The following is a 72,089-nucleotide window of genomic DNA, read 5'->3' on the forward strand; positions in this document are numbered from 1 at the left end:
TGGTGATCCTCATAAAAAGAAACTGCCTTTTTAGGTATCGTCTTTACCAAGGTCATTGTATATACAGGGTGGGCCAAAAGTCAGTACCCATACGTTGGCCTTTATAGCTCAGTCACTGAGTGCCCAATTTAAATACTTCTTTCTGGTATGACTTAGTACCACCACTGGTTCGAGGAATTTGTCAACTCGAAAAATATGGAGGTTCATTTTCACATTTATTTGATAGTTTAGATAGTCGGATCAAGCTAAATGTTATTGAATTGTGTTTGGCTATTCGAATTACGTTTGTCCTGAAAGAATTAGAACTGTAGCTTCTCAGATGACCGAGATATGAACCATAACGAGTTTATTCATTACGTGTGATCGGGTGATTGGTTTACCTAATCACGTGATAAGGTCCCCCGTTAACTACCCCGTTAAACATTATGGGAATTGTTAAGGGTGCCCAATTAAGGTGTCGTGTCACGGTGTCACATAATCACCCAGTCAATTTTGTTAACGAGATACAGAAAATGCTTGATAACTTCGTCATTTCTAATCCGTTTTGCCTCATGTTTTCAGATCATATGCAACATTTGATGATCTACCGTCTCTGAAAAAATTAGGCGTTCAGCATGTTCAGAGAAAACAATATAGGTCTTTTAATATTGAATGGGCGTGGTCTAAAATATTCGAATTTTCAAATTTTGACGACGGAATCCTCGAACCAGTAAATACAGTATGCCATCTGCAAAGCAACAGCTCTCATGGCGATTCAGTAGTGTGGCATAACACGGTTAACGCACGGTTAAGGCACGGTTAAGGCACAGTTAAGGCACGGTTGAGGCACGGTTAAGGCACGGTTAAGGCACAAGGGTTACATAAGGCACGGTTCTTAAGGCACGGTTAACGCACGGTTAACGCACGGTTAACGCACGGTTAACGCACGGTTAAGGCACAAACTGCCCAAAAGCAACCATTATGGTCGCTTAAGGCACGGTTAACGCACGGTTGGGGAAATATAACATATAAACATACAAGTGGTTAACTAAGGCACGGTTAAGGCACGGCTAGGGAACAAGGGTTACATAAGGCACGGTTGTTTATGTCGGGATATGATCCATGTCAGCTGATCAACGAGATAAAAAGTTTGCATGTATTGATAAGTGTGCGGGTGGTGTCAGCACGCAGCAAAGTTGGGTGATGTGATCTGATACATGACTGCATGCGAAGTAGGTTGTGTAGATCACCTCGCTCAAATAAACAGGTGTGAGCTCTAGGAGATGTTAACTTAATTTGAAGAGCCTTGTTACTTGAAGAGATCGTTAATCGAGATAAGGATTTCAAATATAGGACGGTCAAACGAAGCAGGGCTGTTGCTTTACCATTTACAATTAGAAAATTTATTCATAGCGCGAATCGCACTGTAAAATTTACAGATCGTCACATTCAGATCATGTGCCTTAGTTAACCACTTGTATGTTTATAGGCTATATTTCCCCAACCGTGCGTTAACCGTGCCTTAAGCGACCATAATGGTTGCTTTTGGGCAGTTTGTGCCTTAACCGTGCCTTAAGTGACCGTGTCTCAACCGTGCCTTATGTAACCCTTGTTCCCTAGCCGTGCCTTAACCGTGCCTTAGTTAACCACTTGTATGTTTATATGTTATATTTCCCCAACCGTGCGTTAACCGTGCCTTAAGCGACCATAATGGTTGCTTTTGGGCAGTTTGTGCCTTAACCGTGCCTTATGTAACCCTTGTGCCTTAACCGTGCCTTAACTGTGCCTTAACCGTGCCTTAACCGTGCGTTAACCGTGTTATGCCACACTACTGAATTGCCGCTCTCAAATATAAAACACAGCGGAGCTATTAAGGCCAACGTATGGGTACTGACTTTTGGCCCACCCTGTATATATATATACTGATGAGCGTGTCACAGCCTGAGAAACTGTGAATAAACAGTACTATACCTTTTATATTGGCATCAAGGGCATTTATCATTTTACTGATTGAGCTGTTTCTCGAATCTCGATGTCATTACATTTCATTGTGTTTCTCACTAAAACGATGTTTAACGAGGCAAAGTGCAAATTTGATGAATAATAGGAAGTTAGGTGAAAAACCAAAAGGTTGCATAGCAACGGTGTTGTAATGCGCACGTGCAAACATTGTTGGAACGGCATTTTGATCGGTTTTGTGGTAATTACATTGTGTCTAAAGCGTTTTACATTTAAATCGGCTGTATCTTCGGCTAAGATAAACACTTTTTGATGCGATTAAAACTTTCTTTCAAAGAACACTACTACTAGTCAGTACTACGTCATCCCTGTAACCACGGGCTTTCTAGTTATCTAGTATTCCTATAATTATCATGACAGTTGGGCCAGTTGCACTAGACATGGGACAGTTCAGCTACTCAACGTGGTATTTAATACAGCAACCTTTCTCTTAACTTGGAGGAACAATTACATCTCCTTCCTTAGGCTCTCTCTTCAAGAGGGAAGGATAATAGCTCTAAGTTAGGGGGGGGGGGGGGGGGGGGCCAACCATATTAAAGTATATTAAAATGTAGGATTTTTCCCGATTTTGACCCGGGGATATACTTTAATATACTTTAATATACTTTAATATACTTTAATATATCCTTATCTCCTTGGAGGCCTACATCAAAAATTGTTGCCCAAAATAAGCTTGAAATGCAATCCTTAATCGATTCCAAAAAGTTCTTGAAAAAATATTGAAAACTGATGGAGTTATTTCAATTTTAATGAAGTCATTTTGGCTAGTATTCCGAACCGAGATATTGTGTGCAATTTTCCCAATTTTGTTCATGGAGGTCTTTTTACTTAGTATCCACTATATTCAACAAACAATGAGTTATATCTTTCACATAGAGTCAGTCTCATTAAAAAATATTGAAATTTTATCGAATTTGGGCAAAAGCGAATTTGGGCAAAAGCGTATGCCCAAATATGGGCATATTTTTTAAAGCTCATAGCTCAGCCAATTTTTGACCAATCTGGATGGAAATTCATGTACTAGTCCTAAAACAGGCTTATCTTGCGAATCTGAGTGAAAAATATGGTTCCTCATGTAAATCTTAACGAAGAATATAAAACTTCTAATTGTAGGTATATTAAAGTATATTAAAATGTAGGATTTTTTCCGATTTTGACCCGGGGATATACTTTAATATACTTTAATATGGTTGCCCCCCCCCCCCCCCCCCCCCCCCAAGTTATTACATTAGCTTCCTTTAGGTGGGTAGCAATAACGTGACCAGCCCCCTGTCACGTTTTGAGAGTTTACTAATCAACCTGGTTGCATGCAACATCGCCCCTTAAACTACCTCAACATTGACACCACTAAAACATATCTTCACTCCACTATCCCCTGATGATGAAAACACGTTGTCTGAATCAAACAACCTGTTGTTTCACTTATATTAATCGAGTTTCCAGAACCTCCTCCAGTTTACTAAGAACTGTGTAAGTCAGTAATGGTTAATTTTCCGGTTTTAAATCCTAATTTTACAATCTTATTTATAAAAGGGTAAAAAACACTGCTTAACAAGCTTAATAACCATTTTCAATTATTTCTGTCACTCCTTGACGTACATTAATCAAGGAATTAAGATATGGTTTAACTCCATAGGTAAATATTGTGCTATACTACAGCTTCAGTGACCAAGTTTATTGGTAAGATCCCAAGTCCTGATTAGATCTGTCGCTAAATGTCTGTCTAGTGTCTGCTGTTAAAATACATTATAACGTAAAACTTATTAGTCACAATTTTAATGTTGTAGTCAGCCTGATATAATAAATTGTGATAATTCCGAGTAACTTCGTTGTCATTTTATACCACTGTTCTAAAATGTACAAAAAAGGAATTAACCAAAACTCAGAGCCCATCAAACTGCTCACCAGTGTCCACGGATCCGGACCGGCGGACCATGTGATTACACTACAGGTTATATGTATAATTCCGCGAGCAGTTGACTGTTGAGTAATTCTTAAAAAGGAAGTTGATTAAACTTAAGCTTCCACCCCCCTGATGGGAACTCTTGAGCGTGCTTGAATTAAGATAATCAAAATTGCTTCTGCAGATGTAATGTGAGAGTTTATTTAATTAAAAGCAAAACTTGAGTTGAGTAAAGATGACGTCATGTACAATGTACATTCTACATTGTATTTGTAAAGTGTGCACCCTCATTGTGTCAATTTCGCTGAATTTAATTATTATTGATTACCTTTACAATATTGTGTGGATGATGAGAAAGTGATCTGTTCAATCAGTGTTAAAAGACCTCGCATGATTACCATAAACATCAAACAATGAAATGATAATAAAATCCAAACAAAGTCTTCATACATTATGTATCCTGGTTATTTCAGCAACAATAATGTAAATTACTTATTGTTACCTTGATTAATATTCATGGTTATTTCAGCAACAATAATGTAAATTACTTGTTGTTACCTTGATTAATATTCATGGTTATTTCAGCAACAATAATGTAAATTACTTGTTGTTACCTTGATTAATATTCATGGTTATTTCAGCAACAATAATGTAAATTACTTGTTGTTACCTTGATTAATATTCATGGTTATTTCAGCAACAATAATGTAAATTACTTGTTGTTACCTTGATTAATATTCATGGTTATTTCAGCCACAATAATGTAAATTACTTGTTGTTACCTTGATTAATATTCATGGTTATTTCAGCAACAATAATGTAAATTACTTGTTGTTACCTTGATTAATATTCATGGTTATTTCAGCCACAATAATGTAAATTACTTATTGTTACCTTGATTAATATTCATGGTTATTTCAGCCACAATAATGTAAATTACTTGTTGTTACCTTGATTAATATTCATGGTTATTTCAGCAACAATAATGTAAATTACTTGTTGTTACCTTGATTAATATTCATGGTTATTTCAGCAACAAAAATGTAAATTACTTGTTGTTACCTTGATTAATATTCATGGTTATTTCAGCAACAATAATGTAAATTACTTGTTGTTACCTTGATTAATATTCATGGTTATTTCAGCTACAATAATGTAAATTACTTGTTGTTACCTTGATTAATATTCATGGTTATTTCAGCCACAATAATGTAAATTACTTGTTGTTACCTTGATTAATATTCATGGTTATTTCAGCAACAATAATGTAAATTACTTGTTGTTACCTTGATTAATATTCATGGTTATTTCAGCCACAATAATGTAAATTACTTGTTGTTACCTTGATTAATATTCATGGTTATTTCAGCAACAATAATGTAAATTACTTGTTGTTACCTTGATTAATATTCATGGTTATTTCAGCAACAAAAATGTAAATTACTTGTTGTTACCTTGATTAATATTCATGGTTATTTCAGCAACAATAATGTAAATTACTTGTTGTTACCTTGATTAATATTCATGGTTATTTCAGCTACAATAATGTAAATTACTTATTGTTATCTTGATTAATATTCATGGTTATTTCAGCAACAATAATGTAAATTACTTGTTGTTACCTTGATTAATATTCATGGTTATTTCAGTCACAATAATGTAAATTACTTGTTGTTACCTTGATTAATATTCATGGTTATTTCAGCAACAATAATGTAGATTACTTGTTGTTACCTTGATTAATATTCATGGTTATTTCAGCCACAATAATGTAAATTACTTGTTGTTACCTTGATTAATATTCATGGTTATTTCAGCAACAATAATGTAGATTACTTGTTGTTACCTTGATTAATATTCATGGTTATTTCAGCCACAATAATGTAAACTACTTGTTGTTACCTTGATTAATATTCATGGTTATTTCAGCAACAATAATGTAAATTACTTGTTGTTACCTTGATTAATATTCATGGTTATTTCAGCAACAATAATGTAAATTACTTGTTGTTACCTTGATTAATATTCATGGTTATTTCAGCCACAATAATGTAAATTACTTGTTGTTACCTTGATTAATATTCATGGTTATTTCAGCAACAATAATGTAAATTACTTGTTGTTACCTTGATTAATATTCATGGTTATTTCAGCAACAATAATGTAAATTACTTGTTGTTACCTTGATTAATATTCATGGTTATTTCAGCAACAATAATGTAAATTACTTGTTGTTACCTTGATTAATATTCATGGTTATTTCAGCAACAATAATGTAAATTACTTGTTGTTACCTTGATTAATATTCATGGTTATTTCAGCCACAATAATGTAAATTACTTGTTGTTACCTTGATTAATATTCATGGTTATTTCAGCAACAATAATGTAAATTACTTGTTGTTACCTTGATTAATATTCATGGTTATTTCAGCCACAATAATGTAAATTACTTATTGTTACCTTGATTAATATTCATGGTTATTTCAGCCACAATAATGTAAATTACTTGTTGTTACCTTGATTAATATTCATGGTTATTTCAGCAACAATAATGTAAATTACTTGTTGTTACCTTGATTAATATTCATGGTTATTTCAGCAACAAAAATGTAAATTACTTGTTGTTACCTTGATTAATATTCATGGTTATTTCAGCAACAATAATGTAAATTACTTGTTGTTACCTTGATTAATATTCATGGTTATTTCAGCTACAATAATGTAAATTACTTGTTGTTACCTTGATTAATATTCATGGTTATTTCAGCCACAATAATGTAAATTACTTGTTGTTACCTTGATTAATATTCATGGTTATTTCAGCAACAATAATGTAAATTACTTGTTGTTACCTTGATTAATATTCATGGTTATTTCAGCCACAATAATGTAAATTACTTGTTGTTACCTTGATTAATATTCATGGTTATTTCAGCAACAATAATGTAAATTACTTGTTGTTACCTTGATTAATATTCATGGTTATTTCAGCAACAAAAATGTAAATTACTTGTTGTTACCTTGATTAATATTCATGGTTATTTCAGCAACAATAATGTAAATTACTTGTTGTTACCTTGATTAATATTCATGGTTATTTCAGCTACAATAATGTAAATTACTTATTGTTATCTTGATTAATATTCATGGTTATTTCAGCAACAATAATGTAAATTACTTGTTGTTACCTTGATTAATATTCATGGTTATTTCAGTCACAATAATGTAAATTACTTGTTGTTACCTTGATTAATATTCATGGTTATTTCAGCAACAATAATGTAGATTACTTGTTGTTACCTTGATTAATATTCATGGTTATTTCAGCCACAATAATGTAAATTACTTGTTGTTACCTTGATTAATATTCATGGTTATTTCAGCAACAATAATGTAAATTACTTGTTGTTACCTTGATTAATATTCATGGTTATTTCAGCAACAATAATGTAGATTACTTGTTGTTACCTTGATTAATATTCATGGTTATTTCAGCCACAATAATGTAAACTACTTGTTGTTACCTTGATTAATATTCATGGTTATTTCAGCAACAATAATGTAAATTACTTGTTGTTACCTTGATTAATATTCATGGTTATTTCAGCAACAATAATGTAAATTACTTGTTGTTACCTTGATTAATATTCATGGTTATTTCAGCCACAATAATGTAAATTACTTGTTGTTACCTTGATTAATATTCATGGTTATTTCAGCAACAATAATGTAAATTACTTGTTGTTACCTTGATTAATATTCATGGTTATTTCAGCAACAATAATGTAAATTACTTGTTGTTACCTTGATTAATATTCATGGTTATTTCAGCAACAATAATGTAAATTACTTGTTGTTACCTTGATTAATATTCATGGTTATTTCAGCAACAATAATGTAGATTACTTGTTGTTACCTTGATTAATATTCATGGTTATTTCAGCCACAATAATGTAAATTACTTGTTGTTACCTTGATTAATATTCATGGTTATTTCAGCAACAATAATGTAGATTACTTGTTGTTACCTTGATTAATATTCATGGTTATTTTAGCCACAATAATGTAAATTACTTGTTGTTACCTTGATTAATATTCATGGTTATTTCAGCAACAATAATGTAAATTACTTGTTGTTACCTTGATTAATATTCATGGTTATTTCAGCAACAATAATGTAAATTACTTGTTGTTACCTTGATTAATATTCATGGTTATTTCAGCCACAATAATGTAAATTACTTTTTGTTACCTTGATTAATATTCATGGTTATTTCAGCCACAATAATGTAAATTACTTGTTGTTACCTTGATTAATATTCATGGTTATTTCAGCCACAATAATGTAAATTACTTGTTGTTACCTTGCTTAATATTCATGGTTATTTCAGCAACAATAATGTAAATTACTTGTTGTTACCTTGATTAATATTCATGGTTATTTCAGCAACAATAATGTAAATTACTTGTTGTTACCTTGATTAATATTCATGGTTATTTCAGCAACAATAATGTAAATTACTTGTTGTTACCTTGATTAATATTCATGGTTATTTCAGCAACAATAATGTAAATTACTTGTTGTTACCTTGATTAATATTCATGGTTATTTCAGCAACAATTATGTAAATTACTTGTTGTTACCTTGATTAATATTCATGGTTATTTCAGCAACAATAATGTAAATTACTTGTTGTTACCTTGATTAATATTCATGGTTATTTCAGCAACAATAATGTAAATTACTTGTTGTTACCTTGATTAATATTCATGGTTATTTCAGCAACAATAATGTAAATTACTTGTTGTTACCTTGATTAATATTCATGGTTATTTCAGCAACAATAATGTAAATTACTTGTTGTTACCTTGATTAATATTCATGGTTATTTCAGCAACAATAATGTAAATTACTTGTTGTTACCTTGATTAATATTCATGGTTATTTCAGCCACAATAATGTAAATTACTTGTTGTTACCTTGCTTAATATTCATGGTTATTTCAGCCACAATAATGTAAATTACTTGTTGTTACCTTGCTTAATATTCATGGTTATTTCAGCCACAATAATGTAAATTACTTGTTGTTACCTTGATTAATATTCATGGTTATTTCAGCCACAATAATGTAAATTACTTATTGTTACCTTGATTAATATTCATGGTTATTTCAGCAACAATAATGTAAATTACTTGTTGTTACCTTGATTAATATTCATGGTTATTTCAGCAACAATAATGTAAATTACTTGTTGTTACCTTGATTAATATTCATGGTTATTTCAGCACAATAATGTAAATTACTTGTTGTTACCTTGCCCGGTTCCCTCCAAAATCTGGGTTGATCATAATTGGGGCGGATGATGTAGTCACGAGATCTCCCTTATTTTGATAGTGAATCACAATATAAACGATAAGATAAAGTTGTTAACAATTTATTTAAGTTATCAATATTTGCATTCTATTCACATAATATACATATTTACATAATCTGATAGAAACGATCTGTCATAATAAAAATGTCAACTCAATATAAAAGTTATTGGGTGCTTCATGGTCTTTTGTATCAATCCAACGAAAACTTCTCTTCTGATCTCTATACTTCTTTATAGCTTACACTCATATTATTTTACACAAACCACTAGAAATTCTGTGATCAGGGGTGTGATCCCCCCCGGCCCGCCCCCTGCTTCCTACACCCCTGACTGTGATCTCTAAGGTTTTAAAACCATAATGGTCTATTCTTGCTCAGACAGTTGATTATTTTGGCTGTAGAAAAGTTGTGAATTCATCCAAAGCACCGGCAAGTTTAGATAATTTAGCGTCATTTTCCTTCTTCATTTGCTGTGACTGATGAATTATAAGTCTCATCTCCTGCTCCAATGTCGCTACTTCTTCTTTGTAACTCTTCTCTCTTAGAACTGAGCTCTGCGCGTTCTTCTCTGCGTCTTCCTCCTGAAATAATATGTACAGTATACAGTTACTGTTACAGTTACATAAATCATGAATTAGAAAATTAATCACAAACATGCGTATACAATTATATTGATATCCAATAACCATATTATGGTGAGTAGTGAGCTACCTGTCGCTTCAGTTCCAGCTCATGTTTATCCTCCAACACTTTGATCTCCTCCTCTAACCTTGTTATCTTCTCCTTCTCCTCCTCAATACTCCTCCTCCACCTCCCCTCCTGCTCGGTGTGGCGCTCCTTCATCTCCTCTGTTGCTCTGACAGGTAATATTATGTCATGTTAAACATTACGTCAATATTTCTGACACATAATGGCACAATCTTACTGAATAGTTAACGATTATCGTGCCCCCTGCGGCCGGCCCCCCTTATGATAATGTGCCCCCTACCCCCCCCCCTCTCATTATTATGTGCCCCCCTGCCCTCATGATTATGTGTGCGGTATTATTTTAGGCTGTAACCTTTTTAGTCCAATGGAATAAACCTAGCATGCCTTGGTTGCAGCATCGCTTCACTTATAAGTGCATATAGAGATATAGGGCCCGATGTAATTGCTATGAACAGTTTACTGGTCAACTGGTGTTTCGGTGTCCCTAATTTTGTTTACACTCGGTCACTTGTCAAGGCATGAAAGGTCATTCGGCGAATTTTCTTTGAAATAAAATGATGTATTGTAAACATTTTGAAAGTTTATTGATTAAAAAAGATTATCTTCACGGTATGATAACTTACTTCTCCACAGTTTCAAAGACAGTTATCTTGTCTTCCCATTGCTGTTTTAAGTCTTTGTACTTTCTTTTAACTCGATCACTCTAAAATAAAGTACAATTAAGTGAGAATGTTTTTACATAATGTTTTCCATGTTTTTGCCTCACAGGGGATATTGTGGTATTTTCTAAATATAACTAATAACTGTAATACATTGATGTAAAGTTTATTTGAATTTTGAAATTAAAAAAATGTCATTGGTTTGAGTTAGAGGGCGTTAAGTAAAAACTAACCCTCCCCTGTAAACCGGAATTTCTAAAAAACCCTTCCCCCCCTTCTCCCCCCTGAAAAACATGCAGAGCCCCGCCTCGAACTAATGTCAAATTATTATTATTCTAGAGTGTAAAAAAGGAAAGTTTTGATAACGTATCAACGACCATCCCCCCCCCCCCCCCCCCCCCCCCCCACCCCCCCCACCCCCACCCCCCCCCCCCCCCGTAAATCAACCGTAAGCAATTGTAAACCCCCCTCCCCCCTCGGCTGAATACTTAATATTGTGAACCGACCCCTAGGAGTGGAAAGCAGACAAATAATCCCATCGAAGAAGAAAAACATTCCCAAATTCTCCTTAGATAATCCAAGATGTCCCAGTAATATTTTTCAATTAAATCCCCAAGTGTAATAAGCCCAATGTTTTTCTTACCCTCCTACCATTCTGTCTGGGCTAGGTTGTATACCATCGTCAAATCTCAGACCTAACTCACATGGACGCTCCATCGATAATAGAACCAGACGAAGGAATAACTATTTTAAAGCTGAGCAGAGAATCTTTTGAAGAAGTTAAATATTTTAAAGATCAAAAGATAAAAAGTTTTATTTTTTCAAGGTCATACTAGACAAAGCGGTCTGTAGTTTCAACAACAAAAAAAAAACATCCATAATCGTAACTCGGATATCTTACTTTATAAGGAAACAATACTTTTGTCCAACGGCTCTCGACAAAGCTGTTGCAGGGATTGGAATCCATCATGCCAGTTACTGGTACTTTTGGGCTCTTTGGTAGCAACTTCACAGTCAGGTCATTTAATCTGACGAAAATTACCATAAGAATATTAATAAGGTGTATACATCTCATCAGTCATGCTGCTCTAAGATTTCACTGCGATCAACAAACAGGCCGAGCAAAAAATGTTAAAATGATGTTTAAAAAGTTGTGAAGTTGTACACAGTGTACGAACCTTTGAATTGACCATACGTCCGGAATTTCCTCCTGGACACCAAATCGCGGCGAGTCTTGCCAACAAATCCCCACCTTAGTAAGAGACATGATGTCCATGATACATTAGTTTGAAATTTAATATTAGCAGTGTCCCCTACAAGTAACTATTTATAAAAATAGGAACTGTACTTACAGTTCTCTTTATATAATCATTTAAATAAATTGGCAGACCACTATTGTATGAAGTAACTCCGAACAGTGAAAACATCCCATATCATCTAAACATATATACATTTCGTACACAACAATACAGATCAAAAGCGAACCGAAAAGCTCACATCATAATAACTTTATAAAACTAATGCGTAAAACCTTCACTAAATGGATGGTAGTATATTATATTCATCGGAAATTATCAAGAATTTTAACAAACAATGTATATTGTAAAACAAGGTAAACGCTCCAGCAATGAGCCTAGTCAGTTAACCTTATAAAATTTTAATCAAACCAGGCCAAGGAATGTATAAAACCCAAAGAAAAAATAAAATCATACATTTTAAAGGTCAGTCCTTTCAAGCTAAAGATACTTGAATGACCAAATCAATCTGGAAGCCCGTTTGGGTGCCTTCATATAAACCAACCAAGGGGGTAAGCAGAGTCTCTCATAGTCCTTTAGTAATGCCTGTGCCTGAAAAAAAACCAATTACAATCGATAATTTTTGCCGCTAGCGTGGAGGGCGTGAGCAACATGCGAGCGAGACAACAAACTTCAATAAACAGAGCCCAAAAACACAAAAGGCCTTCTCTCTATAGATTAGTATGTCAATAAGTAAACAGAAAGTAAACAAAGAGAGTAAATCGTAACTTACTCGGAATACTCCCATGAACGTGAGTTTGAGGAGGTGCCGTCCCCCTGCTCTCCATGGTCTAGCAGCTAAAGTTGCTCCTATCTCGATTCAAAACCGCGACTCTCCATGCCAGACCCGCGAGAAATGTCCTGGAATCCGACTGTCAAATACAAAAGAGTTATTTTAAATGCTCACTTTCAAAAAATGTTGAAAGGAAATCAATTAAAAAACTTTTATATGCAGGATCAACTTAAAACTGATAAACTTAAATTGAGAGTTAACAGTGTTCAATCAAATGAAAATTTTTGTTTTAAAACCCTGCACTGTTGTCATCATCACAAATGACGAAAGCATAGGCACCCCACTGGTATGACACGTAAGAGATCTTTGGAGTGAGTTACTGAACTTTATTACGTAAACCAATATTAGGACAATCCCTCGCAATCATTCTAAAAAACGGTGATCCCAAGAGGCGTTCTGGTTGTACAAATTGGAGTTCACAGTTCCATGGATATCGTATCAATGAGAGATCGATGTGATGTGATTCTCATTCGGGCTTATCACATGATATTTCCATTTCTTTGCAACGGATACAATAAACCAATCTACCCATCGACAGATTATGAAACGTTACGTGAAAGTAGTGCTTAAAAAGCACATTGTGCGAGCCTTTGGACACAATTTTGTCATTGCGCCCAACATCTTTGTTCTTTAAAAACCGTCCATTTTTACAGCCACGAATTTATTTTTTTTCTATTCAATGGAATCAGAGTTTTCTTGTACTAAAAAATATCTTTTAAGAGTTTAAACAATGAATTCAACAAGCTTTATCTGGGATTCTGATCTTGGAAGCAGCGTTTATTTATCAACTACACAAGTCGTCCAGAGTCCAAAAAGTTTGGGCACAACGATGCGTTGCACGAAATCAGATTGTGAACAACACAGAGAATTGAGTCGATTGAATCATACCTCGTTACAAATTTTAGATACATTCAAATGAACGATAAGGTAGTCTGCACCCATTAGGTTCACAAACAATGTGTTACAGTACATAGTACCGGTGTAGAAGTGCAGTTAGCGCGGAGCCCAGCGGCGCTGGAGCGCACCTGGACTGTTACCATCCATTCCCATGCTCTCCAAGACCATGGTCCTATTTACCGCCTCCTGATAAATTTAAGTTAAGTTAACATGTGTTAAACTGCTCGGTCAAACATACTACTTGAAGTTTGGCCTGTAGCTGTTTTTCTTACATGTCGTTCCATTGAATAGTACCGCTTTAGTTCCGTACCTATTGAATGGTGTTAATAAACAATTCCGGACATATTCATTGCCCAGTTACTATAATGAAAAACAACAAAGAATTATATACAAATTACAAGAATGGACAAGACAAGTAAAACCTGAACAGAGAGAAAACAGCAAGCTGTTCATGTAGTCATCAGTTAAACTTCTTCCTCTCACCCGAGTAGCTGGTCGTTCCAGACTTTCAATGATCTGAAAAGTGAAGTGATTTATTCACTGCATACCACCAGACAACATTATAATTGTTACATCTCTCTATGATAAATATTTAAGGCCCGTCTGAATTAAATCAACGAAAGCAAGGGCTAGTAATATAGTAATATGGGTAATAACTACAGGCCTATTTGATTAACAGTTTGTGGTTTCCCACAAAAAATTCCTGTACGATGAAAAATAACCTGCTGAATTTTCTTCCAGTAAGTAGAGAGCTATCACATTGTCGTTCGTGTTCAGATTTAAAAAGCATCGATCCTTCTCTACCTGAACCTTCATATACATTCTCTGAGACCTAAAAATAAATTATGTCTTGAGAAAGTTAATTATCACAACGTTTTTCGACTCCCCGAATTATATTCAGCTTTGCTGAACACATAATTTCTTGGCAACCAAAAAAAAATCCCCCCCCCCCTTGTCTCCAAATCTCAATTATCAAAGAATGACATGTAATGAGAGAAGCAGGTCCACTTACCTCTCACTATGGCTAGAGTAATCTGTTTCCACTTTGGTCTTCATCCTTTCGAGTACACGGTCTTTCTCATAAAGTATGGTCTCGGAGATCCCTTGCTGCTGCAGCTGCCTGTTCTATTTTCGAGCCGCTGTTCGTTAGCATTCTGAAGATGGATTATGGGGTAATAAAGTAGTGGGTTGGCAGTTGAACCTAATCTATCGAATCTAATCACATTAACGTGCAAATCTAATAGAGACGCATTACAAACAATAGTTTTTGTTAGTGTTAGTAAAGGTCATGAAATTCTGGCAAATATAACAGAAAATATTTGACCCTTGTCCCCGTCGCTGAAGGATCTACGCGTTATTCTTCTGTTTTCAGTTCACCCTCTTGCAGGGGTGGGGGGGTGGGGGGGGACATCCTCCTTCGGTACTCCATTTATTTGCCTTAATTGTGTTCACCTGAAAAAATTAAACCTTGCATTTTCGAATTCCAAACTAGACACATCGCCAATAAATATAAGCCGTGTCCATGATATTAATCACAATACTTGTAAGCCAAGGGACTTCCAAAATGCAGGTATTCAACAAGTAAGACCAACCTTAAGACTTGCTCTCGCGGGAGTCTCGAGAGCAGCTTCATAAGATTGTTGCTTTAGTATCAGACATGTTCTATCTCATTCACTCTCTTCTCTACTTCCTTCCACTTCCTGAACCATCTGAGAAATATGATTGCATTACGTTTCCCTCACCATGTCACTGGATAGTGGATACGCACTGAGTCGCGTCGTGGTCAAACCAAAAGCACTAAAAGCAATGAAACCATTATAAAAACACATAAAAATGTATTAATCCCTATTAGGAAGTTTACTTAAACGAAAATGTGAGATAAAGTAGCAAGTAACCTGAATCGTGAGGAAAGGTATCTACACGTTTCTTCTGGCCGACTGCCATGTACCGAGGCAGCAAAACAGTTGCCTTGTCGTGCTGAGTTTAACCACGTGGCAAGTTGTTAGATACAGCGAGGTTGCTACTGGTAACACTACCCTACACGATTGTTGAGACGCTGTCCTCAAGCTCGCAGACATCTTCATATTCAGCCATCACATTATTGAGATGGGGTAATGGAGAGGAAGATTGATTCCAGCGAGTAGTTTCCACCAGCTCTTGGGAGGAATCTTTAAGGTCACGTTATATTCCTTCGCTGTTTTCTTTAAATAAAATTGATTACAATAAGGCATCACTGCAAAACTGAAAGTCATGAATAATGGGTAGAAATAAGTAATAACAAAACACCTTAACAACTAATCAAACAATAATCCAGAGCTTTAATTGAGTAATGAACTTGCAATGAAACAAACAATGAGTCGTATAAAACGATAAATAATGGCAACTGACTCTAATAATGAATCCATAAATCCAATAAACAATACTTAACTTAATGTACATTGAACCGATCCCACAAAACAATGAAATTTAAGTTATATAAGTAATAAGTTTTAATGAAAGCTCCATAAATTCCTGTTTCACCCAGCAAATGAAAATTATTGACACTTGCCTAGAGATTTGAATTCGAATAAAGTACGTCCGTAATATTATTTAAAGCAATTTAAAAACTCTTCTGTATAGAGCATCTTTTCATTTCCGATTTAGCCGATTCATTGTACGGAATTGCCATATATGTAAGGCCGAATTATAAATGTTAGACTAAACTATAACAACACCAATGATTAACAAATTAGGTTTAAAATAATTTACAGCCCTTACATTTATATCTAGAAAAGTTTTATACAATACTATTTACCCTTTAAAAAATCTAAAGACTTAAATGAATAAAACGAGAATCTGCAAATAAAATAAATTACCATGCGCTAAATCTGAATTAATTTGATTCAATATGAAATCTGAGTAAAGTAGATGATATCTCCAATTCTGAAGTATTTAGATAAGCTCTTATCTAGAACAGTCTATAAGTGGGAAGATCTAGTTCAATTCAACCATCCGATAAGTGAAAAGTCTTCTTTCCGGGTAGCGGAGTGAGTTTCGGTGCTATCCAACCGCCTGTCTTACCGAACTGTAGGGTCAGGATCAGAAATATTCACGAATTATATTTACATTTCAGGGCGTTAGATAAGAATTTATTCAATTTAACTCTCACGTGAAGTAACCTTATAAGTAAAGCTCGGAGACATGTAACTGTTTCAAATAATCATCAATAGTGACCAGAACCGACTACAGATTCAAATAACTAGCAGGAACCCGTTAAATACCCAACAGTGGGTGTCAGACTCAAGATTCTAAATAATTATTACCTATTAATTCGCGTTTTTTGACACCACTTTTGGGCACTAAAAATCTTATTCCTTGGATAATTTTTTATTTTTTTCATGCTGATTTGAAGGCCATAAGGCATTTGGAACCAGTCAAAAAAGTTTGTATATCTTTTACAGTTAGACGGGGTCTGGCTATATAAATTAAGACGCATGAAACTATCGGACCACGATGTATGGGGACTTGCCACCCATGGCAACATTAAACATATATCGACTCTGTTACATATATCCCCTCTCGCTTTATAGAATAAGATATTATGTACATTCTGCATTTAATTTATTTTTATGTTTTTGAGAGAGGCTGGCCTGGATTGCGCCACGAGAGGATAGCATGAGGTTGCTCTGCCTACCTCTGGGGTATGGCAACCTTGGGGGAGTTGCCGGAGAAAATCAAAGTGAATTAGTGGAGGATGGTAGCAAGTGTATATGGAGGGGATGAGTCATGAAGGGACCTTAAGTGGCCAGCGGGGTGTGGAAAAGAAAGATGACAAGACAAAATTGTGAGACAAGCCTCCTCATCGTTCGCCCGACATAGGACAAAGCACGGTTACTTGATTTTCGAATGAGTGGAGGTGTTTGTTTGAATGCATGTCGTATTCAAACGAGATGACATATTGTGGCCAAGCCGATACATTTTTACATTATGAGATTAAGAGGATTGAGTTTCACATCAGACCTATCCTGCCCCATGAAACGGAACTTAAATCACCACATATCTAGACTATGGTTTGTTATTCTTTATTTAAAAATTAACTGATACTGATAGTTCAAAATCTTAATTTGAATCAAAGCGCGCGATAATGTACCTTTAGATTCCGCAAATTGAGAGGCATATTAAAATGATATAATGGGATTAAGGGCTGACAAATATTGAGCAGTGAGATAACGTGCCAGTGAGAAAAACAAAATTAAACTTATTTTAAACGCAATATTTAAGAAACAGTTAACTTAATTAACTTACTAAATAACCTACCTGTCGGAACTGTTTCATCAGCTTCATCCCACTTCTCATACCAGTAAAACTGAAGTCGTGAGGCAAAGAACTTCTCTTGTTCCGCCAGTCTACCCGCATTTGTACACCTGAGGGGCATGTTTTTCTACACACAAGAACAATTTAAACTTTTTCAACTTTATTCATCCAAATAATGAAAATTTAAATAATATCCAGGTTTTCGGCTCAGTGTATTCACATTTTTGTAATATTCTCCACGTAAAACTGATGTTTCCAGAATATGGCATTAATAAATAACCTTGTCCTAATGAATTAGATGTTGTAACTTGTAGACCTTTACTACATTTTATGCTTGAGTAAAAGATACGAAAGTCGTGACGAGTCAGATCTGGTTACTCCAATCAACAAATTGACTACAAACCACAACACACCAAAATCCGATACAACAAAGCTCCAAATCTTATTATGTGGCAGCTCTTCCCCGAATTTAAATCTGAATATTGAATAGCATCTATCTCTAAACGCAACGCAATTTGGCGAGCGCGCTCAACACACACACACATTAGTGGGTGTGAAACATGAGAGCGGATGGGGGGGGGGGGGCTATCTATACCCAATATTAATGGAGAGAGTTGGGGCGGAAGGGTGAGGATTCACGTTTATTTCGGGAATCTCTATATAAAAGTGGGGATTATGGGTGTTAAAATAGGGGGGGGGGGGTGGGGGGGGTGAAGGGGGGGGGACACTAAAACTGTGAGCTGGAGGGGGGGGGGGGGTGGGGGAGGGAGGGTGGGGGGGGGGGGGGGGTATGTAATGGGAGGGAGCGTGGGGCGTTTAATAATTCTAATCTCTCTAGACACACATGGATTTATGAGTAGATAGTAAAATTACACACACATCTTCAAGCGAGTACACACAGAAACATAGCGTGGGCGAGGAGGTGATCTATGAGGGTAGATTATGTTGATATAATACACTGTGAGAGAAATTGTGTAGTTCTATATATCTATTTGAACACACAGGGGGGGGACACACAATTATAGGGTGGAGTGGATGTGTCTCAATTATAGGTGGGGGTGGGAGGAGAGGGGAGTATAAATGAGAGTGTATGGTATGAGTGAGAGGTGGGTGGGGGGATGAGTGTGGTAATAATATGAGACATTTAAGGCGAATAGTTTTACACACACACATAGTGATGGTTGTGAGTAGGGGTGTGGTAGGGGTTTAATGAGGGGAGTGATGATTATGATTTGTTAAAGGAGAGAGGTATCTCTATATGTTAAGGTTTTACAGAGAATAGAGTAGGGGAGGTGGTTGTTAGGTTGGTATTTTTGTGTGGGGGTGAGGGGTATATAGGTATAGTGGGTTGGAGTGGGGTATGTTGGTGGTGTGTAGGGAGTGTGGGGAGTTTTTATGTTGATCAGGAGTATTGGGTGGGTGGTGGGGAGATGGTGAGGTGTCTTGTGTGTTGTGGTTGGTTGGAGAGAGTTGTATGTGAGTTTGTTTTGGTAGAGTTGGATTGGAGGTTGGTTATTTTGGGAAAAGATTTAATAATATGATTGGAAAGTAATGTTGGGGTAGGGTAATGGTTGAGGGGTGTTTTGGTAAACAAGACTTGTCATACGATCTTAAAAGATTCTCAAAATAATACAGGTATGCCGTGGCCGTATGACTAATGGTGTTCAGTGTTGGTGAAAAAAACCCAAAATATTTTTGCCTCATTTTTTCCGTCTCATTGATACTTATTCAAAGGTAAACCAATTAAAAATTACATACATTACATTTTTGATTTTTGATAAGGCTGAATCACACAAAACTTTTAATACTTGAAAATTAAATGTTACTTTCAATTTCAGAATCCACCACCCTTGGATTTCGACCTAGAAGATGACGACAAACTCTTCCTTAAGTTTGGAGACAGATTGGCAAAGTGAACGTTTTACCGTTGTTGTTACTTTTAGACACTAGCGAAAAGATCTCAAGATGCAAGACTTTTCCAAGCTAAACTCTTAAAAAAGGAGCCGTTCAAAAGCACAACGTTCTGGAAAGATCTTTGGCTCTGGGTACAGACCTGGAAAACCTGAGATAATGTTCTTTGTTTCGGACATGAGAATTATTCCTCTGCTAAAAGATCTGATGAAAAAGGTTAAGATGTATTGGGAACACGAGGAACTTTTGGGCAGAGTCCTGAAATTGATAAATGAACTATATTTCATGACACACTCTGAGGTACTTGTGGACAATATTGACATCAGCGTTTCTTTCAACTGTATCTGTTTTACTCAGTCTCCTGTTCAAAAAATGTCCATCGTCAATGGATCTTCGTATGAAAAGTCTTTCTCTTCCTTCCTGTGGTTGGAAGTGATATCTGATATGGCTGGTTGTTATAAGTGCAAGCAAGATTTGCAGCCCATTGTCAAAAATTTGTGCGCCAAACCTTTCCCATAACCAGTAAATGTGGTGGGTCAATTGAGCACAAATTATAGGCTTGCTGAAGAGATGATCAGTGATCGATTCTTTGATTCGTTATTGATGGCTGTAGGGGACATTGCTCGCTAGTTCAAACCGCAAGAATGACCTTAGCCTTGCTATTGAATCGGACATTATGGCTAAATTATTACAGCTTGTCGGGAATCGTTCGAAGGAAAGTGATTTTCAAGAAAATCAAACGAGTACGATTATCTCGTTGCAGTAATTGAAAGATACATTTTAATACTACACAGACATCCATCCAGTCTGTCATCTGATAATAGAGTTGCAGTAATGCCACTTATTGCTTCACTCATCAGCACCGAATGTCTTTACATGTGCGACAAGGTATTCTTTATTGACATGATAGTGGATCATTGCATTTGTGTTGTTGTGGATATCGCAGATGCAGAAGAATGGTTCTGAACGGTTTGTGGATGCGCTCTTGGACCCAGACCACAACGTTTTGAAAGCAATGATCGAGTATGCAATGAGTCAGAACTTTCCACAGAAACTGGAATTTGTAGCTATGAGGATACACATAATTGTTGCCCTCTGCAGTGGTAAATTGCCCAAGTTGACCCAACACCTCAAACCTCTACTTTCTATATGCTTGAATCACGTGGTGAAACCAAATGAGATAAATCGACTGCGGCAAAAAAGCGGGTACGTACGGTAACCAGGTAAGAGAAGAAAACTAGAGAGATTTGATAAATGCTATAATCTCAGCACTGCAACGATGGAAATTTACAAATGTATTGTCTTGGGCGGGTACAATCAATGAACTGAAAAACTGGAGACGGAATTCAAAATACTGGAAACTTTTTTCAAAGCTATCTCCATGAGCAAAAGGTCTGAAATCTTAGTTATTTCATTTGAGATTATCTCAGAAATTTTGGAAGGCTCATCACTTTGACTTCATATCATCACAACAGCTGGTGGAGCATATGCCTCTGATTTGGAGGAAAATGAAAGTATCACAAACTGAACTTGTAGATCCTGTCGCTAAAATCACGTACAGACTGGCACTATTCCTCCCCAGCCTCCACTACCCTCTTAACTTCACTGAGTGGGAACATACCCTGGTTCAACACGCAAAATCAATCTTGCAGATGAAACCCATTTCTCCAGGATTTTTCCGACTCGCATGGGAAATGATAAGGTCAGGTAATCGTGAACAGCTTTTCGACGAACTTCTTACATTGGCTTCTGATCGAACAGTTGGTTATGCTGCACCGGGGAAATCTGATCTCGCAAAAATATTCAGGCTTATTTCGGAGCTTCTTATTGGGTATTTGGAGAATGATCCACCCTTTAATTAATACAAGATACTTAACCACATTTGACACACTGCATGGTGGAGATTGCTAGATCTAGCACACTTGATGAGGAATTGTATGTCCTGGGAAGATATGGTCCTCTCCGGCCATGTGGCTCCTTGAGAAACAGAATGACGAGAAGATTGTGGCCAACGTTAAAGAGTTTATCAACATTTTACACTGATAAGGGTTAAGAACAGTAACATTAGTTTCTTGTTGCATTTAACTTGGTTGTTTTTATAACCCCCGCGATTGAGCGTTACCCAATAAATTATCCAATTAGTATTATTTACTAATATTTAATGTTATGACATAATATTCGGCGTGAATGCTGGATGATGTATTATATAGTTTTTATAATTGTTTACAAAACCCGTTTTTAACTTTGATGTTTTGTTAAGGGAGCATTGGTTGTGTTTTTACAAATAGATTTATAAATTTTATCATTGAATTTTCAAATTAATATTATATTCGTAATTGTCGGTGTAAATGCTATAGTTTATTTATTAGAGCTAAAAGAAAAACTATAATAGCTTGAGGATCTTTATTATTGTTTGCAAAACCTCATTGTACCATTTAATTTGTATTATTTAGCAATGTTGACTCATATCATATATATGCGAAATTTCTATTGAAATTCGTTATTCAATTTGCAAATGTATTGAACCTACAAAATTACTTATAACATCATTTACATTGTATATGCTTCTTTTAAATTAACGATAATGAGGTTCGTTTTAATGTCGTCAGGTGATTAATATTACCTGAGTCACTAATGTACAGTTTAATCTGACCAACTGTGTATTAACTTAAGTTTGTGTAAACAATGCTAATATCTCTTATTTCATTTGAAGTACCCGTCATACTTCGTGAGCTATCAATTTAAAAATAATTGTCTTATACAAAACGACATTACCAAATTCTAAACACAAGGAAATACTTTTGTGTTTGATTTAATAAGCTTCACCATTCTCCAACAGCCTTGCTATATATCGTCATCTTCTGGTGTTCGTATTAGCGCTCGATTTTAAAACTATATTTGGCAGGGCAGCTGGTTAGCTTGCTAACTACGCAACCCTTTCCAGGAAAATCATAACTAGGAAAGTGTATACTGTAAAACACAGGTATTAGTTGAGCACTAACAAGAAAAATTGATCGCTGGAATTTTAAATGGTTTTGTTATGTAACCAACAGGGAACTTGGTAATGTCGAGTAGATTTAATACGTCCAGAAGTTTTTAAAAAAAATACCAATCTAGACTTAATTGAATTAGTAGTGAGGACATAGTGAGGACAACTTAAGTTTTAATACTTTCAACACTACTATACTCCTAATATGGACTTCATCTCTTCGGACCCCGGGCTGCCAGGTAGTGGTGCAGTGGCGTAACGAAAGGCCCTGCTGACCCCGCTGTGCAGGGGGGCGCCGTCTTAGGGGGGCGCCAAATCGTTGTTTGAATGTGGGACAATTTCGAAAACTTAACTAAAGTACTAGCAAAACTGCGCGTTTTGCTCTATATACACACTTTTTTAGAGATTTTACCGGCGTATTCTTTAAAATCACCTAATTTGTTCAATTTTAGGGAGGGGCACCAAAAAGGGAGGGGGCGCCAACAGGGGGGCGCTTTTTTCGGCAGGGGGGCGCCAACAGGCAACGTTACGCCACTGTAGTGGTGCCCATACCACTACCTCTACAGAACACTGCCTGGCACCCCCTACCACACCCGGTATGTGCGTTATAAGTACTCAAACAGACATAACATTTGGACAGTGGCTTCCTACCCTGTCACCTAAACTATGCCTCGATCTGTTCGAGCACGTTAAGGATGAGCACATGGCGCACGAAATCTCCTACAACAATTCACTGGGAATTGATTTAGGGATTAAATCCAACACTAAGGTTTCAAAACGTAAAGTTCTATTGAAACAAAAACTGGAGAACGATTGTAAAAATGCTAACTTTATCAATTCGTTTACGGTAGATGTTGCCAAAATAGATTCATTAATGAACCATTTTTCCGGTTTGCTGGAGAAGGCAGAAACAACACTAGAGGACTACAAGACAGAAGTTCGGAGAACAACCGCAGACTGCATCGGAAACAGCGCACTCCCTTCTGCTCCAGCCCCACAACAGTTAGTGATTAGCCCACCCTCCGCAGCTCTACCTACTCCGGTATGTAATCTAAGTGTGAACTTTAATGACATTAATTGGATGGACATCTGCAAGAGCATGAACTTCCGCAGAATCGCATCCCGATCCGTACAGTACTTTGGAGCAACAGATTACCGCTATGGGTCGACCGTGCATCATTCCAGAAACTATCCTCAGAACTCCGTCATTGACCACATTTTTACAAACATTTCGAATGCATTAGATGACCCTACGTTTAATAAGGAGCAGGTAACTTGTCTAATCACCAAATATGAAAACGGCAAGTGCCACATACCCTTCCACAGTGATGATGAAAATGAGGTCACTGGTGACATCATTACACTCAGTCTTGGGGCCTCTAGAGACCTAGTATTTCGTAGCAAAGTCGGTCCGGTCAAACAACAGATCCACAAACTTGACCATGGATGTGTGTATGTGATGACACGTGAATCACAGAATTTCTGGGAGCATGGTATATTGCCACAACCAGAAACTCAGGACTGCAGAATATCGCTTACGTTCAGACGCCTCTCTCAGAATACCCCCCCTCGCAAAAAAATCCCGAGGATCCACGAACCGATTCATAAGCCTACGGTTACTGAGCAGTCTCAACCTAAGGAGCGTCTATTATTCTTGACGGACTCGCTTCTCAGAGATGTCCCTTTTGACCTTCCTAACGTACACTGCATCAAACGCGAAATGTACCAGTTATCCAAAATTTTAGATCACGAACAATATATTTCTGGCTCTAAAATTGTCATAATTTCTTCTGGTATAAACGATTTATCTCGCTATGACCACCACCACCACTCCCTTTCATGTGATTTTAAGAGAAATATTGATTATCTAATTGAGAAATATCCTAACACGACTTTTATATTTAATTCTTTAGTTCTCACACGTTTCTCGTGGCTTAATGAGGAAGTTAAGCATTTTAACAGCTTTATTTTTGAACTAAGCAATAGAGTGTCCAAGCTATGGTTCTTTGACTCGCACCATATTTGTACTGTTTTATACCAGAGAAGAGAGGTCATTGTAGATCCTGGTGGAAACGGAATCCACCTAACAGTCATGTCCAAGAGAGAGATAGCTCGCTCTCTTGTTACCTGTGTCAAAGAATTTATGGGGCGCAGCTACTTAATTCGAAAACACTGGCCGCTAAGACGGGAGTATGTTTCTTCATTGGGCAGACCTTAGAACAGCAATACAATCGGCAAACATACTATAACGAAAATTTGGACAAAATTATTAATCTACTAAGAATCGTACAGTATACGAACCATGTCTTATCTGCACCAGCTTACGGCTAATCGAAATCTTATCTTTACTAAGTTGAACCACGTAATCAGACCACTAAGTACATACACTTACAAGTTACAAATACAGAATACAAGTCACATTCACATTTCACATACTTCAATTAACTTTTTAAACTTATTCCCACAGAACAACACTTCACTGAATTGATTTCTCTAGTTAGAAGCTGAAGTTAGGGACTCGGACAGAGTGTTCACAAAACCTCGCACGTTTTCTCACTCTTCCCTGGCCCCATTTTCTTGGCTCACTCATCTGGAGTAGATACTTTCAGTGACTGTTTTCCGTGTACTTTATTATATTATATGTATATAGTAGCAAACCTATATCTACATTTAAACAAGAGTATCATTTACAGCTAAAAAATGGTAGTTATCCGAAGTAGTAAAAATAGCTGTAAGGCCTGTGCAAAGCGCCTAGTCTCACACAAGGTAAGCATCACTTGTAGTATTTGTTATACGACATATCACCCAAAATGTGCTCACCTAACACCTAGCGACATAACTGAACTTACTGGAGAATGGTCTTGCTACAGCTGCATTTCAGAAATTCTTCCAGTGGGTGCCGTCATGCCTCTATCACCATCACGGCCTATACAAATCCAAGTCTCCAATAAACGAGAAAAATGTCACACTTGCACAAAAATTGGGAATATAAGACAAATGACCAAATGTTGCTACTGTGACAACCTATCCCACACAAGATGTTCTGCTGGCTCAACAGGCTGCAAAGATTGCTTGGGAAAAATTTTCCCAGCATACGATGTCTCCATTAGACAGCTTCACATGATAAATTTCAGTAACACTATTAGGTTTAACCCCTTTAATCGCGACCACCTATCAAATCAAATAGGTGATCATGATGATACTGATGCTGATTTGAATCCATGGGAAACAACGTCTAGTCTTCTAAATAACTGCAAATATTATACCGCGAACGCGATCAAAAATACGAAGGAGTATGAATTGAAAGTTTTCTCGCTAAACGTTAGGTCACTTAATGGGAAAATTGAAGAATTTCGGGAGAATATAGATCAATACACAAAATACGACGTTCTCTGCTTCAATGAAACAAATTGTAACACGGAATGTTTGCCTTTTCAGGGAGAGGAGCTCGAACTAGACGGTTTCTATCCACCGTATGTTCAGACTCCCGCTAGAGCGTCAAATCGTGGTGGAGGATTAGTCATATATGTTAACAAAAAACTATGTGAATTATCTGACATAAACGTTAAGAGCGCTCTATGTTGCCACGATAATCCTAAGATAGGAGAATTCTTGGTTGCAGAACTTACCTTGAAAGGGCACAAAAACGCGTTAATCTGTAATATATATCGCTCTCCAAGTGGGGACTTGAATGGTTTCCTTGAACAATTGAAAATTTTCCTCCGTAACTTAGCAAGACATCGAAACAAAAATATCATACTGGCCGGTGATACTAACATAGACCTACTAGATTACGGGAGAATAGACTCTGTTACTAAGTATGTGGACACTTTAGCAGAGCACGGATTCGCTCCTGTGATATCAAGACCAACTAGAGTCACAGATCACAGTGCGACTATCATTGACCATATTTTCGTCAATAATTGCCACGCTGTTACAAAATCGGGAGTAATTTCTGAATCAATCTCTGACCACTTGGCAACTTTTGTCACAATTATGGTTGATCAGAATAGGCTCAGTTGTAAACTTCAAGAAGATACAACAGAAACATCTTCTCGAGTAATAAACGATGACAGCATCAAAAAGTTCGAGAACGACATTTCTGCCGTAGACTGGAACTTGGTTAATAACTATGATTCTGCAGATGAAAAATTTGAGGCTTTCGAGAAAAAATATAGTGAACTATACGACCGAAATTTCCCAATGAAGGCAAAAAAGAGTAAACCAGGCCGCCGTAAAAACACAAAGCCGTGGATCCAAGAATGGTTACGGTGCGCATGTGATCGCAAAAATAAATTTTATGAAGATTTTGTCACAAACCCGACCACTGAAAATGATATTAGGTACAAGAAAATGAAGAAATTTGTGAATAAACACGTGGATAAGGCCAAAAACAAATATTACAACGCATACTTTACAAAATATTCTAGCGACAGCAGAAAACAATGGCAAATGGTTAATAACTTGTTAAACAGAAAGAAAAAAGGCAAAATCAAGATAAACAAAATTAACTATAATGGGAGCGAGATAACAGATTCTCAGCAAATTGCGAATAGCTTCAATGACTATTTCTGCAATATAGCTGAGACTCTTAAGAGAGAAAATGGTCTCGTATGCTCCGAGGGCCGGACTATCGTAACAGAAACTCAAGATAGCAAATGCCAGCGGAGCATGAATCTCGAAGACTCGTCCGCATCAGAAATAATTGAAATAGTTAAGGGTCTGAAGATTAAGTCGACTTCTGATATGAGTATACTTCCCCTGAAAAAAGTGAGCAATATACTTGCGCCAGTGCTTAGCTGCCTAGTCTCTGCTTCTCTACATCAGGGGAAGTTTCCACATAAATTGAAAATCGCGAAAGTAATTCCACTTCACAAAGGTGGGTCACGTGCTGAAGTTTCAAACTATCGACCAATCTCACTACTTTCGTGTTTCTCAAAAATCTTTGAAAAAATTATGCAAGCGCGACTATTAGATCACTTAAAGACAGAGAAAATCCTATTTGACTCTCAATACGGATTTCGAGCTGGACATAGCTGTGAACATGCTTTACTAGAAGCCCAAAACCATATCCACAGGGCACTAGAAAAAAAGCAGGTCACAGCACTGCTTCTATTGGACTACAGCAAGGCCTTCGACATGGTTGACAGCAGTATTCTTCTGAGAAAACTTGAGCACTATGGAGTTCGGGGATTGGCTTTATCTTGGTTTCACTCATATCTTACCGATAGAGAGCAATACGTGAGCGTCAACAACTGCAAGTCCTCTCACCTCAAACTTAACTACGGAGTACCACAGGGCTCCATTCTCGGACCAATTCTGTTCATAATTTACATCAACGACCTTCCTCAGATTAGTAATTTAGCTAAACATATTTATTTCGCTGACGACGCAAACCTAATAATAAGTACAGATACATTTGAACAACTTAATGCAATGGTGAATGAGATTCTGACTTTGATAATTGATTGGGCTACTAATAACGGGCTTAAATTAAATGCTAGCAAAACTAAATATATGATCTTTACAAATAAGAAAACTGAGGATATAGAAATTTACATGGGAGGTGAACGATTAAAGCAAAGTGATCACGAAAGGTTTCTTGGCGTGATCATTGATACCAAGCTAAATTGGGCCCACCACATTAGACATTTAGCCACTAAAGTATCTAGAAATGCGGGCATACTCTACAAACTCAAAGGCTCTGTACCTAACAAAGCACTCAAGTTGATATACAACAGCTTTGTTCAGTCTCACTTGTACTACTGCTGCACAGTTTGGGGAACAAGATCGCTAAACTCCGTTAAAAGAGTCTTCTCGGCCCAGAAAAAGGGCATTCGCGCTGCAGATAACCAATACCACCGCTATTTTTATGACAAAGATCTGAACAGTACACCTTCACACACAAAGGAAATTTTTAATAAACTAGAAGTATTAGCTTTACCGAACGTGATAGCTAAATGTATATTATGCTTAATGCACAAAGTTTATTCTAACACTGCACCACCAAATATTAAAAGAATGTTCACTGTTTCAAACTTAAACGCACCTAGAAGAGAACCTGAGTTCTTTGCAGTACCATTTAACCGTTTATGTAATTCAGACAAGAGCATTTCTTACATTGGGCCTAAGTTATATAACAAAACAGTCAACATTATTAACAAGGACATAAAATATGTCACGACTTGCCTACAAGACAAATTCCTAAATTCATTCAAGTCTACAGTCAGCAAGCATGTGCTTACTGCACAAGCACTTAACCCGGATGACAAGGACTGGAACAACTCAAATTTCGTACTTTTAGAAATTTAAATAATTTGGTACAACATACGTTGATAATAACGAGCAACAAAACTTTAACCTCATAACGAAATATGACTATCTTCGAGCATTTTCTACAATGCTATCGCTACCGCGCAATTTCACTGTCATTTACAAAACAAAAATATCACCGCGCATTCTTCAGACCCTGTGTCGCTGTTCTAAATTTATGTCAAGAGATAAGAGTTATTTAGAAATTCTTAATAGTAGTACTATTCAAATTTGCTAATAGCGTAATCATATTTTATACATTATTCATATTTTATACATTGTGTGCATATATTTATATTTGATTGTAATTAAAGATTTTAAGGCGTTAGTGCCGAGTAATGCCTCTGGGTAGTGCTCCTCAATCAATCAATCAATCATATAACAAATAATTTGAGCCTGAAGATGGCGTTGACGCCGAAAATTTGCCCTTACTCCTAACTTCCTTGTTTCACTTGTCCTTGTCTCTTCAAACCGGATAATATCCAGATATCAGTATTTCAATCATGAGACTAATAAACAGCGAACTACTCCGTTATTTGATATTTCTTAACCTCGACCGGGTTACAAATTTGTTTGGAAATGAAAATGTTCTAAATTTGTATTGATCAGTAAGAGTGTGATGTTAGAACTGGAAAATATTTTCCAGGCGATGACCAATATTATCCGTCATCGCCATGAGAGGAGCACTTTTTTCTTGGGCAATTTGTCGCAAGCTATTTGGTGATCGGCTTATTAGATAATTTTGTAAAATTGTATGCAATTTAACAAGGGTACGGTATTGGTAATAAATGGGTGTTATTGAGCCCAAACTCTAAAATTGTGCCTTCTTTCATATCTTCAACTAGGAGTCGAAAATACAAATGTCACCATCAATTCATCGCGTCAAGAAAGTTAAAATGCCACATTTGGTCACATCTTTAAAAGTTTTGGCGAAATTTGTAAGGCGCGAACAAAAAACGACGGTACGCACGAAGCTGTAAAATATACAATTATAGAATTTAGGATCCAGCATGTGCCATGTGTGTACGAAACTGAGCTAATGGCCTTACAAATTAGAATCTTTCACTAATAGTCTGGAAACCCCTTCAAAAAATTCTTTAGTTGGTGAGCTAAATATCCTGCTCATTTAGTTTTGAGCCTATATGATCTAACAGGAAATATGATCGATTTCTACAGATTTTTAGTTGTCAGAGCTTAATCAAGAGATTGATATCCGCACTTAACGAAAAATAAAACAAATCGATAACATAAAAATGTTAAATTTAAAAAATTACAGAGCTGAATTGTATCTAAAGCCAATAGTACATAAATCCCATGAAGGGACCGTTCAAATATTACGCCATTATTTCAGGTATGGGGGGGGGGGGGGGGGTCTACATTAGCGAAATGCTGGCTCTTATGTGATTTTTACATTATATAGCAATGTGCAATCTTGCTAATATGGGGAAGTAAAGAGAATTTGAAATCTTGCTGACGTAATATGTGAAAACTGTTCGACCCATATTCATTTGGACCTTTATTTCTGGTTCAGATTACGGAGGGAGATTTCCTGAACGCTAAAATATTTTACAAACATAGGTCTATGAAAATCAAAGATGTTGGTGTGATAAATCAATATCGATAAATTTGATTATCATTCTTGTCTAAAATCTATAAATTACAATCTAAGAATCGTTTTATAACAAATCTCCTGAAATTGGCTCGATTTGTGAAATGAACTACAGATAAACAGAATTGATCATACGCCAAAACACAAAGGAAATTAAAAAACGGAATATGCTTGAAAAAAAACTTTGTTTTATTTTTATAATATAATATGACCCTACACTTGTTTAATTGTTTTAACTTTAAAGAGACGAACATGTCACCTACATAGCAACAATTTTCAAAACTAGTAATTAACTGGGAATCAGTTTACAATGATTATGAGAATATGCACTTGTTGCCATACCATTTCCCAATGACAACTTTCAACAAGCTTCGTGAAAACGTTTCCAATCAATAACCTCAAAAATTCGTTTCTTGTTATATTGGTTCCATCTTGTGTAAGATTTTAGCACAACATATTGCAGAAGTGGTCTTGACATCACAGTTTTTTACCTTTGGTCAGCTTAAAAAGTCACAAAACGTAATTGAAAAATCTCTGATAATAGTCATGCTAAATTAAAATAATTTACACACAAATCGAACCTACGTTTGTAATAAACTGTCCAGTATCTAAAATCGAGAATGAATCATACAGGATTTTCGCAATCCTTTAATCAAAGTTAATTTTGTAATATATTTTAACATGGAACGATCAAAGTGTTTCAGTTAAATCATTATAAAGTAAGAAAGTTAATTTTGCATGAACGGAACTAATTTTGATGTAAAACTTGCTAATGCACCAAAATTTTCTTTGCATTGCTATACTAAAAATCACGGAATCTAAATTCTAAAATCGTACTAAGGATTCGTAAGGATACTAAGGATCGTACTAAGGATCAAGATATCGACCAAACAGATTAATTCTGTGGAGTAGGCCTGGAAGTGGCAGAATAACTTACAACCATATTTAAACAGGTATTAATAAACGTACGGACTACATTTTACTGACACCAACATAAAGCCAACTTCACTGAACTTCAGTCGTTATTATCATTGGTTGAAGTTGGCTGCATGTTGGTGACTGTGGTTTCCTGGATATTAAAAATGTAAAGAAATTTTTACCCAGGCTAATGTTGATCAAACTTTGTTCATATTTTCATTGAAAGGACCAGAACATATAACCAACTTTAGTTTTCAGAGCTAAGCTTTAATATAAACAGTGATAATAAGAGCCACATCAGATGCCAATCAGCCCATTGTACCCTCTAGCTATGTTTTCAGATAGGATCTTTCTGTCGGTTTTTGGTGGATAGCAGAAATAAAATCAACAAAATCTGGTTCCTATCGTGCAGTAATAGTTATTTTAGCAAACTTTCAGTTCGTTGAGAAGGGAGAAGGTATTTTTAGCGATGGTCTTGCTACAGTCGAGGGTTTTACGTCTATGACCAGATTGGTCGTGATTTGCCGGCGACATTCCAGTCTTGAACCATGGTTCCAATCTGATACTTCGCCTGACTCGTCTTGTTGAACAGAGGCAGAACTTCGCTGGCATTCTCCGATAAATTCTAAGGAATAGAAATGTGTCACAGTATGGTTGATGAGTCTGACGTGTATTTTCTTGGTTTCTAGACCATCCTGTAACTTTATTTATGTATATTGTATAATTGTACAAATACTACCATATTTAATTTATCTCAATTATATACCCTGATGTATCATTGAACTGCATAAAAGAACATTATATAATTATACATACATAACACACAATAAAATTAATGTCCACATAATTAACCTGTAGATAAATAACAGCATCAGTCCCGTATCCCTCCACACTCACTAACCGAATGTTACCGTTCAGGTACCGGGCATACAGCCGAGAAAGGGGTAATCCGTACCCAAAGCCGGCCAAGGGCGGTATTCTCGAGTCTTTCTCTGGCTACAAATAAAAAACAGTGAGCTCTTCAGAACTACCTACCTATTCTAAGCTAAAATACAACAAAAAACTCAAAAGTCAAGATAATAATATAGAACTGTGGGAAGTAGGAACTTGTTAACACATTATCTCCATATTCAACCTACAACTAACCTCTGGGGCTGTTGAGTAATGGTAGTCGAATAGTTGGTCCTGCTCAGACATAGGAATTCCTCGGCCTCTATCAGACACTTTAATACTGATGTCTTTTTTCCCTTGAACTATGCAAATTTGAACTGGGTGCTTTTCTCCGGTGAACGGATTTTCAACTGACGCCCTCAGTGCGTTCTGAAGAGAATAACATTAACATGATTATAGTGTAAGAACAGTTTACAAAATCATGATAATGATATGATCATGATCATTGCACACGGTAAAGTCGTTCCTGCCAGTAAATGTAGATATAACTATAATAGGTACATACTCGGTTAAAAGCTACAATTAATAATAACATATTTCTACGCGTGTCTATTTTAATTAAACACCCTAATATATCAAATGATAGAGTAGTTCGCTGTTTATTAGTCTCATGATTGAAATTCTGATAGTTAGATAATATCCGGATATATATCCAATATTATATTAACTACCCGCACAAAACCCTTAAATAACTAACTCACGTAATTGGCATCCGAATTGCTTAAAAATTTCAGAGAATATAGATATGGGTCAAACTTAAATTTCCTGAAATTTTCGTAAAATTTCATCAATTACACCACTCCCTCTTTTTCTCTTTTGTTACCATAAAGTGAGAACGTTTTGAGTTAGGAACTCCAAAATTTCCAGGCACATGTGGTTTAGAATAGAAGAGCTTTCTCAAAATTTCAAGTTGATTGTTTACAGCTTCGAATACGTTATCTCGGCACTTAATATGTGATTTCGTCACCCAATCAGTGATCTCATTAGGAGCTATTCAGTAGCAGGCAATAATGAGCCTCATTAGGCAGTACCGAGCATGTTGGGGGATGACAATCTGATCACTTTGAGTGAATACCTTAAAATCAAAGAAATTCTCGTTATAGCGCTTCGGTTGCTGTCCTATGAGCAGGTTCTAACCAATCAGACCATTGATTAAGTGAAGAAATCACAGATTAAGTGCCGAGATCATGTATTCGCCATATCTTAAAATGGTCATAACTCAGTTTAGTTGTTAACAACCATCTTGAAATTTTGGAAAACACTTCAATTATCAAACCACATCTGTCTGGAAATTTTTGGAGTTCCTAACTCAAAACGTTCTCACTTTATGGCGACAAAAGAGAAAATGAAATTTTACGAGACTTTCAGGAAATTTAAGTTTTACCCATATCTATATTATCTGAAATGTTTAAGCAATTCTGATGCCAATTACGTGAGTTATTTAAGGGTAGTTAATTTTGGGCCACCCTCTATATATAACTGATAAGATGTACGTCTGCATATTGCTGTCACCATAAAGTATGGATAACCACATGCACCAACGGAGATTGTGACGTCACAATGGTTGTTCACCAAATTCGACTTCAAAATTGAAATTTGCCACTAATTAACGGAATGCGCTGGTCTAATTATTGTTTGGCAACATGATATTTGTGCGCGCGAGAAAGTCTTTAATTTTTATACGCCACCGCAACATATTTTAATCATTGTAGGAACTCCACGATGCTTGTTAATGTTGCAGGAATGAATTCCGGATTCCCCATGCTCATGAAATGCAATGGGACTGTTTTCCCAGATAAAATACGACCAAAACAACAGAAGTTATGAAAACAATATGACAATATGTAATAGATCGGAATGCCTGCATCTGTCCTACTCCTAGCTGTTCTCCGTGTGGGTAAACCATGATAACGATATTCAATATGATCATAACCAATTAGTGTGTCAATTTCAACCATTTTATGGTGCATGCAGCGTGTTTGAGAACACCAGAGAAGAAAAATGATCCATAGGAATGACCGGGTAACAGTAAACATTAGGTGCGCCAATTATTGTGTCCACATTACAGTGATCAGTAGATTCCTGTCATCATAAAGTATGAACAACCACGTCACACGCACCAACGTTATAATGTAAAGAGATTAGAATTCATACCATGTTATTATATCACATTACCTGTACTAAAGGGGTTATTGTCATGTGTTTTCGATTATCGTGCGATATCAGTGCGACATAACAATTATCGTGCGATGACAGCTACAGTACGACATCACAATTATCGTGCGATAAAAAAACGATCCTGCGATAATCACGCGTTTATCGTCAAGTACCGCGATAATCGTACGATAATCGTGCACCACAAACGATAATCGTCTCGCATGCGATAAACGCGCGATAAAGGGTCTGCTTGGGTTAATAGCTTTAGAGATGGGACTGTGGCTTTTGATGAAGTTAAGTTGATTAAATGTGTTGAGTTTCTACTGGATAATTGTTACTTTAAAGTAGGAGAGATCTTATATCGGCAACATATCGGTGTACCTATTGGAATCAACCCTGGTCCATATATTGCTAACTTAACACTTTGGTATTTTGAGAACAGTTTCCTAGACAGTACGTATAAAAGTAGATACTATATTGTAAAGAAGTTAAATAATACATTTAGACTTATAGATGATATTACTACCCTTAACTCTGATGGTTACTTAGAGGAATATTTTAAGTTAATATATCCAGACTCTCTTACTCTTAATAAGGAAAATGAAGTAGATAGTGCCGCCAATGTATTAGATCTTGATATTTCGATAAATAGCGAGGGGAAGTTTTCTTGTAGAGTTTATGATAAAAGGGATAAGTTTGGTTTTAAAGTGGTCAAGTTTCAACCTTTGATGAGTAATCAAGCTAGTAGTGTATTATATGGCACGTACTGTTCACAGGTTGTGAGATATTCTAGGATTTGTAATAACGTTGTTGCTTTTTCTGATAGGGTTTTGAAGTTTACTGATGATTTAATTGAGTTGGGTTTTAGACGGGATCGTCTTAGTAAAATATACTTATCAGTGGTAAAGAGGCATGGGCTAAAGAATAAGTTTGGTATTGGGTGTGGAAATATATTAATGCCATAGCTTGGCCTGTGGCATCCTTTTCTATTGTTGCGCAATATTTGTCGCACGTGTTGAATTTAGTTTTATAATAACTTTGCGGCGGCGCAAATCAGAGTCTTAGAATTACGCGGGAAATTACGCGGGAGTAATTGTAGTTTGGTCAGTTCGTTGTATGACGTGTTGACTACGTTTACTTAGTATACTTATCCCTACCGTTTTATTACATTTTTACTTTATCTACCTATCACTATACAGTATACATATTTAATCTTAAATTATCATTTTAGTGGAACTATGTAAAAGGGGATCGTTGCTAGCGTTAAAACTGTTTTAACCCTGCCATAGTCAGTTGAAAGTCTGATAGCATATGTTCCGTTTGATTTGACCAAACTAATGCCTTTCATTGCTTTATAAGCATCGGAGTTGGAACTTGTGCTTAAGAGATTTCTCTGGCCAAGGGATAACTCTGGAGACTGGTATTTGTTTGTTAATTTGGATGGTTCATTGTTGTCTGGCTTCTCTTCCTGTCTTTTGGTTTGGTTCTGATGGTTTTGATGTCTATGGTTACTACTGCTGCTGCTGCTTCTTCTAAGTCACAGGATGTGTCCTTCCTTCGCTGCTCTCGTCGCTGTAAAACCTGTGCTGATATGGTGTTTTGTACGGACTTTAGGTCATCTGTATCTGGGACTAAATTTGACTGTATATTTGAGTTTGATGTTGGAGAAGAGAAAGTTATTAATTGTAAAAGTACTAATGTTATTTATCTTTTGAGCTGTAAATGTTGTAATTCTCAATATGTAGGAGAGACTGTGCAAGAACTTAAGGATCGTATGTCGCAACACCGTGGGACTACGAATCCTACTGGAAATTCGGGAAATTTTAGATTGAGACAGCATTTTTTAGAATCTATTAATTGTAATTCGTTTAGTGTTCAAATTATTCAGAAACTTACAGGTAAGGGGAGAACTGGTGTTAAGCGTCCTAATTCTACTAAATTTGTTATTGATGAAAATATTTCTAAAATTAGGAAAGGACATGAAGATCGTTGGATCAGAGTACTTAAAACACAATTTCCTTATGGGGTTAATGATAGGATTGATAGTTTAGCTAATAAAGATAGTTATAATTGTGAATATGCTAAATTTATTTCTTGTAAAGATAAATCTAGAAAGAGATCCTGGGCTGATAGACAGCAAAGCGATTTATCTCAGTTTGATATTGACAATATTTTGGGTGAATTATTACGTTTAGTTGTTGAACCATTTCACAGCGATGTTAATATTTTATTACGTAAATTATTGTTTCCTTTAAATAAGTCTACACTCGTTAAACTTAAAGAGAGCTATTTAGATAAAGTTTTTCAAATTGATAACCTAGACCCTAGTAGATCTCAGATACATTGTATTATAATGGACTTATTCACTTATAAAATTAGACCTTTTAACTCGAGAACTGATAAAAGTAAGAGCGTCCGTAAGCCTAAAGTTTTATGTTCTATTGATTTTGTGAACAAGGGTATTGAAATGTTAAATTTACCTAGAGTTTTTAGATCTCCTAGTTTGAAATCGTTTGTTAATTTTTGTAACATTAAAGAACCTACTGTTGTATATAAAGGTACTGATAATGTTTCTAAGAAGTTATTTAATTATAATAACGTTGTTAAGGGAGACACTGAACCTTTAGAATGCAAATGTCATATGTTTACTGATTTCGTAAATCAGGATTGTGGTCATGTTGTGACTGGGGATGTTAATTTTGTAAAGCACGACGCCTTGAGAAGTCTGTTAGAGAAAGGTCCTTCTTATAAAGAACCTAAAACGATTGATTTTGATAAGAATTGTAATTCGGTAATAGATAATGTTAAAGAAATCTTAAAACCTTGGAGTAGGAAAGAGAAAATCGATAGTGCATGTTTAAATGGTTGGTTTAATGAATTTAGTGATATTGTTAAGAAGAATACTGAAGCTCTTAAAATGAAATATCCTAAACAGCTTAAACGGAAATCTGTGTTTAGTAATGATAAAGCTTGTGAAGAATTAGCGTTTATCAGAAAGTATTTTGTTTTATGTCCGGTGGACAAAGCAACTAAGAACGTCGCTATTATTTGTAAACATTATTATTTAAGTGATATTATACAAGAGTGTCAATCTAATGAGGGTATTGATGATGTTAGTGGGGAGCATGAAGTTCGTGATATTAACAGAGATATTTTCAAGTTCATAGAAGACGTTGGGATAAAAGTAGATTCTAATATTGATATTTTACCTCACATGTTTTCGAGTCCTAAATTTCATAAGCCAATTTTTAAGTTTAGGTATGTTATTTCTTATGCTAATTGTAGTATTAAGCCCTTGGCAGTAAAGATTTCTTTAGCCTTAAAGGCTGTTTATTCAGAGATCTGCCGATATACTAACATGTTGTTTAAAGTAACAGGAGTTAATAGGAATTGGGTCATTTTGAATAATAAGCCGATTTTAGAAGCTTTAGATAAAATTAATGATAATAGCTTAGCGAGAAACATCCAAACTTTTGATTTTTCTACTTTATACACGAATTTAGCCCATAAAGATATCAAGGATGCTCTCAAGTTTACTGTTAAATTAGCCTTTAGGAATAGTAAAAAGAAGTTTATAGCTGTTTACGATAAAGGGTCTGCTTGGGTTAATAGCTTTAGAGATGGGACTGTGGCTTTTGATGAAGTTAAGTTGATTAAATGTGTTGAGTTTCTACTGGATAATTGTTACTTTAAAGTAGGAGAGATCTTATATCGGCAACATATCGGTGTACCTATTGGAATCAACCCTGGTCCATATATTGCTAACTTAACACTTTGGTATTTTGAGAACAGTTTCCTAGACAGTACGTATAAAAGTAGATACTATATTGTAAAGAAGTTAAATAATACATTTAGACTTATAGATGATATTACTACCCTTAACTCTGATGGTTACTTAGAGGAATATTTTAAGTTAATATATCCAGACTCTCTTACTCTTAATAAGGAAAATGAAGTAGATAGTGCCGCCAATGTATTAGATCTTGATATTTCGATAAATAGCGAGGGGAAGTTTTCTTGTAGAGTTTATGATAAAAGGGATAAGTTTGGTTTTAAAGTGGTCAAGTTTCAACCTTTGATGAGTAATCAAGCTAGTAGTGTATTATATGGCACGTACTGTTCACAGGTTGTGAGATATTCTAGGATTTGTAATAACGTTGTTGCTTTTTCTGATAGGGTTTTGAAGTTTACTGATGATTTAATTGAGTTGGGTTTTAGACGGGATCGTCTTAGTAAAATATACTTATCAGTGGTAAAGAGGCATGGGCTAAAGAATAAGTTTGGTATTGGGTGTGGAAATATATTAATGCCATAGCTTGGCCTGTGGCATCCTTTTCTATTGTTGCGCAATATTTGTCGCACGTGTTGAATTTAGTTTTATAATAACTTTGCGGCGGCGCAAATCAGAGTCTTAGAATTACGCGGGAAATTACGCGGGAGTAATTGTAGTTTGGTCAGTTCGTTGTATGACGTGTTGACTACGTTTACTTAGTATACTTATCCCTACCGTTTTATTACATTTTTACTTTATCTACCTATCACTATACAGTATACATATTTAATCTTAAATTATCATTTTAGTGGAACTATGTAAAAGGGGATCGTTGCTAGCGTTAAAACTGTTTTAACCCTGCCATAGTCAGTTGAAAGTCTGATAGCATATGTTCCGTTTGATTTGACCAAACTAATGCCTTTCATTGCTTTATAAGCATCGGAGTTGGAACTTGTGCTTAAGAGATTTCTCTGGCCAAGGGATAACTCTGGAGACTGGTATTTGTTTGTTAATTTGGATGGTTCATTGTTGTCTGGCTTCTCTTCCTGTCTTTTGGTTTGGTTCTGATGGTTTTGATGTCTATGGTTACTACTGCTGCTGCTGCTTCTTCTAAGTCACAGGATGTGTCCTTCCTTCGCTGCTCTCGTCGCTGTAAAACCTGTGCTGATATGGTGTTTTGTACGGACTTTAGGTCATCTGTATCTGGGACTAAATTTGACTGTATATTTGAGTTTGATGTTGGAGAAGAGAAAGTTATTAATTGTAAAAGTACTAATGTTATTTATCTTTTGAGCTGTAAATGTTGTAATTCTCAATATGTAGGAGAGACTGTGCAAGAACTTAAGGATCGTATGTCGCAACACCGTGGGACTACGAATCCTACTGGAAATTCGGGAAATTTTAGATTGAGACAGCATTTTTTAGAATCTATTAATTGTAATTCGTTTAGTGTTCAAATTATTCAGAAACTTACAGGTAAGGGGAGAACTGGTGTTAAGCGTCCTAATTCTACTAAATTTGTTATTGATGAAAATATTTCTAAAATTAGGAAAGGACATGAAGATCGTTGGATCAGAGTACTTAAAACACAATTTCCTTATGGGGTTAATGATAGGATTGATAGTTTAGCTAATAAAGATAGTTATAATTGTGAATATGCTAAATTTATTTCTTGTAAAGATAAATCTAGAAAGAGATCCTGGGCTGATAGACAGCAAAGCGATTTATCTCAGTTTGATATTGACAATATTTTGGGTGAATTATTACGTTTAGTTGTTGAACCATTTCACAGCGATGTTAATATTTTATTACGTAAATTATTGTTTCCTTTAAATAAGTCTACACTCGTTAAACTTAAAGAGAGCTATTTAGATAAAGTTTTTCAAATTGATAACCTAGACCCTAGTAGATCTCAGATACATTGTATTATAATGGACTTATTCACTTATAAAATTAGACCTTTTAACTCGAGAACTGATAAAAGTAAGAGCGTCCGTAAGCCTAAAGTTTTATGTTCTATTGATTTTGTGAACAAGGGTATTGAAATGTTAAATTTACCTAGAGTTTTTAGATCTCCTAGTTTGAAATCGTTTGTTAATTTTTGTAACATTAAAGAACCTACTGTTGTATATAAAGGTACTGATAATGTTTCTAAGAAGTTATTTAATTATAATAACGTTGTTAAGGGAGACACTGAACCTTTAGAATGCAAATGTCATATGTTTACTGATTTCGTAAATCAGGATTGTGGTCATGTTGTGACTGGGGATGTTAATTTTGTAAAGCACGACGCCTTGAGAAGTCTGTTAGAGAAAGGTCCTTCTTATAAAGAACCTAAAACGATTGATTTTGATAAGAATTGTAATTCGGTAATAGATAATGTTAAAGAAATCTTAAAACCTTGGAGTAGGAAAGAGAAAATCGATAGTGCATGTTTAAATGGTTGGTTTAATGAATTTAGTGATATTGTTAAGAAGAATACTGAAGCTCTTAAAATGAAATATCCTAAACAGCTTAAACGGAAATCTGTGTTTAGTAATGATAAAGCTTGTGAAGAATTAGCGTTTATCAGAAAGTATTTTGTTTTATGTCCGGTGGACAAAGCAACTAAGAACGTCGCTATTATTTGTAAACATTATTATTTAAGTGATATTATACAAGAGTGTCAATCTAATGAGGGTATTGATGATGTTAGTGGGGAGCATGAAGTTCGTGATATTAACAGAGATATTTTCAAGTTCATAGAAGACGTTGGGATAAAAGTAGATTCTAATATTGATATTTTACCTCACATGTTTTCGAGTCCTAAATTTCATAAGCCAATTTTTAAGTTTAGGTATGTTATTTCTTATGCTAATTGTAGTATTAAGCCCTTGGCAGTAAAGATTTCTTTAGCCTTAAAGGCTGTTTATTCAGAGATCTGCCGATATACTAACATGTTGTTTAAAGTAACAGGAGTTAATAGGAATTGGGTCATTTTGAATAATAAGCCGATTTTAGAAGCTTTAGATAAAATTAATGATAATAGCTTAGCGAGAAACATCCAAACTTTTGATTTTTCTACTTTATACACGAATTTAGCCCATAAAGATATCAAGGATGCTCTCAAGTTAACTGTTAAATTAGCCTTTAGGAATAGTAAAAAGAAGTTTATAGCTGTTTACGATAAAGGGTCTGCTTGGGTTAATAGCTTTAGAGATGGGACTGTGGCTTTTGATGAAGTTAAGTTGATTAAATGTGTTGAGTTTCTACTGGATAATTGTTACTTTAAAGTAGGAGAGATCTTATATCGGCAACATATCGGTGTACCTATTGGAATCAACCCTGGTCCATATATTGCTAACTTAACACTTTGGTATTTTGAGAACAGTTTCCTAGACAGTACGTATAAAAGTAGATACTATATTGTAAAGAAGTTAAATAATACATTTAGACTTATAGATGATATTACTACCCTTAACTCTGATGGTTACTTAGAGGAATATTTTAAGTTAATATATCCAGACTCTCTTACTCTTAATAAGGAAAATGAAGTAGATAGTGCCGCCAATGTATTAGATCTTGATATTTCGATAAATAGCGAGGGGAAGTTTTCTTGTAGAGTTTATGATAAAAGGGATAAGTTTGGTTTTAAAGTGGTCAAGTTTCAACCTTTGATGAGTAATCAAGCTAGTAGTGTATTATATGGCACGTACTGTTCACAGGTTGTGAGATATTCTAGGATTTGTAATAACGTTGTTGCTTTTTCTGATAGGGTTTTGAAGTTTACTGATGATTTAATTGAGTTGGGTTTTAGACGGGATCGTCTTAGTAAAATATACTTATCAGTGGTAAAGAGGCATGGGCTAAAGAATAAGTTTGGTATTGGGTGTGGAAATATATTAATGCCATAGCTTGGCCTGTGGCATCCTTTTCTATTGTTGCGCAATATTTGTCGCACGTGTTGAATTTAGTTTTATAATAACTTTGCGGCGGCGCAAATCAGAGTCTTAGAATTACGCGGGAAATTACGCGGGAGTAATTGTAGTTTGGTCAGTTCGTTGTATGACGTGTTGACTACGTTTACTTAGTATACTTATCCCTACCGTTTTATTACATTTTTACTTTATCTACCTATCACTATACAGTATACATATTTAATCTTAAATTATCATTTTAGTGGAACTATGTAAAAGGGGATCGTTGCTAGCGTTAAAACTGTTTTAACCCTGCCATAGTCAGTTGAAAGTCTGATAGCATATGTTCCGTTTGATTTGACCAAACTAATGCCTTTCATTGCTTTATAAGCATCGGAGTTGGAACTTGTGCTTAAGAGATTTCTCTGGCCAAGGGATAACTCTGGAGACTGGTATTTGTTTGTTAATTTGGATGGTTCATTGTTGTCTGGCTTCTCTTCCTGTCTTTTGGTTTGGTTCTGATGGTTTTGATGTCTATGGTTACTACTGCTGCTGCTGCTTCTTCTAAGTCACAGGATGTGTCCTTCCTTCGCTGCTCTCGTCGCTGTAAAACCTGTGCTGATATGGTGTTTTGTACGGACTTTAGGTCATCTGTATCTGGGACTAAATTTGACTGTATATTTGAGTTTGATGTTGGAGAAGAGAAAGTTATTAATTGTAAAAGTACTAATGTTATTTATCTTTTGAGCTGTAAATGTTGTAATTCTCAATATGTAGGAGAGACTGTGCAAGAACTTAAGGATCGTATGTCGCAACACCGTGGGACTACGAATCCTACTGGAAATTCGGGAAATTTTAGATTGAGACAGCATTTTTTAGAATCTATTAATTGTAATTCGTTTAGTGTTCAAATTATTCAGAAACTTACAGGTAAGGGGAGAACTGGTGTTAAGCGTCCTAATTCTACTAAATTTGTTATTGATGAAAATATTTCTAAAATTAGGAAAGGACATGAAGATCGTTGGATCAGAGTACTTAAAACACAATTTCCTTATGGGGTTAATGATAGGATTGATAGTTTAGCTAATAAAGATAGTTATAATTGTGAATATGCTAAATTTATTTCTTGTAAAGATAAATCTAGAAAGAGATCCTGGGCTGATAGACAGCAAAGCGATTTATCTCAGTTTGATATTGACAATATTTTGGGTGAATTATTACGTTTAGTTGTTGAACCATTTCACAGCGATGTTAATATTTTATTACGTAAATTATTGTTTCCTTTAAATAAGTCTACACTCGTTAAACTTAAAGAGAGCTATTTAGATAAAGTTTTTCAAATTGATAACCTAGACCCTAGTAGATCTCAGATACATTGTATTATAATGGACTTATTCACTTATAAAATTAGACCTTTTAACTCGAGAACTGATAAAAGTAAGAGCGTCCGTAAGCCTAAAGTTTTATGTTCTATTGATTTTGTGAACAAGGGTATTGAAATGTTAAATTTACCTAGAGTTTTTAGATCTCCTAGTTTGAAATCGTTTGTTAATTTTTGTAACATTAAAGAACCTACTGTTGTATATAAAGGTACTGATAATGTTTCTAAGAAGTTATTTAATTATAATAACGTTGTTAAGGGAGACACTGAACCTTTAGAATGCAAATGTCATATGTTTACTGATTTCGTAAATCAGGATTGTGGTCATGTTGTGACTGGGGATGTTAATTTTGTAAAGCACGACGCCTTGAGAAGTCTGTTAGAGAAAGGTCCTTCTTATAAAGAACCTAAAACGATTGATTTTGATAAGAATTGTAATTCGGTAATAGATAATGTTAAAGAAATCTTAAAACCTTGGAGTAGGAAAGAGAAAATCGATAGTGCATGTTTAAATGGTTGGTTTAATGAATTTAGTGATATTGTTAAGAAGAATACTGAAGCTCTTAAAATGAAATATCCTAAACAGCTTAAACGGAAATCTGTGTTTAGTAATGATAAAGCTTGTGAAGAATTAGCGTTTATCAGAAAGTATTTTGTTTTATGTCCGGTGGACAAAGCAACTAAGAACGTCGCTATTATTTGTAAACATTATTATTTAAGTGATATTATACAAGAGTGTCAATCTAATGAGGGTATTGATGATGTTAGTGGGGAGCATGAAGTTCGTGATATTAACAGAGATATTTTCAAGTTCATAGAAGACGTTGGGATAAAAGTAGATTCTAATATTGATATTTTACCTCACATGTTTTCGAGTCCTAAATTTCATAAGCCAATTTTTAAGTTTAGGTATGTTATTTCTTATGCTAATTGTAGTATTAAGCCCTTGGCAGTAAAGATTTCTTTAGCCTTAAAGGCTGTTTATTCAGAGATCTGCCGATATACTAACATGTTGTTTAAAGTAACAGGAGTTAATAGGAATTGGGTCATTTTGAATAATAAGCCGATTTTAGAAGCTTTAGATAAAATTAATGATAATAGCTTAGCGAGAAACATCCAAACTTTTGATTTTTCTACTTTATACACGAATTTAGCCCATAAAGATATCAAGGATGCTCTCAAGTTTACTGTTAAATTAGCCTTTAGGAATAGTAAAAAGAAGTTTATAGCTGTTTACGATAAAGGGTCTGCTTGGGTTAATAGCTTTAGAGATGGGACTGTGGCTTTTGATGAAGTTAAGTTGATTAAATGTGTTGAGTTTCTACTGGATAATTGTTACTTTAAAGTAGGAGAGATCTTATATCGGCAACATATCGGTGTACCTATTGGAATCAACCCTGGTCCATATATTGCTAACTTAACACTTTGGTATTTTGAGAACAGTTTCCTAGACAGTACGTATAAAAGTAGATACTATATTGTAAAGAAGTTAAATAATACATTTAGACTTATAGATGATATTACTACCCTTAACTCTGATGGTTACTTAGAGGAATATTTTAAGTTAATATATCCAGACTCTCTTACTCTTAATAAGGAAAATGAAGTAGATAGTGCCGCCAATGTATTAGATCTTGATATTTCGATAAATAGCGAGGGGAAGTTTTCTTGTAGAGTTTATGATAAAAGGGATAAGTTTGGTTTTAAAGTGGTCAAGTTTCAACCTTTGATGAGTAATCAAGCTAGTAGTGTATTATATGGCACGTACTGTTCACAGGTTGTGAGATATTCTAGGATTTGTAATAACGTTGTTGCTTTTTCTGATAGGGTTTTGAAGTTTACTGATGATTTAATTGAGTTGGGTTTTAGACGGGATCGTCTTAGTAAAATATACTTATCAGTGGTAAAGAGGCATGGGCTAAAGAATAAGTTTGGTATTGGGTGTGGAAATATATTAATGCCATAGCTTGGCCTGTGGCATCCTTTTCTATTGTTGCGCAATATTTGTCGCACGTGTTGAATTTAGTTTTATAATAACTTTGCGGCGGCGCAAATCAGAGTCTTAGAATTACGCGGGAAATTACGCGGGAGTAATTGTAGTTTGGTCAGTTCGTTGTATGACGTGTTGACTACGTTTACTTAGTATACTTATCCCTACCGTTTTATTACATTTTTACTTTATCTACCTATCACTATACAGTATACATATTTAATCTTAAATTATCATTTTAGTGGAACTATGTAAAAGGGGATCGTTGCTAGCGTTAAAACTGTTTTAACCCTGCCATAGTCAGTTGAAAGTCTGATAGCATATGTTCCGTTTGATTTGACCAAACTAATGCCTTTCATTGCTTTATAATCGTTGCAAGATTAAAATCTGCGAAATGGTCAATATTTTCCACCGTGGCATGATCTAGCTCTGGCCTGGCTGCATGCATCCTGTGCGCGGCGCGGCTTGAAATGCGCGCGTTATATAATTAATTCGCCGACGCGATCGGCGGGATAAGTCGTGACGACTGCAAATTTGTAAGTGCATTTATACCGCAATGACGCTCTCTAACTTGGCGTATTCACCTGTTGCGTATTGTACTATCACCACACCTGGGAACTGGCTTACAATTGTGCAGGAGACAAAAGATTAATACACAGTACAGTATGTGGACATCTATTATATTTGTCACTTCTGGTCGCGACAATACGGACACGGGACAGTATAAAACCACATTTTCACAGAGCCTTAATTTTGAGAAATTTTATTACAGCCCCAAACAGACAATAAACATGACTTGATAAACTTGTTAACTAAATTCATGGCTAAACCGGTCGGACTGGTTACAATGGTACTTTTTTTGTTGCCAATTTTCTTATCTGATAAATTCCAAATTCCAAGGCTACTGGACCGGTACGAAGAATTTTCCTGGCCTAGACACTGAAGAGATAAAACATAAATACATAATGCATATGGTAAATTTGTCTATAGCCCTCATTGAATTAGGCACCTATAAATCTAATCCGAACTTTTCCAAAACATCAACAAAACATCAACTGTAATTCCCTGTGAGGATAACATACGGCACTCACTGAATCCTGTTATTCAGGGCAACATCAACTGTAATTCCCTGTGAAGATAACAGACGCACTCACTGACTCCTGGTTTACTTATATCATATTACTCTGTCTCGTGCCCACTGCCCAGTGCGCTGCAAATCGATTGCAAAACTTTTGCGAAAGAAACTGTACTAAAACTGTTTTACAAATATTTTAACATGTGCTTTATGATCATTTACTGGATTAATTTCTACCTTTTTTCAACCTATTTTGAAGGAACAGTAGCAGTTTTGGTGAGAGTGCTCTTATAGCTGAATAGTTGAATTCTGTTATTGAGTATATTTTACTGTGTATAATGTAAAATTCTACCAGTCATTAGTAACCATATTAGGCATAAATACCTGACAGATCTAATGTTACACATTCTTATGCCGTATTATAAACATTATATTAGACTCATAATATGTACGTTTCACTAGCACAAGTTGATAACTTTTAAAATGTATTATATGACAAGCTAAGGCTTCTTAGTTAAAAATTCATACAGTTTCACAAATTTGCGGCATGATTGTAGCATGATTTTAACATGATTGCAGCATGATTTTCGTGAAGGATAATCTGCATTTTCGTTTCTATTATTAGTTTTTTGTAATCGCTATGAAATAAGGGGACTTATAAGTGCAGTAAAATAGTATTACGATCAAAGAATCACTGCACATACAATTTGTGAAAGGAGTATTAACGGATCTAAAGGATGGTTCCGGTTAAGGTTTTTTTTTTACAAATGTCTCAGACCCATAGCTAGATCTGTGAATTTTAGGCAGACCCACTCGACAGCGGCCAAATTTTGCGCATTATGAGCCCCAAGCCCGATACCCACTTTGCCTCCCAATTATATTATCATCTCGTAACTTCGTAATGAAGGTTCCGTTATTCATTTAAAGATTAAGATTTTCGATTCTGGGCAAGTAGCCCGACACGACACGTAGCCGGGGCGAAGCTCCTTTGGTTGGCTAGGGAGGGGGGAAGGCGCAGCCCCCCACAAAATTTTTGAGAAACACCCACCATTATGTGTTTTAGACGACATTTGGCATTAAAAAAATTTGTAGGACAGTAATAATCAGACATCACAATAATACAAAGTTGGGGGGCTAGGGGGGCGCAGCCCTGGCCTTTGGAAAATTTTTGAGAAATAGGGTGTTCCAGACGACATTTGTAGGACAGCAATAATCAGACATTACAATAATACAAGGTTGGTGGGCTGGGGGGCGCAGCCCCCGGAAAATTTTTGAGAAATAGGGTGATTCAGACGACATTTGGCATTAAAGAAATTTGTAGGACAGCAATAATCATACATCAGAATAATGTAAAGTTGGTGGGCTAGGGGAGCGAACCCCCAGGAAAATTTTTGAGAAATAGGGTGATTAAAACGGCATTTGGCATTAAAGAAATTTGGGGACAGTAATAATCAGACATCACAATAATATAAAGTTGGGGGGCCGGGGGTGGGGCGCAGCCCCCCAGAAAATTTTTGAGAAATAATGTGTTTTAGACGACATTTGGCATTAAAGAAATTTGTAGGACAGTAATAATCAGACATCACAATAATACAAAGTTGGGAGGCTAGGGGGGCGCACCCCCCGGAAAATTTTTGAGAAATAGGGTGATTCAGACGACATTAGGCATTAAAGAAATTAGTAGGGCAGTAATAATCAGACATCACAATAATAATAAAGTTGGTTGGCTAGGGAGGGGGGGGGGCGGAGCCAATCAGAAAATTTTTGAGAAATTATGTGTTTTAGACGACATTTGGCATTAAAAACATTTGTAGGACAGTAATAATCAGACATCACAATAATACAAAGTTGGAGGGCTAGGCAGGCGCAGCCCTGGCCTTCGGAAAATTTTTGAGAAATAGGGTGTTCCAGACGACATTTGTGGGACAGCAATAATCAGACATTACAATAATACAAGGTTGGTGGGCTGGGGGGGCGCAGTAATAATCAGACATCACAATAATATAAAGTTGGGGGGCTGGGGGGTGGGGGGCGCAGCCCCCAAGAAAATTTTTAGAAATTATTTGTTTTAGACGACATTAGGCATTAAAGAAATTTGTAGGACGGCGACAATACAAAGTTGGGGGTGCAGCCCCCGGAAAATTTTTGAGAAATAGGGTGTTTCAGACGACATTTGGCATTAGAAATTTGTAATTTCAGACATCACAATAATACAAAGTTGGGGGCTAGGGGGGAACTCAGTACTTGTCACATTGAATGGAATAAGTACATATTGTATAGTGGGATTTGGGAATAATTTACGAAATGCTAAAGTCGATTGCCTGTCGTGTCGTTTAATCAAACAGTCATAAACACAGCCCACTTACCAGGCAACCATGGGGACTAGGGGGCTTATTTTTTTTGGGGTTCAATTTTTTTCCGGGGGTCTTCCCCTTGGCTACGTGTCTGCATTCTAGTTGCCAGACCCACTCTATTAGAGTGCAGACTCAACATTTTGGTTGCCAGACCCACTATTCTGGTTGTCATATCTCCTATATTCTAGTTCATAGACCCCCAATTCTGGTTGACAGAGTGAAGAATTACCATTCTGGTTGCCAGATTCACTCTTCTAGAGAGGAGACCCACTCTTCTAGTAGGTATAGAGTCAAGACCCACTATTCTAAAATGCAGACACACCATTCTGGTTGCCAGACCCACTCTTCTAAGGCGAAGACCTACCATTCTGGTTGCCAGCCCCACTCTTCTAGAGTGTAGACGCACCATTCCGATTGCCAGACTCACTATTCTTGAGTGAAGACCCACCTTTCGGGTTGCCGGACCCACTATTCTAGACTCTTATAGACTCCAGACGCACAATTCTGGTTGCCATATATATCCTATATTCTAGTTTAGACCCCCAATTCTGGTTGACACTTGACAGAGTGTAGACTTACCATTCTGGTTGCCAGACCCACTCTTCTAGAGTGAAGACCCACTATTCTAGAATTCTTACCCACCATTCTTGTTGCCAGACCCACTCTTAGCTAGAGTGAAGACCCACTATTCAAGAATTCTGACCCACCATTCTTGTTTCCAGACCCACTACCCTAAGGTGCAGACCCACCATTCTGATTGCCAGACTCACTCATCTTGATTCCCTTGATTGCAGACCCACTATTCTGGTTGCCAGACCGACTCTTATAGATTGCAGACACACCATTCTAGTTGCCAGACCCACTCTTCTAAAGTGTAGACCCACCAGACCTATTATTCTAGAGTAAAGACCCACCATTCGGGTTGTCCAAACCCACGATTCTGGTAGCCATATCTCCTATATTCTAGTTTATAGACCCCCAAATCTGGTTGACAGAGTGTAGACTTACCATTCTGGTTGCCAGGCCCACTCTTCTAGAGTGAAGATCCACTATTCTAGAATGCAGACCCGCAATTCTGGTTGCCAGACCCACTATTCCAGATTGTAGACCCACCTTTCTGGTTTCCAGACTCAGTGAGACTCACCCTTCCAGGGCGAAAATCCACCATTCTGGTTGCCAGACCCACTCTTCTAGAGTGTAGACGTACCATTCTGATTGCCAGACCCACTCTTCAAGGGTGCAGACCCACATTCATGTTGCAAGACCCACTTCTAGATTTCAGACCCACTATTCTAGCTGCCAGACTCACTTATAGATTGCAGACCCACCATTCCAGCTGACAGACCCACTCTTCTCAAGTGCAGATCCACCATTCTGGCTGCAAGACCCACTTTTAGATCGCAGACCTACCATTCTAGCCGCCAGACCAACTCTTCTCAAGTGTAGACCCACCACTCGGGTTGTCAGACTCACTCTTCAAGGGTGTACGTACACCCACCATTCTGGTTGCCAGACCAACTTCTAGATTGCAGACCCACCATCCCAGCTGCCAGACCCACTCTTCTCAAGTCCAGACCCACCACTCTGGTTGTCAGACCCACTCTTCAAGGGTGTACGTACACCCACCATTCTGGTTGCCAGACCAACTTCTAGATTGCAGACCCACCATTCCAGCTGCCAGACCCACGCTTCTCAAGTGCAGATCTACCACTCTGGTTGTCAGACCCACTCTTTAAGCCTGAAGGGTGCAGACCCACCATTCATGTTGCCAGACTCACGTCTAGATTGCAGACCCACCATTCTAACTGCCAGACCCACGTCTAGATTGCAGACCCACCATTCTAACTGCCGGACCCACTTCTAAATTGCAGACCCACCATTCTAGCTGCCAGGCCCACTCTTCTCAAGTGCAGACCCACCACTCTGGTTGTCAGACCCATTCTTCAAGAATGCAAACCCACCATTCTGGTTGCAAGACCCACTTCTAAATTGCAGACCCACCATTCTAGCTGCCAGACCCACTCTTCTCAAGTGCAGACCCACCACCCTGGTTGTCAGACCCACTCTTCAAGGGTGCAGACCCACCACTCTGGTTGTCAGACCCACTCTTCAAGGGTGTACGTACACCCACCATTCTGGTTGCCGGACCCACTTCTAGATTTCAGACCCACCATTCCAGCTGCCAGACCCACTCTTCTCAAGTCCAGACCCACCACTCGGGTTGTCAGACCCACTCTTCAAGGGTGTACGTACACCCACCATTCTGGTTGCCAGACCAACTTCTAGATTGCAGACCCACTATTCCAGCTGCCAGACCCACTCTTCTCAAGTCCAGACCCACCACTCTGGTTGTCAGACCCACTCTTAAAGGGTGCAGACTCACCATTTAGCGGCCAGACCCACGCTTCTCAAGTGCAGACCCACCACTCTGATTGCCGGACCCACTCTTCTAGAGTGAAGACTCATTATTCTCGAATGCAGATCCACAATTCTGTTGCTAGACCAACTTCTATATTGCAGACCCACCATTCCAGCCGCCAGACCCACTCTTCTCAAGTGCAGACCCACCATTCTGGTTGTCAGACCCACTCTTCTAGAGTGAAGACTCATTATTCTCGAATGCAGATCCACAATTCTGGTTGCTAGACCAACTTCTAGATTGCAGACCCACCATTCCAGCCGCAAGAACCGCTCTTCTCAAGTGCAGACCCACCATTCTGGTTGTCAGACCCACTCTTCAAGGGTGTAGACCCACAATTCTGGTTAACAGACCCACTTCTAGATTGCGTACCCACCATTCTAGCTGCCAGACCCACTATTCTCAAGTGCACACCCACTACTCTGGTTGTCAGACCACTCTTCCCACTCTTTAGGGGACAGACCCACCATTCTGGTTGCCAGACCCACTTCTAGATTGCAGACCCACCATTCTGATTGCCAGACCCACTTCTAGATTGCAGACCCACCATTCTAGTGGCCAGACCCACTCTTCTCAAGTGCAGACCCACCACTCTAGGCAACAGGGGTGAATAATATCAACAAATAAAGATTGTTTAATTTTTGCACAAAATTTCTCGTCATGTGACAACCCTTCCCAACCCCCCTGAACCCCCTACCCCTCCCCCCTAAAAAACTCATCGGATTTTTGCTTCCCGCGAACATGATTTTTTTCTGAAAATTTTTGTCAAGCCAGATCTGTAAATCTATCAAATATGTAAAAAAAAAACCTTAGTTCCGGTCACGGCAGTGAGTTTTAACTTAAAGGCTGTTAAAATCACATACATTAGTTTGCCAACTTTCTTTCTGGCTGATTTACTTTGTAATTGCTTGCTTCTTGAAACCACTTTATATGTGCTTGTTTGTGACTCAATAGCTACAAGCATAGTAATACAACGTGTAACTGCAAGGATCTATCTAAAGCATTAATTTACTCTACTGTTAGTGTATTTTTAGAGGCAGTAATAGAATCAAATGTCAATTCAAAATCATTACAATATCCACTCACATGTTTCCTAACTATTCACTATAGATTTTCACCAAAGGCAAAAAGTCATAGGAAAGAACACGCTTGGTTATTGAGATGAAAGTGAACATAATTATGATTTACCTTAATAAGTTCAAAGACCATGTGATGTAAGTGAGAAGCGATGTAAACAACTGAGATTTCGTCATCCTTCGATCCGTCCTGTTCTGAAATAAGGTATGATGAATTTTACATTGCATAAACTGTTAAGGCTGAGAAGTGAGGTCTCATAGTCAAGTGAAAATATATTAATTTCAAGTTATTGTAGGTGGGTAGTTGCTGCCTCCAAACGTTAGGCATATCAATCATTACCGCTACCGTATTTCAGATATGCATCGTTGGTGACAATGCATTATAATTTATAGTCTACAGTTACTAAAACTACTGAACTGCAAAATGTGACGAAATGTATAGGTACTCTGATTAATTTGTGTTCAAAATCTACTTCAAAATCTTCACCAATCACCGGTAATTGGATCTTGAACAAAAAGAGGATTGGCCCCATTGCTGAAATGTATCCCAGTTTGAAATTTGAAACGACACTACAGAACACAGGACCTAGGAGGAAGACAACTAATTCTAATCCTCAAATAAGAAATTACAGAGCAGGTGTTGGATTGTGTATTCTTTAAAAGACAATGGTGTGGATATTTAGACTACTGAGAAAGGAAAATATGAAGATTTGGGAGATAGAAATCGAGCATCGAATGATGAGAAACATATTCGATCATTTTACGCCGAACTGTAGTTACTTCAGTACTGTAGTGCACTCTGATCAAGTATCGTCTTTACGAGTTGTTGTGTAGCTCAGAGAAACATTAGAATTAGCCGCTTAATCGCCGTCATGGTTTCGTTTGATCAGTTACCTTACAAAGTGTACGATAACATTGCAATTCCTCATTTTATCCAACCCCGAACGGAAATCCGGACCAAGTTTAAAATCCGGCCCAGAACGGACATCATAGTCGCATCCTACCAGAAGAGTGGGACAACTTGGACACAGAACATCCTACGTCACCTCTTATGGCCGGGTGATAACACTTTACTTTTTGAGCGGGTACCCTGGATAAACGTGACCCGACCTCTCTCACTCTCTCTGGAAGAGATAGAACGTTTATCTGATCCTAGAGTTATAAAGACACATGATCCGGTACAATGGATAGATGATCTACTGCAGGGGAGTGAGGCTAAGCTGATATACGTCTATAGGAACCCACGAGATGTGGCACTGTCTTATTACAATCACATGTCACTTAAACCGAGCATGAGGGGAGTTACATTCCAGCATTTTTACAGGGATGTTATCCGCAATCCAGTTCGGGCAAATCATGGATTGTGGGAGGATCATGTTGGGGGCTACCTGAAGTTGAAGATCCAGAAACAGAACATGTTGCTGTTACGATACGAGGATATGGTGGAGGACCTTGCCAGAGAGATCGGGAGAATAGCTCAGTTTATCGGGGTTGAGTGTAGTGGTATAGGTAGTGACTCGCTTATAGCTGAAGTTGAAGAGAAAACACAGTTCTCTTACATGAAGAAGGACACCAGTTGCAACTACTCACATCATTACAAACACGACTTGTTTTTGAGAAATGGTAAAGTTGGGACGTGGAAAGAGTATTTAACAGATGAGCAGGGACAGGAGTTAGGTGATATTCAGAGACAGGTTTTCAATAAATACGGGATATTTATTTAATGAGACTGACTTAAAAAGGCCATGGAATTGTCATTCAATGCCAGGAAGACGAAATCAATTAATTGGTATCCAGGCAATTTTTTGATAATATAAATTATGAGAGTTTTTTGAAAATTCAAGAACATCTGCATTTATTCGCCAAAAATGGATTCTTTACAGAACACCATATTACATACTTATTGCTGCATTGACCCTGTAATGGAGGCCAGACCATAGTACTCAAAACATTGCAAGGAAAATTACATCTAATTCAGTAAGTTAAAGAATGTTCAAATAGACTTACTGAAAATATTGATCTTAACATCAGGACAGTCCCCATAATGATGATTACAGAGATACTTAGCACTGCTTGCTGCATCGTCAACAATGTCCTGGACATCCAGAGAGGGGTCTATGATACCATAATGTCCCGGACATTCTTCCTCTGTCCCGAACAGCACCACTGATGAGGTATCATGTTAGTTGGAAATTGAACTGAAAGCTGGGTTTTGTTACATTTCCCAATACAAACAAGATTATAATTTTAGATATCCATGAATGCGATTTATTATTTCAGTTGATACCCGAACTTATGTCAATTTAATTAATTCCCTTAAAATTGGCTTGAATTATGAAATATTATAATTTGGTATATTATAAATAATTAATTAAATAAATACAGTCAATATTTGAATATTGTCTCGCAATCAGTTCAAAAGCGTAAAAATGCTTTATGACAGAAAGTGATTTGTGAGTGATTAACTTTGTAACTTAGTAAATTTTAGTAACTTACAGTAACTTAGTAAATTTTAGTAACTTACAGTGATTAGATATTAGAACTCTGATAGCTATCCGGCTGGTGTAAAACCTGTCCAAGAAATAATTGATGGAAGGGTCGAATCTATCTGAGCCACTTTCGTTTTTCAACGCAAGTATTCCCTTGTGAGAAATAAATGTGTTTGAGTCATAAAATGATAAATTCTGGGAAAAATATTTCGAAATGTATTGATCCCTCTTAGGTGATGAATCTAATCAAGTGAATGACATGATCACGTGAATTAATACTAAAGTTTGACGAAAATAGCGTAACAACAATATTTTAAAAACACAACATACCTCTGCCATGATCTCTACAACAGTTTGATGCCTCCTCTTGATTTCTTCTAGTCTTCTTTTAAATCTAAATATCAATGATACGTTAGTATGATTTTAATATCTCATGTAATTCGTGTCAGAATTGCACAAAAAGGCAGTAACTTCTGGACCACCCTGCATATTCCTAAATATATTCCTAAATTAAACTCACTTGCTAAGATTCTGTTCGTCGTACGTGCCGCCTGGATCAAATTCAGCCAGATCCTCAAAAGTTTTAATATACATGTCCTTCACATGTTTGACTGAAGGCTGCTCCAGTAATGACTCTGGTAGGAAGTGAAGCTCTTTCACCATATGCGATATTCTTATTGGAAGCTCTTGGTGAAGGAAACCATAGCTGAGGGACTCATTTCGCTTCTTCCCGAACTCAATTAACTGAGCTACGGTTATTGGAGATGGTCGATACAAAGAGGTCCTGTCCAGCAGAGTTGTAAGACATCTTGCATTTGGGCGCATCACTTGCAATTTTCTGGATTCTTCCAAGTGTCTTCGTTTGTTATGAAGCTACAACTAAAACTGGCGGTATGGCTACATTGGCTAAGAGAAGTAATGGGTTAATAATAATAAATAAAATAAAAGATCATGATCATTGATCCCTTTCAATATATAACGCAAAAGCAATAGAATAAGCGATAAAAGGTGAAACATCAGGAAATGATAACACTAAGAGTGTTGTGGCATGGTGCCAGGACAGAAAACGGCAGATTCTAGCTAAACTAGTTCCATGACGTCACAACTGAAACATGATCTGTTCATGATATGAAACCACAATACGATAAACAACAAATGTTGGCGTGTACCCAGCACAAACATTATGACCGGTATCTCCTGGAAGATCTGGATATTACATCACAAATTGGGCCATGAGACCGATGAAATATCACATACAGTAAGAAAAAAAACCTAAAACGTAAAGCACAAACTTTACTTCGCGTAAAAAGTAACACAGAGTGACAGTGAAAACTTAAAGCACATTTAAAACACATAGAGTAGAGACAAAATGTCATACTAACAACATATTTTGTGACCCACTAAGTATATAAATAATATAAGTTATTAAAGAAAGTTCTAGAACCCCAGGATCGGACCATATATAATATTATATTTAATAACGGTTATTAAAGAAAGTTCTAGAACCCCAGGACAATTATATATATTTTATTTAATAACGAATTTATGAAACCTAAGCGAGGAATATTCTACAAGACAACGAGGGATGGTCTTATCCAGATTATTTCCTTTCAGAAGTTAAGTTATATATTTATAACATGGACTATGATTCACTTAGTTCGTTCATCAGCCTCTCTCTCCCTCTCTCTCCCTCTCTCTCTCTCTCTCTCTCTCTCTCTCTCTCTCTCTCTCTCTCTCTCTCTCTCTCTCTCTCTCTCTCTCTCTCTCTCTCTCTCTCTCTCTCTCTCTCTCTCTCTCTCTCTCTCTCTCTCTCTCTCTCTCTCTCTCTCTCTCTCTCTCTCTCTCTCTCTCTCTCTCTCTCTCTCTCTCTCTCTCTCTCTCTCTCTCTCTCTCTCTCTCTCTCTCTCTCTCTCTCTCTCTCTCTCTCTCTCTCTCTCTCTCTCTCTCTCTCTCTCTCTCTCTCTCTCTCTCTCTCTCTCTCTCTCTCTCTCTCTCTCGCCCAAAACGGCATTTCACGTGTCTTACTGTTAGATACACAGGGTGGGCCAAAAGTCAGTGTGCAAACGTTGGGTCTTATACCTCCGCCGTGTTTTATATTTGAGAGCTGTTGCTTTGCAGATGGCATACTGTACTTACTGGTTCGAGGATTCCGTCGTCAAAATTTGAAAATTCGAATATTTTAGACCACGCCCATTCAATATTAAAGCACCTATATTGTTTTCTCTAAACATGCTGAACGCCTAATTTTTTCAGAGACGGTAGATTATCAAATGTTGCATATGATCTAAAAACATGAGGCAAAACGGATTAGAAATGACGAAGTTATCATGCATTTTCTGTATCTCGTTAACAAAATTGACTGGGTGATTATGTCACACCGTGACACGACACCTTAATTGGGCACCCTTAACAATTCCCATAATGTTTAACGGGGTAGTTAACGGGGTACCTTATCACGTGATTAGGTAAACCAATCACCTGATCACCTAAACTCGTTATGCTTCATATCTCGGTCATCTGAGAAGCTACAGTTCTAATTCTTTCAGGACAAACGTAATTCGAATGGCCAAACACAATTCAATAACATTTAGTTTGATCCGACTATCCAAACTATCAAATAAATGTGAAAATGAACCTCCCTTTGAAAAAAATGAACGCGAATATTTTTCGAGTTGACAAATTCCTGGAACCAGTGGTGGTACTAAGTCATACCAGAAGGAAGTATTTCAATTGGGCACTCAGTGACTGAGCTATTAAGGCCAACGTTTGCACACTGACTTTTGGCCCACCCTGTATATGTTGTTTATATTATACCAGTTCTGTTTTAATATAAACATTGGTTTTAGTAGGTTGCATTTTTTTAAAAATAAAAAAATTAAAAAAAAAATAAAATAAAATAAAATAAAAAAATAAAAAAATAAAAATTCTGTTTTTACCAGAATATATTAAAAAAGGAACATTTTTTGTACTTTGAAAAAATTTAAAAAATGTCATTTTGTGAGGCGTAAAAATCATTTTTTGTTTTTATACTTGAACATAGTATTTGGTTATATTTGATATTTTCTATGACTGGATAGATCACTTTTCAGTGTTTAGTTAACGTTTGACATGTTTTAGGAGTTGTTATTACTCTCTGCTTTCACAAAATAGAAGCTTTATTTCGTTGAGTTTTGAATTCAGAGTTTGAAATCAAAGAGTTTGAAATCAAAGTTTTGATATCAGAACTGCACTTTTTTAATGCTACTTGATTGTTAACTGTCAGATTATGATTATTTTTAACTCCCTCTTGTATTGACTGTTTCTGATCCATTTTAGATGATGAAAGTAATTCAATCTGAAACATTGTCATTTTGTAAGGCTTTTCGGTGTCATTTTGTGAGGCATTTTGATTAAAATTGATGATCAAACAAACACATTTAGGCTCATCATAAGCTTACTGGGTTTAAGAATACCAATAATTAGGCAAGGGTCATCCAATATAAATATGCCATCTTTGTATCATAACATAAAACTGTCATTTTGTGAGGCATAACACTATCATTTTGTGAGGCTAGGTCATTTTTTTGTCATTTCTTCTACCAAAGTCACTAAATAGTAAGTTTTTTTATTTGACCAGAGTAGTCTTTGATTGACATAAGTCATGATAGTACCTGGTTTTCTGGGGTTAAATTCTAAACTTTGGTCTTCATTCTGGGTAACAGTTAGGCGGGGCAATGACTGAACAGCAAAAACGTCCATATTTATGTAAGAAATATAGATTCTATGTCATTATAATAATAATAATAAAAAACAACCTCGAAAGATTTGTAGATACACATAGTCTCTACACCTTTACCCTCTGGTCCCTAGGGTCAGCTGATCCCGGGCCAGTGCAGAGGAAAACTACCGACTGCCAAGGTTTGACGCCTAGGCAGTCGAGACCTCTTATTGAGACCCTTTATAATAATAATAAAATTTGGTAGCTTAAACACAAACTCTAAGCCCAGTGGATAAACCACAAAACTTATGCTCTATTGTGTGAAACAAAGATACTAGATTATCATTCCTTACTACATTATCATTCCTTGGGAAGTGTTAATTAATGCTTTTTCTTTCATACAGCAAAAGGAATAGGGTTCAATGTTTAGGGAACCTAAGCTATAGCATGGTCTATGTGGGCTGTCATTTTGTGAGGCCTGTCATTTTGTAAGGCCGATACCCGTACATATTCTCAGTGTATTAAGGAATTGTTATAATAGCTGTTTAACATAATGAGTAATGACGTAATAGCATATTATTCTTGTTAAGGCAATAATAGCTCATCGAACAATGTACATTGTACAATGTAAATGTACATTGTACAATGTAAAATGTTCGATGAGCGATTATTGCCTTAACAGGTAATGCATAGTGTATACAATGTACATATAAAATGTACAAATCACAATTATAAACTTGTATTTCATGACACAGGTGATAAAAACACACTAATCTATCTTTAGTTCGGAAAAGGTTAATCTAATTTCAGTGCTTAAGCTCTGGTTAATCAGTCGCTGTTCCTAACTGCTCGTTGTAGCTGAACGATGTGATATGTTTTTGCTTCATTCGGTATCCGGGTTGCCGGTTGCCCCGGCTTCTAGGGTATCCACTGCTTTATCCGCCCTGACCTTCCAATCTTAAGGGTGCCTGGAGAGTGGAGACTACCACAGAAGTGACGGTTATAACCCTTAAATCGATCGATTTAAGTCAAATTTCTCCCAATTTCTGCATTTACATTATTACAGCAGTCAGCACTCAAACCCTAATGAGATATTCCTATAATTTGGTCCCACCTGCTAAATTAGATCAAACATTGAATTATGGGATCAGTTTAATCAGTATGTTTATAGAAAAACATAGCAGGAGGCATGGGGGCTCCCAGAGGGCAACCTTACATAAACACAGTACAGTGAATAAATTTGTGATTAGTAAAAATTCTAGTTATCTGTTTGGTGCCGTGTTTTCAGTGAATCCGTTTGTCTATTCATTCATTATCTGTATTTTGTCTTAATGCTAGCATATCACTCTGTACAGTATAGTAGACTTTGGCTGAGCCTTCCGGTTGCCTTCTGTCTGTTGCCTTCTGTGTGTAAGCAATATTCACAATCTAATTACGGACTATAAGTATAGGGCGTGAATTACGATGCAGATACTGCATAGTTTATGGCTAAATATATAGTTCATGTATGCGAAAACTATCAATAGTTAGGTCATTTTCAAATTATTCAAAAACAAACTTGTGACAAGCATTTCATTGTAGGGATGTGTAATCCACAGTCCACAGTCCACAGTCCACAGCTCAGTCCAAGGAAGCAGCCCAAAGAGTTGTAAAGTTGGATCTGTTGGTGTTATGTTAACTGGCTAGAGCATATTGTTTAATCAAGGCAGATTTGTATCTGCTACACAAGGAACATACCCAGGAGCTGTGTAGGAGGTGCAAAACGGCCGCACTGGTCACATTAAAGGTATAAAAGTGCTTTAAATATATTAATGTTTTTGAAAAAAAATTGCAAACTTTGCATGCTCGAGGGGCGACCACATAGAAAACGATAACCACATCATTGGTCTGAGGTAAGTTCTGTCCAGAAAGTCTGGTTCTTAATAAATATATTGAAGTCTGGTTGGTGTTGGGAAAAAGGGGCTTTTTTGTTGAAATGTTCATTTCGGAAGGTTTCATATTTAAAAATAGCCCGGAAAATAGAAGATAATGTTCCTGGGCAATAATGTTCCTGGGCGCCCCACAGCTAGCACAAATATCAGTTATTGAGAAATACATGATACAATAAAATGTTCTACACTTTCCTTAACCAAGGAGGCAAATTGAGACGAGCACAATATTTTCTCAAGGACCAAGGTTGAAGCTAGACGTCACAAGCAGTCAATCCAACTACTGCCCTCAAAGGTCTGAATCTTGGAGTGAAATAGTAGACCACATGCAATGTGCAATGTACAGAAATAAAACGAATAGGTAGGCTTGTGAATCTAGACGATATGATCTGGTTTGTCCCCTTTAGGAAAAAAAAGTATATTTCCAGAATTAAATTAATATGACCATATAAGCCTAAGCTTTTTAAAGGGCAAGAAATGTTTAGCTGAGCTGTGTTGGAGGAGTATGGCAATATTTTAATGTGTAGGATGAGAGTTTGAAGAGTGATAAGTTAACACGAGAAAATTACTTGAGCGATCGCAACTAATGAGGTGACAATTTATGTCATTCTGTATCAATCATTGCAAGATTTCACTTACCTTGTAACGCAGCTTAAGCTTGATGCATGATTTAAGCTTGTTAAATTATTAAATTATATAAAAATAATTGTGATTTATCACCCCATATATGTTGCGAGAATAAATTATTGATGCAGAAGTAGAACAGCCAGTTACTATGGCCATAGTAACTGGCTGTTCTACTTCTGTATCAATAATTTATTCTTGCAACAACTCTTTTAAAACACAGGTGCTATGCATGTGAAAATTTCATATTTTACAGTCACTGATTGGGTTGACAACTGACAAGGTATTTAAAAAGAAGACAGTAGCATAGGATTTGGAAAAAATCTACTTCATGTACCAATTATTATTGCATCAGATATTTACCCTCTTTTCAATTGGTGGATAACGCATTTACAATTGGTTTTATTATACTTTTGGAGGACTTTTATAGGTTTCATCACCTTTTGAACAAGAAGAATGAGGACTTCTCACAACTTAGCCAGTCGATTCCTGAAAAGCGTAGAGCAGTATTTCGAATTAAGCTCTTGTTCTCACTCTAGAATCACAAAACTGAGTGGAAATTTTCAATATAATATAGTAGGACATAAGGTAAGAGTTTAAGTAAAAAAACGCTTCACTCACGTGACATGCTTCCTGTGACCCACGTGACTGTGATATTAATTATTTTGTGTCACGTGATGTGTCACATGGTCACATGACCGGCCAATCAGATGCCAATGTGATAGTTAATTGGCAATTATAACACATTAGGTTGTTGTGATAAGAAGTCACGTGACTCGTGGAATAGTTACTTTATAGTGGATGGTATGTCACGTGACAACATGATCACATGGGTATGCAATCAAATTTCAACCCCAAAGTTAATTGATGATTATAACACTATTAATTAACTGGATCATATTTAATTTGTTATCAGGGTCCCTACAAATTGGTAATTATAGCACTTTGATGATCAGGTTGAGTTTGGAACATACAATCTCTATCTTTTGAAAGGGTGATATAACAATAGAAGGAAGTTGACACCTGTTCGTTAGTGGCTCCATGCAGAACACCTGCTTGATGGGATACACTTGTCCACGCTACTAGTCAACTTGATCATACTTTTAATCCTATGTACAAGTATATTGTAACATGAGGATGATCTTGGACTCTTTCTGTTTTTTATTGGGTAGTCAATCAGTAAACCAATCAAGCAGGTGTTCTGCAGGAGCCCACCAATGAACAGATGGCACTTTCCTTCTACAATACTAAAGGCAAAAGTTATATTTATATAGGAGGAAATTATAAAATATTTCCTTGTGTTTTACAAAAAACCCTGTACTGTTGTTTGTGTTATAAAAGGATTAAAAAGCAGAAGAAGAAGAAATAATATTCATTTCTCATTTGTTACATTGACCTTTGGTGCTGTTTTATCTGCTCTGATAAAATGACTAATCATGACAATTGGTTGGGTTATCTAGTCTCAGTGTTTATCAACCAAACTATGGTTCAATCCAAAGAATGCTGCCCAGGATGTCACGATCAGAAAAACTCACCACTTCTTCATGCTCATCATCATTCAGGTCTCTTGGAGAAACTTATCATGTTTCACCCTCTTACAAAAGAAACAATGTTATCAAAGATGAATGATTTAGTTTCAGATTATGTAAAAAAGTTTCCCAACCCTGAAATTTATGATGAGGCTGGTCAAAAAGTATTGAGAACAATTGGCAAAGACTTTTTGATTCAGAGCAACCCGACATTCATTTACTACAGTCACTATCTTACACCAGAACGTGATGAACATCTCAATGCTATTCCAATATTTTACATGAAACCCATAAACATGAAGCGAGCTGCAGCAAAAATGACTAAGAAACAACCAAACAGGAAAAGAGTTAAGAAACAAAACTTTGAGCCAAAAATGGGTATTTAAACAATCGAATTTTAGTGATAAACATCATTGTAAAAATGTTTGAGATTATTGCAACCATTTTTTATACTTCTAACCTACTAGCTTTCAACAATTCGCTGCATTTTAATGTTTGTGGAATGCCTAATGATGCAAACTATATTTACCTGGATTCCAATGAAATTTTGTTTGGAGTTGTGGAAGATAGATCCATAGCCCACTACAATTACTCACTATCTGATATATGCCTGTCCAATTCAATTATATACTAACCCCATACATTTTCTAGATTTCGAGTCATACATCAAGCAGATGGATCAAACGGATGACTCAAATGTACAGGTTTGAATACTAGTAATACTTTTATAAATGCTGTAAATAGCCATTAAGGTTTCTATGGATTTTTTAATAGATGTAGAAACAAGGTTAATATTCGATGATCTTATATTATAATTCATTCAGGCAACTAGAAAGGTTAAGGAACATGAAGCTTGTGGGTTCGCGTACAAGGTGGTAACCCCATTTGAGTCCTACCAACAATCTGTAGTTGTGTACAGAGATGACGGAAGAGGTGGTGTGGCCAACGTATTTGTGGCCATGATGTATGAGGAATACGATCGGTTGCACGACCTAATCTGGGCGGATGAGCCCATGACTCCTCTAACGGATGAGGAGAAGCAGGCATTTGCTTCAACCAGATCCTGCTATCTTTGTCACAAACTCCTTGTTGATAAGGATAAAGTAAGAGACCATTGCCACTACACGTAAGTGAAATACCACACTTTTTATTAATATCGTTTTTATTAGTTTTATTTTATTTAAAATTTTTGATACCTTCAGGATATCACCAAACTCATTAGATTTATAACGTTATTTTATATTTTCAGGGGGAAGTATTTCGGAGCTGCACATAGTCTGTGTAATATGAAAAGGGAGACGGATAAACATCTAACAATTGTCTTCCATAATTTTAAGGTAATTCTACTATATATATATATATCAATCAAAATAGAGACAATGATGGGATTTAAATTCACACTTCATAGTAACACAATTATTGTTATATCCCTAAATTTCATATTTTTTTAACAGGGCTATGATGTGCACTTTGTAATCAAAGCACTCGGAAACATGGAGGATGATCTATGCAACATCAAAATCATCCCAAATAACTTCGAGAAATACGCATCAGTGTCAACGAGAAAGTTTAGGTTTGTCTCAATACTTTTCATTTTTATGATGAAATATGAAATAATAGCTGTGAATTAATTTTTAAATCTATATTCTTGCTAATCAGAACATTGAAATAATCACAAAAATTCGGGTTCTAACCAATGCAAATGGAAACCCCGCTGCTAATGCCAACTTATCAGTGGTTTCCAATCTAGCCAATGCTATTTGGAGGTCAGTTGATGTTGTGATAGGAGAACAAAACCTGCTACAAAGTTTTGATAATAGCTACAACATTGGTTCTTGGTTTGATATTAGCATAAACACTTCTCAAGAGCGTTCACCCTACCTTTATCATAATGAAGGGTTTTATATGGACACTGGGGTGACAAAAGCAGAGACGGAAAACACAGTTATATACCCTGTAGCTGATGCACATGGGAACACTCCTGCTATCAATAAAGGTCTGAAAACTCGAGCAGATTTAATTGACCAGGGAAAAAGTTGTACTCTGATTTCTGATCTGAACTGCAGTTTGTTGAAAACAGGTAAACTACTACCTAGTAATCTTGATGTGAGGGTATCACTAACAAAAAACTACGATGGATTTGTTTTGTTAGAAGCTACTGCTGGAACTCACAAGATAAAGTTTGATAAATGCTATCTCAGAGTAACTTTGCAGCAACCAACTGACTTTTGTCTCAATTTGATGGAACAGAAGCTCTTAAAAACTCCAGCTATTTATCAAGCAGAAGAAGGAAAGGTGAGTTTCCACTCTATACCAGCTGGTAATGAACTAGTCACCATCAACAACCTGTTCCCTCAAGGCAGTCTACCAATAATGTTCACATTTGGAGTTCAGGACAGATCTGCTTATGGAAATACGCGTAACAAAAATCCTTATACATTCCACCCTATGAAAAAAGCTCAAATTTATGTGGATGGGAAACCATACTTTACTAGTGCTCTAGATGGTGCTGTTATGCATTTTGACTCATTTTATCAAACTATTGGCTATAAAACAACTGGAGATTGTCAAATTGACCCAATCAACTACATGGTGCATCCTCTACTTTCTATAGATTTAACTGCAGATAGGAATGCTAATAGACATCATTTGAATATAAGTCGAAGTGAAGTAGTGAAACTGGATATTGAATTCACAGATCCAGTTCCAGACGGACGTATTCTAGTGGTATACTCATACTACGATAGAATCATTGAAATTAATTCTGATCGCAGTGTTAAAGTAATATGAGTGATGTACGGGGGTTGGGGACTAAGGAGATTGATGAGTATTTGAGAAGCAGCAGCAAGTTTAAGGGTGCATATCCATGTGATCAAATCCCTAATTTTTCAGATAATGAATATTCAATAATAATTAATGTTGATAATTCATTCTTATCTGGTTCACACTGGACTGCTTTGGTTGTTAGAGGAAATAACGTTTATTATTTTGATAGTTTTGGACGGTTATATAATAATAGTTCATTTCCAACAGATTATATTGAGAATTTAGGTAAAATTTGTTTCTCCAAGAAGATTGTGTTTCAAAATAAAGTTTTACAAAGTTTCCATAGTAATACATGTGGTGAATTTTGCATTTATTTTATTAAACAGCTTGAGAAGAATGTCAAATTTCCAGAGATATTTCGTGGTTTTACAGTGAATTTAAATTCAAACGAAAGAATTAAATTGTAGTGATTAACGGTTTATAATATTTTTTCATTTTATTTTCAAAAAATTTTTTGTTTTATTTTGACAAAATCAATGACATCATATGGCGGGTAAAAAGATTAAAAAACTTAAAAAATCATATACGATTCAAATACATAATAGCGAAATAAAGTCAAATCTCTAACACAAACATCAAATTATATTTACAATTCACATAATATCAAATTATCAAATTATTTACACTAAAAACGTTTGTCAACTGCAAACAACTTCACTACTCAGTGGTGTTCAGGTAATGACCGTGAGGACGAGTGGTAACCCCATCTTCCAGAATCCATCGTTTGTCGTCATACCGCGTCAAACCAACCTTACACTGGTCGACTGTGTATATGGTGTGGTTCTTGGAGCGGAATGTCATCTGGTGGATGTAGTGATCTTCTGGGGACGTCTCTGTCTCATTGATCACAACTGGACCCTGCAAGATTTTTCTGTAGAGCCCATGATGTAGCTCTCTGTCTTTGACACACTTCTTAACCCCGGCCGCAGTGCTTTTCTGCTTGCCGTTCTCCTTGTCATCTATAAGGATTGAGTACATCTTAGAGCGTAGTCCTGAAAAAATGTATAGTTATTTTTTTTTTAATTTTTATTAAAGATGATATAGCAGTGTACTTCAATATGTAAATGAACAGTATCAGATTGAGTTATAATATAAAGTAAACAAATTAGAACCATGACAAGAATTAAAAACTAACCTATAAACTCTATTATGATCCAACCCTCAGCCTCATCCTTGAACTTGCCAATAACTGCTTTATTCTCATTTGAGAACAGCGGATGATCTTCCGCTAGGTTTGAAAAGTCAAAATAACTCTTCAACCTGACCAAGTGTTCACTGTACAAATTTGTACACTTGATATGGTAGAGGAATGAATCCGTGTCCGTAAAACAGAGTACTGCTTCAGGGAAGTTTGGTTTCATTACCTCGTAGTGAAACTTGTACATGAGCAGTTTTGACAGCTCAAGGACAGTGAAACCAACATAGATTGGCTTATCCAAGGTAATGGTAGTCTGGGCTACCTCCACCCCTACGAGATTCTCATCAAAGATTTCGAATCTCTTAAAGGTGGGTTTGGAGGTTTGCCAGGCATGACTCCTTCCCTTGTTGACGAGCACAATCTTCACTCTCTTCCTCACATTCTCCATAGTCTTCCCAAAGAGGGCATTGTTAAGGAGCTTATAGTAGTCCTTTTCAAACTTATCCACTGCAGCCTGTCTGAGTCTAGTATTTTCTGCTATATACGGAGCAATCCAAGCTTCTTGTCGAAACCGAATTGCTCGACGTACGTTTTTGAGCACAACACCTTGACTCAGATAGAACTGGAGGTTTCTAAGGTGAATAACATATGCCATCTTCGGGAAGAAATTGGGAGCAAGTTTGGTCGAGCTGAAGTCATTTCCACACCCTCTTTGGACTCTTATCTCCCTGAAACAAATAGTGGGTGATGAATAAAGATGTTGATGTAGATCACGAGTTTCCTAAAATGTTACTATTGATAATTTGATTAACTTATATAACTTATTTCCCCCCCACTTTAGATGTAATAAAACTTCAAGAACTAACCATGATTTGGGGGAAATCATATCTTTGTTGATTTCCAATCTTTCTGGACACAGTGGGTAGTCACTGGTATGATCGTGAATATCTTGAGGGATCTCAAGATCGACCTCGAAAATATACCCTTGTCTACCATCAGGATTGAGAGCCATTATGTCTTCCTTGGTCATGTTGGTAGCAATACTCTCCTCAACCCAATCAAACTGGTCAATCGGTACAGGTTCAGACATTGCATACCCATACAGATTCTGAAAGGTTGATTATTCTATTTATCATGATTATAAAGTGTTAATTAGTTCTAATATAAAAATGTTAATAAATCATGACTCTTTAAAAAAAAAAAAAAAAATAAATAAATAAATAAATAAATAAATAAATAAATAAAATAAAGAAAAGAATGAAATGTACTAACGTTGGCGTCAATATACAACAGATGTGATTCTTCTTTGGCCGGATCAAAGTTGGTCATCTGTGGGTTGTTTGCCACAGCATGACGGTGTGAAATGACACTGATGCCACCTGATGATTAGAAGAAAAATGTTAAAATTATTCACCTAATATTTCCTCTGTTATTTCATTACAATCAAACTTATCATTGAACTATAAAAAAAGTTTGAAATTCTCAAGATCATTAAACAAACCTCTAATACCAGACTCAAGCATCTGGAGCATATCAATATCCTTTACAATCTGCAGTCTTTTCTTGGATGTTTTCAGACATGCATCGAATGTAAGTGAGGGTAGGGATATATATGCCAGAGCTTCCAAACCCATCCTATCCCAGCACATCTTTCGATATCTCTCTATGATATCCGCCAGCAACAGCACGTCCGACACAACATATCTGTAGATTTACAAAAAATTAAAACTCTGAGATGATAGTTTATATTAATCTCGTGATTCTTTGAAAATTTTACTATTCCTTGCATTTAATCCTCAACAGATATTCAAATCAAATAAACTTACAGGTCATGTAGATCTCCCAATGTGTTCATCCCAAAGGCTTCCCAAACTGTTTCAACATGTTGGTAGTCTTCATTGGAGAGTTCATCTCCTGTAAGCTCATTCTTGAAAGCAGCTTGCGTAGGGAGTCCTGATAACATTTAATTATGTTAGCTAATCATGTATTGTGTATAAAACTGGAGGAATGATAATAACTTTTTATGTGTCTATATAAAGCCTGTAGTTTAATAAATCAATGTTATAGTAAGGTAAACAAACCTTCATTAAACTTTGCAGACTCATCCATATAAGAGTAGGGGTAGACCCCTTTCCTTGTAAGAAGTTCAAATTTCTCCTGACTCCCTTCGTGGTGAGCATCTATATAATCTTTGGTGTGTTTAAGATTATCTAGACCTCTTGTGACCAGGTTCTTCGTTAGAGAGTCAAGAGAAGTTGACAGATGTTGTAGTGAGTCTATAAATCTGAAATATATAAGTTTAAATATATTTTCATTAGCAAGAATATAGATTTAAAAATTAATTCACAGCTATTATTTCATATTTCATCATAAAAATGAAAAGTATTGAGACAAACCTAAACTTTCTCGTTGACACTGATGCGTATTTCTCGAAGTTATTTGGGATGATTTTGATGTTGCATAGATCATCCTCCATGTTTCCGAGTGCTTTGATTACAAAGTGCACATCATAGCCCTGTTAAAAAAATATGAAATTTAGGGATATAACAATAATTGTGTTACTATGAAGTGTGAATTTAAATCCCATCATTGTCTCTATTTTGATTGATATATATATATATAGTAGAATTACCTTAAAATTATGGAAGACAATTGTTAGATGTTTATCCGTCTCCCTTTTCATATTACACAGACTATGTGCAGCTCCGAAATACTTCCCCCTGAAAATATAAAATAACGTTATAAATCTAATGAGTTTGGTGATATCCTGAAGGTATCAAAAATTTTAAATAAAATAAAACTAATAAAAACGATATTAATAAAAAGTGTGGTATTTCACTTACGTGTAGTGGCAATGGTCTCTTACTTTATCCTTATCAACAAGGAGTTTGTGACAAAGATAGCAGGATCTGGTTGAAGCAAATGCCTGCTTCTCCTCATCCGTTAGAGGAGTCATGGGCTCATCCGCCCAGATTAGGTCGTGCAACCGATCGTATTCCTCATACATCATGGCCACAAATACGTTGGCCACACCACCTCTTCCGTCATCTCTGTACACAACTACAGATTGTTGGTAGGACTCAAATGGGGTTACCACCTTGTACGCGAACCCACAAGCTTCATGTTCCTTAACCTTTCTAGTTGCCTGAATGAATTATAATATAAGATCATCGAATATTAACCTTGTTTCTACATCTATTAAAAAATCCATAGAAACCTTAATGGCTATTTACAGCATTTATAAAAGTATTACTAGTATTCAAACCTGTACATTTGAGTCATCCGTTTGATCCATCTGCTTGATGTATGACTCGAAATCTAGAAAATGTATGGGGTTAGTATATAATTGAATTGGACAGAATCAATTTATAGTATCACTTTATAAACATTAATAAGTTTATCAAACTGAAAAAAAAAAAAAAAAAAAGTTACGATGTACATTATAAATTTTGTGATTCTGTTACCTGCCACTATGTATACAGGCGACTGTACCATCTTATCATAACCCTTGAAATAGAGTACATCCTCATCAGGGAATTTGATTCCCTGCGGCTTAAACCGAATGCAACTCTCCTCATGTTTGATGAGGTTGCTTAGTTTTTTAAAACCATGAAAACACCTGTAATGTAAATGAATATTTGAATATATTTTGTTAGTGTGAAGTAACAGCAATTATGGATATAACATAATTTTTTTTTTTATTAATTTTTTAATTTTTTAATTTTTAGAAATTTAATTCATTACCTCTGACAATGGTGTTTTGAATTCCTCCCCTTCATCAGCAGGGCATTCAACGATTTGATGAGCACGAAGTGTGTGGTATCACCGTTAGTTAATACCATCACGTTGACTGTGGGGAGCGTAGGGTCGTCTATTGGTGAAACTCGTACTGGGTAAAATGGCTCGCCTGCTGCCTCCTTGCAGTCATCATAGGCAGCCACATTTATCCTTACACTGAAAATGCAATCGTGTTGGATATAGGTCAACTTATGATTTCTGAAACTAAACTTAGCATATGAAAATAAGCATAGGAAAATTCAAAGAATTAAATTTATGGTTAAAATAATGTGATAGACTAACTTGTTCATCCGCTCGAATTTCCCAATCTGCTGCATGGTGATTGGCCATGTTATGCCATCCTCCTTCATCTCACTCTCGAACTGTTTGTAGTAACTCAGTTCACTGGCGTTACCGTCTTTTCGTGGATAAGGATGCTTTTTTGCAATGACACACCACAGTAAACATCTGATGGATAATAATTATGGGATTTATATTACTAATACATAATATTGTGATCTTAATCCAACAATATGTTTGAAGAAAGAAAATCATTTAAACCTTAAATAAACTTCACAGTCACTAACCTGTTATCCTTGTTCTTAATGTTGAGGAATGCTTGTTTCTTCTTCCTTAACGCAGGAGGCAGCGGAAAATGCTTACCAATTCGCATTGGTGTATATTTCGTGATGAAAAGGTGTGTGCACTTGAGCCCTTTCACTGCCCATCCCGATCCTAAGGTAAATAGATTAGAATTATGATTAAGCAGAATATTCTCTTAAAATAGAATTTTTAATTATTATTATACATATTTTATTTTTTCGTGTGGTGATGATGGAGGTAATTATAGCTGTTATAGTATAACCTGATTAACTCACCATTTCTAGTAAAATTTGTGATTTGCACGGCAATTATATCAATCTGCCGTGCTAGTTCTTCCTCGAGGTTGGTGGATTCCAGAAGCTCTGTAGCGGGTGTGCGAAACGGTTGCTGCCCCTCTTCAGGTCCAGTGAGTTTACACAAAGCGACCTCGATGCTAAGGTAGAACTTGGCAGCACGGTAGAAGTCCAGTTGGATTCTATAAAAAATTGTAGTTTAATAGTTAATAACCACAATGTAGTTGCTGTTATAAGAACTGGAGTTATAAGCATAAGTTCGTTTAAAATACTTCTATCACTTACCTAAGAATATCTGCTATTCTCTCAGCTTCATTCTGCAGAATTTCGGCTACTGCAGGCGATTCTGATGAAATGTTCAAATCTATGATCTTGAACAAGCCGTTCATGGCAGAGCTTGTCCCCTCCGGATCTTGGTGATCATGAGAAGGCCCTGCTCCATCAGTTCTTCG

At 36.3% G+C, this 72,089-nt stretch overlaps 4 protein-coding genes across 4 annotated transcripts in view; 1 reads left to right on the forward strand and 3 right to left on the reverse strand.

Annotated features, from left to right (window-relative positions):
- Window positions 1–9,465: 9,465 nt before the first annotated feature.
- LOC134815574 (leucine-rich repeat and coiled-coil domain-containing protein 1-like) lies at window positions 9,466–18,025 on the reverse strand. Its single transcript, XM_063824114.1, has 5 exons — window positions 17,927–18,025; window positions 10,610–10,689; window positions 9,990–10,134; window positions 9,611–9,859; window positions 9,466–9,498 (listed from the first exon to the last, which is right to left on the reverse strand). Exons 1-4 carry the CDS (start codon window positions 18,023–18,025, stop codon window positions 9,665–9,667), a joined length of 519 nt encoding a protein of 172 aa, XP_063680184.1. The 3' UTR covers window positions 9,466–9,498; window positions 9,611–9,664.
- A 12,712-nt stretch (window positions 18,026–30,737) lies between these two features.
- Window positions 30,738–56,144, reverse strand: LOC134815006 (pyruvate dehydrogenase (acetyl-transferring) kinase, mitochondrial-like). The gene is made up of 8 exons (XM_063823438.1): window positions 55,743–56,144; window positions 55,553–55,616; window positions 55,258–55,375; window positions 54,741–54,899; window positions 52,846–52,928; window positions 32,809–32,982; window positions 32,515–32,658; window positions 30,738–32,287 (listed from the first exon to the last, which is right to left on the reverse strand). Exons 1-8 carry the CDS (start codon window positions 56,045–56,047, stop codon window positions 32,162–32,164), a joined length of 1,173 nt encoding a protein of 390 aa, XP_063679508.1. The 5' UTR covers window positions 56,048–56,144; the 3' UTR covers window positions 30,738–32,161.
- LOC134814722 (cytosolic sulfotransferase 1-like) lies at window positions 53,606–54,457 on the forward strand. The gene has a single exon (XM_063822907.1). It carries the CDS (start codon window positions 53,606–53,608, stop codon window positions 54,455–54,457), a length of 852 nt encoding a protein of 283 aa, XP_063678977.1.
- A 10,170-nt stretch (window positions 56,145–66,314) lies between the features above and the next one.
- LOC134815063 (uncharacterized) overlaps window positions 66,315–72,089 on the reverse strand; it is a 5,868-nt gene continuing 93 nt past the window's right edge. The window contains exons 1-17 of the mRNA XM_063823523.1: window positions 71,923–72,089; window positions 71,620–71,819; window positions 71,329–71,476; window positions 71,045–71,209; window positions 70,709–70,918; window positions 70,429–70,583; window positions 70,230–70,282; window positions 69,808–70,109; window positions 69,597–69,684; window positions 69,361–69,479; window positions 69,046–69,248; window positions 68,791–68,917; window positions 68,466–68,668; window positions 68,237–68,343; window positions 67,831–68,072; window positions 66,962–67,692; window positions 66,315–66,818 (exon numbers count right to left, since the gene is read on the reverse strand). The exon at window positions 71,923–72,089 is cut by the window's right edge and continues 93 nt beyond it. Of these exons, the coding sequence (XP_063679593.1) occupies window positions 66,484–66,818; window positions 66,962–67,692; window positions 67,831–68,072; window positions 68,237–68,343; window positions 68,466–68,668; window positions 68,791–68,917; window positions 69,046–69,248; window positions 69,361–69,479; window positions 69,597–69,684; window positions 69,808–70,109; window positions 70,230–70,282; window positions 70,429–70,583; window positions 70,709–70,918; window positions 71,045–71,209; window positions 71,329–71,476; window positions 71,620–71,819; window positions 71,923–72,026 (3,492 nt within the window). The 5' untranslated portion in view covers window positions 72,027–72,089 and the 3' untranslated portion in view covers window positions 66,315–66,483. The remainder of the gene's footprint in view (window positions 66,819–66,961; window positions 67,693–67,830; window positions 68,073–68,236; window positions 68,344–68,465; window positions 68,669–68,790; window positions 68,918–69,045; window positions 69,249–69,360; window positions 69,480–69,596; window positions 69,685–69,807; window positions 70,110–70,229; window positions 70,283–70,428; window positions 70,584–70,708; window positions 70,919–71,044; window positions 71,210–71,328; window positions 71,477–71,619; window positions 71,820–71,922) is intronic.

This window comes from Bolinopsis microptera, chromosome 5 (assembly GCF_026151205.1).
Source record: "Bolinopsis microptera isolate Bmic1 chromosome 5, MBARI_Bmic_1.0, whole genome shotgun sequence".
NCBI classification, from domain to species: Eukaryota; Metazoa; Ctenophora; class Tentaculata; order Lobata; family Bolinopsidae; genus Bolinopsis; species Bolinopsis microptera.

What these genes read in the sequence shown, in the direction of transcription:
- LOC134814722 (XM_063822907.1), top strand. Translation starts at nt 53,606, where the DNA reads ATGGTTTCGTTTGATCAGTTACCTTACAAAGTGTACGATAACATTGCA.
- LOC134815574 (XM_063824114.1), bottom strand. Translation starts at nt 18,025, where the DNA reads ATGCGGGTAGACTGGCGGAACAAGAGAAGTTCTTTGCCTCACGACTTC. An exon ending in TGATGAAACAGTTCCGACAG is followed by an intron (nt 10,690 to 17,926) that starts GTAGGTTATTTA and finishes ACTTTATTTTAG; the next exon opens with AGTGATCGAGTTAAAAGAAA. An exon ending in GTCTTTGAAACTGTGGAGAA is followed by an intron (nt 10,135 to 10,609) that starts GTAAGTTATCAT and finishes ATTACCTGTCAG; the next exon opens with AGCAACAGAGGAGATGAAGG.
- LOC134815006 (XM_063823438.1), bottom strand. Translation starts at nt 56,047, where the DNA reads ATGCGCCCAAATGCAAGATGTCTTACAACTCTGCTGGACAGGACCTCT. An exon ending in AGTTCTAATATCTAATCACT is followed by an intron (nt 54,900 to 55,257) that starts GTAAGTTACTAA and finishes ATACCTCATCAG; the next exon opens with TGGTGCTGTTCGGGACAGAG. An exon ending in ATTACTCAACAGCCCCAGAG is followed by an intron (nt 32,659 to 32,808) that starts GTTAGTTGTAGG and finishes TTTTATTTGTAG; the next exon opens with CCAGAGAAAGACTCGAGAAT.